The 71,790-nt window shown below is 34.0% G+C and overlaps 6 protein-coding genes across 14 annotated transcripts in view; 5 read left to right on the top strand and 1 right to left on the bottom strand.

The window, feature by feature from the left end:
• The first annotated feature begins 4,809 nt into the window (after positions 1 to 4,809).
• Positions 4,810 to 13,724, top strand: LOC143204529 (sphingomyelin phosphodiesterase). The gene is made up of 9 exons (XM_076417105.1): positions 4,810 to 4,964; positions 6,392 to 6,717; positions 7,937 to 8,305; positions 9,632 to 9,801; positions 9,855 to 10,049; positions 10,105 to 10,275; positions 13,000 to 13,177; positions 13,228 to 13,418; positions 13,480 to 13,724. Exons 1-9 carry the CDS (start codon positions 4,898 to 4,900, stop codon positions 13,625 to 13,627), a joined length of 1,815 nt encoding a protein of 604 aa, XP_076273220.1. The 5' UTR covers positions 4,810 to 4,897; the 3' UTR covers positions 13,628 to 13,724.
• Positions 13,725 to 17,094: 3,370 nt separating this feature from the next.
• LOC143204528 (sphingomyelin phosphodiesterase) lies at positions 17,095 to 24,127 on the top strand. The gene is made up of 9 exons (XM_076417104.1): positions 17,095 to 17,266; positions 18,568 to 18,893; positions 19,811 to 20,179; positions 21,410 to 21,579; positions 21,633 to 21,827; positions 21,880 to 22,050; positions 23,416 to 23,593; positions 23,644 to 23,834; positions 23,894 to 24,127. Exons 1-9 carry the CDS (start codon positions 17,200 to 17,202, stop codon positions 24,039 to 24,041), a joined length of 1,815 nt encoding a protein of 604 aa, XP_076273219.1. The 5' UTR covers positions 17,095 to 17,199; the 3' UTR covers positions 24,042 to 24,127.
• A 2,099-nt stretch (positions 24,128 to 26,226) lies between these two features.
• On the top strand, positions 26,227 to 44,911 carry LOC143204530 (sphingomyelin phosphodiesterase-like). Its single transcript, XM_076417106.1, has 11 exons — positions 26,227 to 26,382; positions 29,273 to 29,392; positions 31,722 to 31,885; positions 31,946 to 32,089; positions 34,298 to 34,531; positions 37,403 to 37,575; positions 37,630 to 37,824; positions 37,875 to 38,045; positions 42,298 to 42,475; positions 42,540 to 42,730; positions 44,655 to 44,911. The coding sequence occupies exons 1-11, from the start codon at positions 26,313 to 26,315 to the stop codon at positions 44,797 to 44,799; spliced, it is 1,785 nt and encodes a 594-aa protein (XP_076273221.1). The 5' UTR covers positions 26,227 to 26,312; the 3' UTR covers positions 44,800 to 44,911.
• A 9,367-nt stretch (positions 44,912 to 54,278) lies between these two features.
• Positions 54,279 to 60,628, top strand: LOC143204523 (uncharacterized). 2 transcript variants are annotated; one of them, XM_076417089.1, is made up of 12 exons: positions 54,279 to 54,582; positions 54,641 to 54,835; positions 54,895 to 55,022; positions 55,081 to 55,354; positions 55,413 to 55,646; positions 55,702 to 56,015; positions 56,070 to 56,291; positions 56,350 to 56,538; positions 58,420 to 58,611; positions 59,614 to 59,797; positions 59,849 to 60,040; positions 60,101 to 60,628. In XM_076417089.1, the coding sequence occupies exons 2-12, from the start codon at positions 54,654 to 54,656 to the stop codon at positions 60,201 to 60,203; spliced, it is 2,214 nt and encodes a 737-aa protein (XP_076273204.1). In that variant the 5' UTR covers positions 54,279 to 54,582; positions 54,641 to 54,653; the 3' UTR covers positions 60,204 to 60,628. The 2 variants fall into 2 exon arrangements, with proteins under 2 accessions (XP_076273204.1, XP_076273203.1); XM_076417088.1 differs by having other exon boundaries at positions 54,290 to 54,582; positions 54,886 to 55,022.
• Tektin-A (Tektin A) lies at positions 60,578 to 64,462 on the bottom strand. Of its 2 annotated transcripts, XM_076417094.1 has the most exons (10): positions 64,315 to 64,462; positions 63,910 to 64,228; positions 63,562 to 63,857; positions 63,324 to 63,511; positions 63,042 to 63,268; positions 62,809 to 62,983; positions 62,631 to 62,750; positions 62,206 to 62,428; positions 62,000 to 62,154; positions 60,578 to 60,868 (listed from the first exon to the last, which is right to left on the bottom strand). In XM_076417094.1, the coding sequence occupies exons 1-10, from the start codon at positions 64,375 to 64,377 to the stop codon at positions 60,655 to 60,657; spliced, it is 1,980 nt and encodes a 659-aa protein (XP_076273209.1). In that variant the 5' UTR covers positions 64,378 to 64,462; the 3' UTR covers positions 60,578 to 60,654. The 2 variants fall into 2 exon arrangements, with proteins under 2 accessions (XP_076273209.1, XP_076273210.1); XM_076417095.1 differs by lacking the exon at positions 63,910 to 64,228 and having other exon boundaries at positions 64,315 to 64,345.
• Positions 64,463 to 64,655: 193 nt separating this feature from the next.
• bbc (choline/ethanolaminephosphotransferase 1 bbc) overlaps positions 64,656 to 71,790 on the top strand; it is a 15,195-nt gene continuing 8,060 nt past the window's right edge. For 3 of the 7 annotated variants that reach the window (XM_076417110.1, XM_076417114.1, XM_076417109.1), the window contains exons 1-5: positions 64,657 to 64,897; positions 64,956 to 65,181; positions 65,241 to 65,481; positions 65,536 to 65,694; positions 66,649 to 66,774. In XM_076417110.1, the coding sequence (XP_076273225.1) occupies positions 64,970 to 65,181; positions 65,241 to 65,481; positions 65,536 to 65,694; positions 66,649 to 66,774 (738 nt within the window). In that variant the 5' untranslated portion in view covers positions 64,657 to 64,897; positions 64,956 to 64,969. Of the gene's footprint in view, positions 64,898 to 64,955; positions 65,182 to 65,240; positions 65,482 to 65,535; positions 65,695 to 65,960; positions 66,093 to 66,648; positions 66,775 to 71,790 lie in introns of all 7 variants that reach the window. The other 4 variants (XM_076417116.1, XM_076417112.1, XM_076417115.1 and 1 more) reach the window with 2 other exon arrangements.

Below are 71,790 nucleotides of genomic sequence, written 5' to 3'. Positions count from 1 at the left end.
TTTTAAATAGATAGAGTGATTCAAGAGGAAGGTTTATATGTATAATACATGCATAATATACTAAGGCAACATTGCTAATTTTAGAGGTTTCTAACGTGATGTCGTAAATTAACCTATTTTTTTAGGCTTATTTAGCAAAAATATATAGGATATAGGGACAGAAAAGGCGACTTTGTTTTATACTATGTAGTGAAGTGCAACAGAACAGAAATAATAAATACATTTGTAAATTAAGATTGTACTAAGGCCAAGATATATCTAGTATAAGATGTAATTAATAACTTTAACTAATTTAATAACGAATCGATTAAATTAAATGATGCTTAATTAAGAATCTGTTAAGAACAGCATAAATTAGGATAAAAATTAATGTTTCTCGTGATATACGGTTCAGCGCTATGTTCAATATAACAAAGAAAAGAATCTCTACTGGCCGGAAACACAAGTAAAACAAATGTTATGAGGCGAATGTTGAACCGATAAAAGTTAGCGCCTGATTTCTATATCAATCCTGAACTTTTGAAGTCGATTACACTACGAAGACACTCGAATGCTTCGCAAAATCAATATCCCTTTCTCTGACAACATATACTATCTTCTTTAAATGTAAATCAAGCATCTGTACGTCTCTCCGACCGGGTTATACGATATAGGTATGGCGCGTTTACTCAATTTAATCCAAAAGGAACTTCTCGACATTCAATTTTGCTGCTTTTTTTTTAAATCGCAAACATCGCGATATATTATTTGTATGTAGAAATCGAATTTGTTGGCATCCATATATTTTATATGAATAATGAATGTTTCAAAGAGTTAAATGAGCAGGTGTTTATTTGTTATTATTGGTTATTATTTAGGTAACTTCCACTAATCGTGAACAATACGAAGAGATGGAGAAAAAAGAAGAAAGTTTGTTGATAAGCTCCATGACTCACCAGACAGCTGGTAATATTTAAATTATGTACATCACATGGTTCCTCTATTCCTAATATCCTGTATTATATAACAGGTCAATTCAAAAGTCCCCGGCCTGACATTTAGATGGCGCTATAAGTAAATATGTTTTTTAGTTAGCCCTAAACCTCAAAAGATGCCTATATAAAGGATCATTAGTTTGTGAATTATAAAGCAACTTTTGATATTGTGAAAAGGAATTTGATAAAATATTGCTTTTTGAAGACAATAAATACAGTTAAAGCAAAAACTTGGCTTGATGCCGAGTTTCCGGACACTTCCCCAAGAAATTCAACCATCAAGAATTGGCATGATAAGTTTAGATGTGGTGAAATGAGCACCGAAGACGGTGAACACACTAGATGCCCAAAAGAAGTTGTTACTGACGAAAACATTTAAAAAATCCACAAAATGATTTTGAATGGCCGTAAATTGAAACCGAATGAAATAGAAGACTCTCTAAAGATATCAACTGAAGGTGTACATCATATCATTCACGAATATTTGGGTAATGAGAAAGCTCTGTGCAAAGTGGGTGCCGCGTTAGCTCACCTTTGACCAAAAACAAAGTCGAGTTGATGATTCGGAGCAGTGTTTGAAGATAATCAAGCGCAATAAACCCGAGTTTTTGCGTCGATATGTGACAATGGATGAAACATGGCTCCATCATTTCACTCCGAAGTTCAATCGACAGTAATCTGAGTGGACTTGACTACGTTGAAAACCATTTAGATGGACCGTTTGAAGAACGAAATCGCCTAAAAACGGCCGTATTTGAAGAAAAAGAAAGTGCTGTTTCACAAGTCAATCAAAACTATGGCAAAAATCTATGAATTGGGCTTCGAATTGCTTCCTTATCCACCATATTCTCCAGATCTGGCTCCCAGTAACTATTTCCTGTTCTCAGATCTCAAAATAATAAGATCTCGCTCGCTGGGAAAAAATTCCGTCGAATGAAGAGGTGATCGCCGAAACTGAGGCCTATTTTGAAGTAAAGGACAAATCGTACTACAAAAATGGTCTCGAAAAGTTGGAGGGTCGTTACAATAGAAGATAATTATGTTGAATAAAATAATAACAATTTTCCGAAAAAAATTCGTTTTACTATAGTAGGCCCAGGACTTTTCAATTGACCTCTTACATTATAGTCAGTCAGATATATACTAAAAAAGTTTAGCACTGAGCAAGATTAGAACTAAATTATATTAGTCTAATCATTCTTGGAAGTGTTTACAGCCTGCTAAACATATTTGAATCTGCTAGTTATGATTCCCAAAATATCTGACACAATCTACTATACAATATGCTTTTTAAGCGAATTTATTCAAACAAATCAATGATTCTTGCTTGAAGATCTATAATTTCGTCACTGTAAGACAAACTGTAAAATGAATAAACCTATTTCGATTGAGGTCAGTTTTAAGTTTAGACAAATTATAATGTTTTTTTTATGTAATGTAGTGATCTGATTTATTAGACCATTTAGCTTTCTTTTGTTATACTTGTGTCATGGGAAAAGAATTATGACTTGATACAATATACAATATCGTATTGTATCAAATGTCTGATGAAGCCAGGCCAAGATAAGTAAGGGTCCAAGCAAACAGAAAACACGTGGCAAAAAAAGGATAACGGGGCTGCATGTATCAGAGAGGGACGAATCATCTAAGAAGTTAGACCTGGTATGAGAAGTTCCTAGCTGGAAGAGTCTTTCCCTCCCCAAAATTCTGAACGAATCGGATGCAGAAAAGAGTTTCTTGAACCAGCTTTCTTAGCCACCACCAAGAACCGAAAGGATAAAGCACGATGCACCAAGAGTGAGAATAAAAATTAACCAGAGAACATTAGAACTAAGAGTAGTGTGAGAAATAGAACAAGAAGTCAAGAATTACAGAAGAGATCCAGGTCGAGAAGTAAGAAGTAAAAGAAACAGAAGTGTGAGAGTCAGAATTAGTCAAAAAACGTGAATTAAGAAACAGCCAAGTGTCGAGACATAAGAACAATCAGAATTAAGAAGACAGAAAAAGTACAAGCTCGCCAAGAAGAACAGTAGAATTCTTACATGTCGTGTGTATAATCATCAGATGGGTTCAATGAATGATGAATTTGCATTAGCCAAACCAGACATACGCTGTAGTAAGTCATTTAATTATTTTCACTATTACATATCGGTTTTATATTATTTCTATTTTGCTTCCAACATTTTGTATATTTCGTATATTATTCATATAAATAACGTCTTGGTAATTTAGGTAAAGAAAAGAGAAAATAAATTGTATTATCATGTAAAAACATTGTTTTACCTCCTTAACAACTAAACAATTGTCATAATGGAAGAAATGTAATTCAACTGTAAGATTGGAATGGCTAACTATAATCCTCACAAAACTAACCAGGTGAACAACCAGTAATTCTATTCGGTGTCGTAGTTACTAATTTACAGCCTAGAAACAGGATTGGAATATGAGGATGCTCTATTTCAACTTTTTCTACCAAAACGCAAAGACCTCTAGCTATATGTATATTCAGGCAGAGAGATTAATTCTTAGTGATTTTCTTGATAGAAAAACAATTTTATTGAATAGTATAAAACTCAAAAAAGTTATTCTACTTTTCCCATTTCCAGATAAGAAACAAATATCGATCAGGAAATATCCTCAGTTTGGATGAGCATTACAATAAATAGTAAAGAATTAACTCGATTTTTACAATCCCCATTATAAGTTCCTACTCTAGTGACTCTAGGCCCCAACTACAGTCTCCTGGAGTTTTAGTACTTATGTAGGAATGTTCGTCGGGTCGGTCGGTCGGTCGGTCGGTCGAAATGTGTGGCTGCCGCTGCGATTATTTGTCAGAACACTCACTACTATTTTTGGAAGGAATTTGCACGGGAACTAAAAACACTGGTTGAATCAAAGTTGTTTATTCTAACTTACGATTGATACATGTGGTCGATGGGAGAATTGACAGGATATTAGGTTAAGGTGAAGGAAGTACGGTAGCGCCGTGGAAGTGGTATTGTTACAGGAGGACGGTGATAAGAAAAGAGAGCGAGACGTCGTCGTGATGGCCTTTTATACTCCAGAACTGCATGGTACCAATCCACCAGCGTTGCCAACCTTTGTAGTTGTTGATGGTGAATTGGTGGTGGCCTAAAGGGTCGTGGCGGTCGCCACACTTATAACAAAAGGGTAAAGTGAAAACTTCTGGGTCCACCACTAAAAGTCTCACAACTTATTCGCTGGATGCGAAGTACTTCCCAGAAACATTGAAAATTTCATCAAGTTCGAGAACATCTATCCAGAAGACAGGGAAAATGACAATACGTTTTGACATGACGTTTTATCTTAGTAAAACATAACTTTTCTCCACTTTTGCCATTCGGCTCGTCAAGAGAGTTGGAGTAATATTTGCCCGTTATTCTATCTTTTTTATAGTAACTAAACACACCATCAATCAAAATCCAAAAACACCCTTCCAGTAGCACATTTCCTTGTCGGATTTTGTACTCTTACATAAGGACAATCATAAATGTTAAACATAAATGTACGCACATTCCCCATCAGGATTCGAACCCACGACTATCGCAACAGTCCTGTGACTTTTACCACTGTGCCAACCAAGCCAGCAATCGACCATATTGATTCAATTATATCAAAAATAAATCAACAACCGATAAGACTGTTCAAAACATGATAGTTTTTGAACAGAGTCGATAAAAAAATCACTGAAAAAATGTCGTACGATTTTGTTTGTACGTCTGAGTGATGTGAAGAAGCTCTCCATAGTTTTGGAGATGCCGATACACTTTCAATAAACATCGTTATCGACGATAAGATCTCTGGTCCTCCTAATCGCAATCAATATTTATTCAAGAACTTCAAATACTGATTTCAGTTTGACAGAGTAGTGATCGAACTTATCGGTCATCTGAAGCGGTAAGATGTACAAAATATTGTTGTTGGTTCTCGGGTTAGTCGTAACAGTGACAAATGGAAAGAACTATACGAGTAAGTTAAATTGAAACACATAAGAATTGTATATTAATTTAAAAGGTGTTATTCAGATACTAAATTACTATGAATTTCGTTATCATTTTAAATTTAGTTAAACCCAATTACACGTTCTAATAAAACCGTACGCGTATTTACGAATAGTGCGATTTGACTAAAACAATCAATGTCTTTTTGTTTTTGCACAAAAAAACTTCAGAAGTAGATTTTAAACTAATCAACAAAAATAAGAAAGTAAAGAAGGATTTCGTTATAATGAAGAACAATGTTTCGCTTTTACTTCGACTTCTGCCAAATTTCTGCAAAGACTTCAGCATAATACGTGTTTACAGTTAATATTGACAGTTTATTGAAAAAATTGTGGTATTTGGGGACAATGCAATGCAATAGACGAGGAACTAATAGTGTGATTGTAAAAATTCAATAATCCTTGGAAAACACCAATAGATTCTGGATGTGTAACCCATATAATACACAACAAATGGAATAGATATCGAATCCGTTATTGTACAGATATTTTGTATATCTACACAGTCCATGTTAAAGCCCTAAAGCAGTTTTATTTTGTTACTAAATTTTACAAACAAACCGTTATTACTTGGAACAAACTAGGTGGACGTATGTTAGTTAGCAAATTTTTTAAAAAAATACTTAGCAATGCGTTCGAAAATTAATATAACATGTAGGGGCAAAAGTCCCGATACCTTTTTAATTGCGCGCCATCTTGGTTATGTGACGTTTAGTTCAATTTCGCTTTAACAATGATATTGTGTAAACGTTTAAATTTTATTATAGATAAATATACGCCACAAGAACGAGCAGATATAGTGACAATATTTATTGAAAATAATCGTTCCATTATTGCCACTCCGCAGAATTCGTCAATAGAGAGAACAATCGATTTTGGGGAATCCAGAATCTTCAATTAATTAACGAAACATCATTGCATCCACTAAAAACAACTGTAACATATGGTAGGGTATTCATTGGTCCCTATTTTCTGAAAGTGACTAAGGTGTTACAGTTACCGTTATTGCTGAATGGTACCAAGACATGATTAAAAATTTTCTTGTGCCTAAAATAGAAGAGCAAGGACTAGAGGACATGCGGTTTCAGCAAGATGGGGCCACAACACACACAGCTCGTTCAACAATTCAAGTATTAAATGACTATACCAGGACGATACCAGGACAACTACTACTTGCTAGGCCTTATCAGGAGGTAGGAACTATCTATGACATAACGGTCACATTATTTAAATGGCATAAATCACGTTCAAATTAAAAGATGTTCCGAAGAAGGTTACGTTCAACAATGTAAAGTTTCTAGGGAAAATGATAAAGCCAGAAATATAAGTAACAAACCTCCTATTCTTATTATAATCAAGCATAATAATTAATATAGTAATCTATGTGTTGTTTCAGAATATCTGCAAGTAGTCGAGAAGGGTTTCCAGGAATACCAGGAGACAGGATCCAGGCCGCATTATCTTAACGATGCCCTTCGACAGTTTCGTCTCACTAATTTATTCAGAGAAAACGCGTATATTGGTGACACCCCCATAATAGAAGTACCACAAGTGCAGGATGATGCTTTGTGTAGCCTATGCAGTTTAGCAGCGGATTTCTTCGCATTCCAAATCAGATCGGGTACCCCGAGGGACCAGCTCAAGAATGAGGTGACAGAGTTATGCGAACTATTCGACATCGAACCGGGCAGGGTCTGCGAAGGAGTCGTGGATTTAAATATAGTAAATACACTCTTTATTAATTGGTTGGACAAGAAATTAATTTCGATTCCAGAGTATGCGGTAGTTCCAGCTGTACATTATTCTCGCTAAATCTCGAAAACGCTTGAACCGATATGACTAATTTTGATTTAAAAATATTTATATAAGACCAGGGAAGGTGTACATGGTTGTCCGATACAAAGTGTCACCCAGCTCACTACAGGCCCATCAGCCTTTTCAGTGCCATTTCGAAGCTTGCCGAGAGGGCAATACTCTACGCTCTCAACTCTTTCACCAAGGAAAACAACATCATTCCTGATATAATTCGGGTTTCGCGCTCACCACTCCTCCGTCCATCAGGTTACCCGTCTTGCCGCGCACATCCATCATGCTCTTGACCAACGTAAAAAACTTGCAGCAGTCCTTCTGGACCTAACCAAAGCCTTTGACAAGGTTTGGCACGACGATTTTATCGCAAAATGCGTGCGGTTAGGTCTCCCAGAAGACCATTTTCCATTAAGAAGCGTTACGCACTGCGCGTCTCGCAACTTAAGATCGACACCGCAATAATTCCGTGGCTGGATAACGTCATGTACCCAGGTCTCCACTTCCACCGACGGTTCGGTTGGCATTCCCAAATCCAGAAAGAAATCCAGGTGAAACGACTTTTTCCAAAATAAGCTCCTCAGGAGAATCTTAAACGCTCCATGGCTTGTCAGAAATAATCTAATTCAAAGGGAACATGACACTCCAGAAATCAAGCACTGCATATTTCAATCATTCCACAAACAACAACTCAGCTCAAGTTCTTCTGAAAACGCGTTTGTTACGACAGTATCCAGTCGTGTGTTAACTCAAGTTCGCGAATCAATAGAATCGCCGGGTCCTGGTGCCCAATAACGGCTGCCCGATCAGCGGGTGTAGTAGCAGTAGTGATCCACAGGGGTCAACTGTGATGCGGTTTCACTTTAGTATATTAGTAAGCCCTTGAATAGCATCCCTGTTTTGGGCCGTTTGGACGGACACAAAGGTAGCGGTGACCCCGCGGATGTTTGAAGGAGCTCACAGAGCACCATAGTGTGGCCCACATAAATAATAACGATAGTGAGAGTCGGTAGGTTTTTCTGTCTATTCACTGGTCTGGAGTCGGTTCTGAAGACCGAAATAAATTTCTTGTCAACCGCGTTCATACTTGTACTTACCCTGTCAGTTTTATGATTAATATCTAAATCTTTCCCAGGATGCTTTCATTTATATGTTCGCCAATGATCCCGATCTAAATCCCGACGTCGCATGTCATTTATTACTCTACAGTCAGTGCCCTTCTGACAGTTTCGAGTGGTCCATCGATGTTCCAGATGGTGAATCGCCCTCAAGACCAAAACCAACCGAAGAATCTCTGGTCAAAGTCCTTCATGTCACCGATATACATCTGGATACGTTGTACAGAGAAGGCAAAGTAGCGACTTGTTCAGAACCTCTTTGTTGTCAAGAGGATCAGGAGGATGGAGATGAAAGTACAGGAAATATATGTGGTTACTGGGCCACGTATGGAAATGATATTTCGGAACATTTGGTGGACGAATTCATCAGATTTGCAAGCACTTTGGTAAATATATTTAAAAAAAATCTATGTTCATTAATATATATAGTATATAATAGCTTTTCCGGACTTATAAAAAACAATTTAAGATTAGTCAAAACTATTTATACCTGAACAGATATTTTACCATTATTTCCTAGAACTTTTGGATATACACAGAATATTATTATATTATATATATATATATATATATATATATATATATATATATATATATATATATATATATATATATTTATATATTTCTAGAACTTTTAGATATACGCAGAATATGGTTACATCTTGTTGACCACTAAATTCTATACGTACATGACAGTATAATTTATTTATATGGCGCTGTTCTAGAGTTTTACCAAAAACAAGCAAGAAGTTTTAGAAGAAGAAAACATTTATTTTAGCTATTAAGTTTTCAGATTTGCATAAAAATGACGACACCATCTCATTTAGCTCTACATTTTACATAAGTAGTGATATTTTTAACCATATGGTCTGAACTGTAAGAAAAAGTTTGAAAATGGGCAAACAATTCAATATTTTTCCTATATTTTGCCTTTCAAATGAGATGAAGATATTTTTCTTATGGATAATATGATGAAAAAAATGAAAATAGTATTATTTTTCGCGTAAGGCGATTAGTTTTTAAATTTTTTTATTAGATAAAAAGATATTTTATACCTAATTCTTCAATAATTAGATATACAGCAAAAATTACCTTAATAACTTATTAAGTATATAACTATTATTAGATATTAATACATTTACTAGTAATCTTAGAGATCTGTCTTGTTTTGATGCATAGTTATATAGAAAATATCAACTATATTTAATCAAAACTAGTTAGGCCTAAACACACGTATTTGTCATTATTATCCAGAATTTTAGGCATACATGAATATAATAAGTCAGTCTTGTCAAGTATTGAATTATATACAAATACTGTTTATATTTAAACACTATTATTATAACTATTTTCCAATTTGTATTTAACAGTTTTTATTTTAAAACACTTTATAAACTCAAATAGTAACATACAAAGTATTGAAAGATTTCAATGGTGTATCTTGATTATTTTTAAAATTATTAGTAGATAATGTTTTGAACAATTCTAGGTAGCATTCTTCTAGAGATATTTTCATCAATTGTTCTTTTCCTTCGATCTCTAATAGGTAATTATTTATCAATCTTCTTGTATTTATCTGTTTGATCTAAATGGGCTTGGAGAACGATATGTACTATTGTAAATGTCTGAAGTTTTAGATTAGTAAAACTATTGTCTATCTATATCTTAAAGTTCTAGCTAATTATTAGCATAAATAAATAATCTCTGAACAGGATTTCGATTATGTCTACTTCACTGGTGACATCATAAGTCATCGAGTCTGGTCAACAACTGAAGAAAACAATGCAAAAGTTATCACCACCCTGATGAATAAATTCAAGAACGGCTTTAAGGTCCCCGTATATTCCATCTTAGGCAATCACGAACCGAGTCCTCTAAATCTGTAGGTTATCGATATAAAACATAAGAACCTCGTTAATCATGATCGTGTTTCAGGTATGTCTTCGACAATACCACCTCAGATAATCTCTCGACGCAATGGCTACTGGATTTGGTCGACAGGGAATGGTCCGCATGGTTGCCAGCGTCAACAAGCGACACAATAGCAAGGGGTGGTTTTTATACGGTGTCTCCCCGAGATGGCTTCAGAATCATCGTCCTCAATGCGAACGTAGCTTATATAGATTGCTGGTATACTTAAAACAATGACCAATAACGTTCGACATGATCATTCATTAATGTTTAGGTGGTTGATAAAATCGAGTAAAGATCCCTATGGACAGCTGGATTGGTTGATCAGTGTTCTGGAGCAGGCTGAGAGATATAACGAGAGTGTTCATATTCTAGCGCATATTCCTAGTGGTTTCAGTAAGACCTTAACTTCATGGGGCAGAGAATACAACAAAATAGTGAATAGGTAATGAATATTGAATATTATGTACGGGGAATGGACAAACTAATCGGAACCCCTGACTTACCATATGACCCTGACCCTAAAAACTACTATTTATTTTTAAAATAGCTGCAATCTTTAAGCAGTAGACTCCATTTTTGCACCAAAAGATCAGCTAAAGCTTCCTGTTTTACGCTTTGAACTTTCTGTTTTTAAAGATTCCAAAACGGTTCAATTATGTTGAAACCGGGCCATTGTACTGGTCAGGGAAGATTTTTGATGATAGCCTCATTTTCTTCAAACCAAGACTAAATATTTTGGTTGTGTGTATTATGCACTATAATTTTGGAATATAGCAATATTTGGCAGCAATATGATAGCCATACTAAGAATTTTATCACTGTGGGTATCGTGATTAAAAACGTTAAAAAATTGAACTGCTTTCACTGATTGTTTATTATAACCGTCGCAGAACAAAGTGTGTTGTCATAACCACAAACTTTTACGCGAACGAAGGTTTACCAATATGCAAGGAGATATAATATATTGCATTATGTTCATATTACTTTGTCTATCCCCTGTATATGGTAGAAAAATTGGTTATGATGAATATGGTTCCGTTTCTGATAAAAAAAATATTGATATCAAAATGTCAGCAAAACATGTAATCAAATCCATAAATTGCTTTTGACTTAAACTGTGACATAAAGGCCTAAGACCTGGGATATTACTACTTAAGTATTCCTAAACATTTCTATCTGCTCTAAAATTTGAATTTTATCCAAAATTGAATATCCAAGTGATTGAAACATGAAATGCTAAAGTCTGAAGGCAAAAAAAACATTCGATCTTCCTAACGTCTGAACACTAAATGACTCAATGGAAAACATTTTAGTTGTAGTTACTTATTGGTGTGTTAAGACAGAGAGAAATTAAATATTTGTTGTATACTAGTTTTATTTAATAATTTTCAAAAATAGAATATATGAATAGCAAATCTCAATCACTATTGTGAGCTCTAGAAGATTTTTACATGAAAAATACATTTTCAATAAGCCTTTTACATGAAGTTTAACAATGAAACACTCCTTTCTATTAAAATTTCGTATTTAGTTTAAAGAAATATATTGAAAAAATCTTCTCAGGCTGTTGGAAACTTATAGTGAACTTACTCAATAGATTAAAGCGTTTTAGTGTTGATTTCGATGATTTAGACCTTATGTTTCAATACAATTAATAAAGAACGCTTAAAATGGAGTATATTCAAACATGAAGAATTAACAACGATATTTCAGTATACTGTAGAAATCTACCTGCTAGAAATAATTAAATGTCCCTTCCCATTCGTATCGATGTTACATGTCTACTTTCATTTCTATAGAGAATTTATGCAGACAGAAAAAGCTGGCAGCTCTTCAACCTCAGAAAAAAATATTCCCTCTTAATAGGATTTATGCAAATTAAGATACAATAACATCGTAAATGAAGAAATGTTGGACCTGTTTTTTCCTCCACATGTCCACATGAGTAAGTAACACACATTTTTTGGCAAAATTAGTTTTTTTTATTCAACATAATTCCCTTCAAGGATGATACGTTGACTATAGCGACCCTCAAACTTTTCGATACCATTTTTGTAGTACGATTTGTCCTTTGCTTCAAAAATAGGCCCCAGTTTCGGCGATCACTTCTTCATTCGACGAAAATTTCTTCCCAGGGAGCATTCTTTTGAGATTTGAGAACAGGAAATAGTCGCTGAAGGGCAGATCTGGAAAATACGGTTGGAATACGGAATTCATGGATTTTTGCCATCGTTTTCACCGACTTGTGACACGGTGCATTGTGTTGGTGAAGCAGCACTTTCTTTTTCTTCAAATAAGGTCGCTTTTCCGCGATTTCGTCCTTCAAAGAGCACAATAACGCTATATAATAGTCGCTGTTGATGATCCTTCCATTTCAAGGTAATTAATGAAAATTATTCCATGCGTATCTCAAAATACAGACGCCATAACATTGCTAGCCGCCTGTTGCGTTTTCCCACGCTCAGATGACTGTCGATTAGACTTCGGAGTAAAATGATGGAACCATATTTCATCCATTATCACATATAGACACAAAAACTCGAGTTAATTACGCTTGATCATCCTCAAACACTGCTCTGAATCATCAACTCTTCGTTGTTTTTCGTCAAAAGTGAGCTCGCGCGGCACCCACTTTGCACAGGGCTTACCTAAATATTCGTGAATGATATGATGTACACGTTCAATTGATATCTTTAAAATGTCTGCTATTTCATTCAATTTCAATTTAGGGCCATTCAAAATCATTTTGTGAATTTTTTTAATGTTTTCGTCGGCAACAACCTCTTTTCAGCGTCCACTGCATTCACCATCTTCGGTGCTCATTTCACCACTTCTAAACTTAGCATAGCAATCCTTGATGGTTGATTTTCCTAGGGCAGTGTCCGTAAATTCGCCATCAAGCCAAGTTTTTGCTTCAATTGAATTTTTTCGCTTCAAAAACAATATTTTATCAACACGCGAAATTCCTTTTTATCCATTTTTTTCACAATAACAAAAGTTGCTTCACTCAAAATGCTATAATTCACAAATTAATAGTCCAATTATATGTCAAATTTATACAGGCATCTTTTGAGGGTTAGGGCTAACTATAAAACATATGGATTGAATTCTAATAGCGCCATCTACGTGCCAGGCCGGGGACTTTTCAATTGACCTGTTATTCCAGGTTTGCCAACACAATTAAAGGACAGTTCAACGGACACATTCACGTAGACCAATTCCAAGTCCATTACAATTCGGACGAGACCAAAGCAACCAACGTTGCTTGGAATGGTGCATCTTTGGTTACCTCGGACTTTGGCAATCCCAGTTTTAAAATCTACAGCGTCGACTCCACGACTTTTGTAAGTTCTCTCCATTTACAATGAGAAATATAAACACTTTCCGTGTGTAGGATGTTGTGGATATTGACCAATGGACTTTTAATCTAACCGAAGCAAACCTGAACAAAGACGAGTCACCGAACTGGTATAAAATATATTCTTTCAAGGAAGCTTACGACGTGCCTTCACTACAGCCGGAGGATATTGGTGACCTATTGGTTAAAATGGCGAAGAATCATACTTATTTAGCTAACTATCATCTGTAGGTTTCTGGAATACTAATTTTGAATAGTATCCGACAATATATATTTTTCTTTTTATAGGCACAGATACAAGAATTCCGATAGTGCTGTAGCAACGGGGTGTGACAATAAATGCCAGAAGAAGTACTTGTGCCGTTTTGCTACCTATATAAATGGAGATACCACAAAATGCAACGAACTGAAAAAACTATATGATAAAAATTCATAATTCTTTCATTTGATCATTTTATTTTATGGCATTTTTGTTCTTTGTAAAAAATATATATGTAGTAAATAAAAATAAATAAAAAAGGCGTGTATCAGCATTTTCATATTTATTAAAAGTGTCTCTTTTCTACAGTATCTGACTCTACCTTCGAGGTTCCTTTAGGTCGTCTTCCGGTCATTCTCTTTTATGTCCTTGCTTCTCAGATTTTCATAATTTTGTCTCCCATTCATTAGAAGTGGTCGAAGTAAGAACTGTTCTTATACCTTTGCCACATATTATGATACTTAATTTTTGCTGTTTACATTTTACTAAATAGTGTATGTTAAAATTGGTCTTATACTGTTTTGCATATATCACTTTACTGTTAATCGATTTACCATTGATGGCCAAGTATACATTCATTGTTTTTCTAACTCTAGCATTAATTAACCTCTTCTAGATTCTATCGCTATATTTAATTTCTATTCCCAGATACTATATTCACTTTTGATATTTGTATATCTACCATTTTACCTCTCCCTTCATCACAACATTGATTTTATTCGTTGTCCTTAACTTGTTAGTATAGCATCACTATATTATCATCAGAGGACCAACCTACTATAACAGTTAAATTTTATGGTTTGGACTAGCGTTAGGAACCATCGAATGAAAGCAGTCGAAACAGTCGATCAAAAAACTAGCGCCTGATAATACTAGTGTTGGGATCAGTCGTTTTTTAAACGTTGTATTTTGTAATTTATGTAAGCATAAATTGGGTACATTTTTGTCAAGGTCGCGACTAAGACGACAGAGCCGGGACGTTAAAAGTCAGTCGAATGAAACTAGTAGAACCAAAAATACTAACTAAAAGTACCCGACTGAAACAGTCGATAGTAAATAGTAACAAAATCAGTCGGACCGAAAATAGCGACTGTAAACAGTCACTGGTAATAAGTAGTAAAATCAGTCGAAGCAAAAATAGATATCCATCCAACAGATTTAGAAACTTAATATGATGCAGCTCGTGCTTAATATCATCATATCAAAATTGTCAAAATTCAACCTCACTACATAGTATAAAACAAAGTCGCCTTTTCTGTCCCTATATCCCTATGTGCGCTTAAATCTTTAAAACTACGCAACGGATTTTGATGCGGTTTTTTTCAATAGATAGAGTGATTCAAGAGGAAAGTTTATATGTATAATACATGCATAATATACTGAGGCAACATTGCTAATTTTAGAGGTTTCTAACGTGATGTCGTAAATTAACCTATTTTTTTAGGCTTATTTAGCAATTAGCAAAAACGCTGCCTAACCCTACGAGTTAGATCAAATTAATGTACTACAGTATTGTACACCATAAAAAGGTCTACAAAAAAGTCCGCGATGGTATATGTTTATCTTTTAGGGATAACCCACATTAACCATTTTTATTGTTTACTTTTTACGTGAGAAAATGGCTTATTTACGAAGCTATTTTAAGCAATACGGCATTAATCCTTATCGAATTAAGTACCTTAAATACAGTGTGCAATTAATATAGATCAATATGGTTCCTTACAGCATGTAAATTAAACAAATATTTTCGGGATATTACAAATTTAAAATTTGCGTTTAAAAATGTGTAATGTAATAAAAATTGTATGAATTTAGATATTCCAAAGATAGCAGGAAATCTTCATAGTAAGTATAGGGGAAGAGGAATTGTTTTACTCCAAATTTAATGCGTGCAGGCCAAGGGCAGTAATGAATGAACCAAAAATACTGGATCGATTTTAATCATGTTTTCATTGAGTGACGTGCAAAGTCGGAGCGGGCCGCTATGTTTTTATATACAACGTTCATATTTTTTCTGTAGTGTATTTAATTTAGTATCAGCATTGCACCCGTGCGAAGCCGGGACGGGTCGCTAGTTATACATAAACGTTTTGATGTCAATAATACTATAGAAAGGCCTAGAGGGACAAAAAGTTCGAAGGCACGGAATTGCAAGATTTATTGAGCGAAAACCCAGTTCAGACTCTCAAGCAACTCTCAGATAGCTTAGCAGTAGGAAAGATAAAAAAGAAGCACAAACGAATAAATACGATACGAATTCAGGAAAATATTGTGTCTAAAATACAAGAATTATCATAGTGCTCCAGTGCTCATAGTGTTCCACATCCAGTTGTCAAGGATGTGACGAGGAGCAACCTGCATCATATATACGGCAAGGTATAGTGTACGAGCTGTTCTTATGAGGTTATTGAATGTAATATGATTCTGAAATTCTAAAGATGTTCAAGATTATTCTTTTAACATGGTGTGGTGATTTAAGACGGAGAACAGTAGACAATTTTTCTCCACAAATGCCTTTTTAATGTAAAAAAAAGATCATAACACCAAGTAATATTAAAAAAGAGGCCTATTTAAGTTTCAAACTAATTTTAAATGTATCGTTTAAGATCAGCTAGCTAAACACACGTATTATCGAAAGCCAACAACAATGTAACTGAGAGAAATACGATGAACGTCTTCAAGCTAATAAATTGAGACAACGAGAACCACGTCAACACTAACGACCGACATATTATATAGAGAACTTCTTGCATCACTTCGACGTATCAAATTACATCATTTTGGGCAACAAAAATCATTAGAATGATGGTAATCATATTTCTGAATCAACACTCAAGACTCAGGGCTCAAGTGTACCAAATTTATTCTTTATTTTCACTACCTAAACCAATGTTTTCCAAATGCTACTCTATGGAAGACGATAACCAACAAATTAACATATTCTACCGATACAATCACATCAAGCAGATAAATAAGAGATAATTTATGGTAACTTTGGGAACGTTTTTGTACAATCATAACCAAATGACCTAGTTGTTCAATAGCGTTTCCAATAGATTGTAAGGCGAAACAGTTCCATAATAAAGAACATATAGGAAGATACAATACTAACTCAATACTTTCAATTGAATTGAATTTAAAGTCAATATTTGGGCAAAACATCTATTCGATCCACTAATATATTATAATAAGTTGAGTGGACCACTTTTTATTTACAGGTGTCATCTATCATATTAATTACTTGCAAAAACAAACAGTTTATTTTTCTTTATAAAAAGTTTGTTGCCATCCGTCAAACACTGTAACTGTAAACAAGTAATCAGCGCAATTATCTATACACTATACATTTATCTATCGAGTGTTAACAAATTTGCGCACATAACACACAATTTTTTAAACATTAAACCAATTACGTCGATTCAAACCTATCAAAAATCAATCAACATCCGATAACGGCGATCAAAAACATGATTGTTTTTTATAGAATCGGCAAAAATCACTGAAAAAAAAACGAATACGATCGAACTTATCGTACGATTTGATGTTTGTGTTTCTAATTCGGTCTGAAGCACCACTCCATAGCTTTCAAGATGCTAATACCGCTGAATGGACGACGCTAGCGACGATAATATCTCTCATCCTTCTAATCAGAAGCAATATTTATTCAAAAGCGTTAAATGTTTACATCAGTTTGACAGGCTAGTGATCTTGTCTGCCCTAAGCTTAAGCTGACCAGCTGGAGCGGTAAAATGTACAAATTATTGTTGTTAGTTGTCAGTGTAATTGTATTAGTGGCGAGTGAAAAAAACTATACGAGTAAGTTAAGAAACATACATTTACTTGAGAACTATGAATTTCAAGACATTTGAAAATATTAATTTTTTATACCTGTAACAACAATTAAAGTTAATTTATTTAGTTTAATAGTTTTAGCTGGAATGTTTTGAACAGAGATCTATTTCCAGACCATATTATGACCATGGTAATGGTCAGGGGTAATGTGGTGATAAAAGGACCTTCATTTTTTTAAATAATCTCCTAGAATATGAACAATCTGCTCGCAGGCAATAAGTATTATTATATGATTTCAGTTATATAATATAACCATCCTGACATGTAGAAGATCACTTCAGTAAGTGATCTGCTATACAACTTATAATCCAAATCTTATTCTAGGTACTGTTCTAACTTATTTTAAAGTTTATCCTAACTTATTATAAAAACTTATTAATAAATCTCACTTTATATTTCTATTAATTAGTTCGTATGGTAGTTTGCGTTTGAGCCTTTGTAATACACTGTCAGTCGCGAACATTTAACTGTTTGGCGAGTGCATTCGGATGCACCAATAGTCTTTCATAGTACTTCGCACTAACACTCCGAATCACACCCGTTATAGGTTCTATAGGGATATCGCGCTGAATCAATTTGTTGCCATTTGTTTTCTAATAATAAGTAATTAACAAGTAGTAACAAATATAAATTAAAAGTTTTTTCTACAAAATGAAATCGGTTTCAGCGCTCTCTGGTTATGAAGACGAAATTTGTAAGGCATTTTGCAGCACTTGTACTTAGACAAATTGGCAATAGATCACTGTCTGTATGTGGAACTGGCTTTGACAATCATGATGTCAGAATATTTGTACTGTGTTATTATTTTGCATTTATACCGACGACATTCATTGAGCAAAAGTAGCAATCATTTATGTAATGTTTCCATAACGTTGGCATAGAAAATGAAATATATACATTTTCTCCAAATGACCACTGATACAGCTTTGTTCAGCACACGTTATAAAACAATTTCGTTACCTTTGATTGGTCAATATTTACTACAGCAAAATCAAGTAGAAGTACTGCAAATATGCATCTTTGAGTCCATTGCCCTGATTTTTCCAGGTTTACCAACCACACTTTGCAATATTGTCTCTGTATTTTCACACATTCCGAAGCTTAACCACAGCACAAAAACCAAATTATGGTTAAAACAACATCGTCAGCAGCAAACATTATGCTGTTAAATAACATTATCATATAATAAGATTCATTCTCCTCTACTGGGGTCCACAAGTTGACCCGAATTTGTAAACTGGTGTAATAAATGTTTATTCTTCCAGGATATCTACAAATAGTGGAGGAGGGCTTCCAGGAATATCAGAAGACAGGATCGAGACCATCTTATCTTAATGAAGCCCTTCGACAGTTTCGTCTGACGCATTTGTTCAGAGAGAACGTGTATATTGGAAACACGGCTAGGATAGAGGTGCCGCTAATACAGGACGACACTTTGTGTAGTTTATGCGGCTTGGCGGCGGATTTTGTGGTGTTCCAAATTAGATTGGGTACCCCGAGGAACCAGCTCAAGAACGAGGTGGCCCAGTTGTGCGAACTGTTCGACATCGAACCGGGCAGGGTCTGCGAAGGAGTCGTCGAACTAAACATAGTAAATAATATCTTAATTATTGGGTGGACAAGAAATTGATCTCGATCTCGGCGCGCACAAGACGTATTTCCCAACAATAGATTATTCTAGTTGTGTCTAGAGGTACGTTTATGTACTCTGTGTAGTTAGAAACAATACAGGGTGCATTGAACACCTAAGACATACAGTGGGAAGCCCAAGTATTAGGGACAATATTGAAACTATTTAATTTTCTAGTTTAATTGGATTTCTGTAACATTTTTTTATTATTTTATAATTACATTGTTACTAGTCGTTTCCGACTAACCTACAATTTGTCTTTATAATAACTTAAATCTAACTAGGTAACTAACTATCTCAGTCTCTGGTGAAATAATGTTTATACGTGTCATTGTTGTATTTTTTTATTATATGCACCTCACTACACAACACTGCACACGATCAGATGGTTTGATTATTTTTAGTCTGTGTCCTGCTCTGGTAGTATCCAAAAGCTGCATTACTTCATATTCTCATGAGAATAGAGTCTTTCCTCATGCCTCATGCTTGCAATTCTCTTGATTTCTTGACTAACGTGGGTATCTGAAGGTCTCGATGTAGGTAGTCAGTCCCATAGTATTTGGGTGCACCCACAATACCTCTCAGGACTTTGTTCTGAACAATTTGTATTTTGTTTATGTTACTCTTTGCAGAATATCCCCATAATTGAACTCCGTATGCCCATATAGGGTTCAGTACGTGCTTATATAATAGCAATTTATTACGTACTGATAATTGTGATTTTCTTCCAATTAGCCAATACATTTTCCACCATGACACTAACTGGGTTCAATATCAGAAATAAAGATAAAAAAATAAGATCGAAATAAATGTCTTGCCAACCTTGTTTATTGGGTATAACGCACTTATTTGACCAATAATATCATTATATTCGCCAGGATGCTTTCATTTATATCTTCACCAATGACCCCGATCTGAATCCCGATGTCGCCTGTCATTTGTTACTCCAGAGTCAATGCCCATCGGACAGTTTTGAATGGACCATTGACGTTCCGGATGGACAATCACCATCGAGACCAAAACCGACTGAAAAATCCCTAATAAAAGTCCTTCACGTCTCTGATATACATCTGGACACTTTGTACAGGGAAGGTAAAGTAGCCACTTGCTCAGAGCCAGTTTGTTGTCAAGAAGATCAAGATGATGGTGACGAAAGTACCGGCAATGTGTGTGGATACTGGTCTTCGTATGGAAATGACGTTACGGAACATTTGGTCGATGAGTTCATCAGATTTGCCAATACCTTAGTAAGTATATTTTAGAAAAATTTACTGGAAAACAATAGGTTTTGTTTTAAATAAGCACAATTGTGATGTTAATTACTGATTATTTCGGCACTGTAATATCATTTGATTGAAACACGATTTTGATAAACATAACATAATTTTACTGTTTGATTGAGCAATAAATTCTACATAAATACTGATATTTTTATTAATATATCTGGAACTTCTCCATAGCTATCAGCAAGAACATAATAAAAATTAGCCAAAACTATTTATATCTGAACATACATTTTTGTAAAAAAATATATATAAATTACAAAGAAACAAAAATGCTGATATTTTCATTATCATATTTACATTAATCACTTTGAATGCTTCCTCTCTCTGTCTCTATCTCGAAAAATAAAAATTACTTTTTCCCAACTTTATCTTAATATCATGAAAAAATATGTACTTATGCACGTATTACATCTTTATTTACTTATTTATTTATTTATTTACGACACTTATATATCCCATATCCCACTTAAATCATTTATCTTAAAATAATCATCGAATAAAGTGTTTTTTATTGTTTAACCCTGGTTTTTCATTTGTTTATGCTAAAGTTTCGAGGAATTATAACAGGCAGGTGTTGAACCAAGTGAATGTTATATCTCAAAAGCACTTTTCTTTCTGATTCACTGGTTTTGTTTTAAAAGTTAAATTTAAAGGTTTGCCCCAGTAATTGTATTAGGTTTTTCTTTACTCCATGTACTTTATCTCCACATTTTAATATTTTGGGACTACTCCCATATCTGCTTTGTCTGCTCTGACATCTCAGTAACAAAAAACACTATTTAAATTATACAAAACTATTTGGAAAATTTTTCGATGACATTGTCAATATACCAAAAGAAATATATGTGCTTAGTGTTCAAATGGCTGTCAAAAATATCCACAAAAGACTAGAGACTAGAAAATGTAGCTTAACAGCTCAAAATCTGACATGTCTGATAATTCTGCATTGCAGCGAAATTACAAAGATAATTATGATTATATTATTTGAGGGATATCCAATTCCTCAAGAAAATACTTCGGCATCCATCTCGATGGTAATTCGAGAAGACAACAACCGAACTAATTAGTGGAAAGATATACCCAACTCGACCTAACATCAAGGAGATTATTCGAATAGCTCCAAACTTATAGAAAATTATATGTTTACGACTTCATACAGAGAAATAAACAAATACATTATTAATTTAACAGGATTTCGATTACGTCTACTTCACCGGTGACATTATAAGCCATCGAGTATGGTCAACATCCGAAGAAAACAACGCCAAAGTAATCACCACACTAATGGATAAATTTAAAAGCGGTTTCAAGGTACCCGTGTACCCCATCTTAGGTAATCACGAACCAAGTCCCTTAAATCTGTAAGTTATCGTTCTGAAATCCGAGAATATCATTAACCTTGATCATTTTTCAGGTATATCTTCGAAAACACCACATCGGCTAATCTCTCGACTCAGTGGCTACTGGATTTAGTCGAAAAGGAATGGTCCGAATGGTTGCCTGACTCTACCAGTGACACAATAGCAAAGGGTGGTTTTTACACGGTATCTCCGCGAGAGGGCTTCAGAATCATTGTTCTCAATTCAAACGTAGCTTATATAGTGTGCTGGTAAAGATAAAATGAACAATATCTTTGGATATAATCATCAGTTAATGTTCAGGTGGTTGTTGAAAACCAATAAAGATCCTTACGGACAACTGGATTGGTTGGTCAGTATTCTGGAGCAGGCCGAGAGATATAACGAGAGCGTTCATATTCTTTCACATATTCCAACCGGTGGCAGCGAGATTATGAATACATGGAGTAGAGAATATAACAAAATAGTGAACAGGTAATTAACACTGAATCTATTTTCATTAGGAAAATATTAACATTTGTTCATTAAAGTAATTAATTATGAATATCCCGGTTACATAATAAATATATCATTTGATTTTGGTTACTATCAAATAGGCTCCCAAGTTTTTTAGAATACAGAAATCATAGATAGAAAAATATAATAAACTCTCAAGGTTTTTAAAATAATCAGTTCATATCGCCATTATATGATAATGATGATCACACAAACATGCTTTCCACCGACTTCAAAAAAGGATGAGGTTCTATGTTTGACTGTATATTTTTCGCTGTTCGCTGATTTATCCAAAGAGTGCACTTCCAAAGTGATCTCATTGGAACCACGGTAGGAACTGTTGGGGAAAAAGCGGGAAAATCGAGGGAAACCCTGAAATATCAAAGGCATGTACAAAGTTTTCACATATTTTTTATCTAATATATCTAAATGATCAGATATTTGGGTATAATATTATTGCTGAAATGTTGTGATGGAAAATCGGAAGTATTTCAGTATAAAAGCCATTCAGTTTGCTTTTTAAGCACCAACCATATCATATGAGAAGTTGTAGAAATATTGCAGGTAACTGTTTCTATGGTGTAATAGAACGTTTAGCTCTTACGCGGAGGTCACAGGCTCGATTCTCGACGGGGGTATCAGCTTTTTGTTGTTCTAGTTTGATTATAACATTTGTCAAAACACCTAGACTAGGTAGAGGACTCCGGGGCCTGAAGCGTTCTCCTTATTTTCAATCATTGTTTCTTTATTCCTATTTTCCGACAGACGGGCTGCACCTTTATTTGGCCCACCCATTGTAATACTTAATAATATAACTGCGAAATGTATTGAGTAAATATGTAACACTAAAAAGAGAAAAATAAAATATTTACATAATAATCGTTGTAATAACTATGATAGGCATTGGTAATCAATCGAAGAACCTTGTTTTGACAGCGTATTTGCACCCCATAGGTTCAAAATGGCTTTATGATAAATCAACCTCTTTGATTTTCGATCAAGTTGAGAGTATCTTTCGATTAACCAGTATAGTTGTCTTATTTTGGTTCTAACGTGTTTTGCTTTTTGTCTAAGCTGATGTTATATATCGTAAATGATTACGTAAAGTAATTATTTTATACTAAAAATACGATTGTATCAATCATTCAACATAGGCTTTCGTTTTAACCTTAAACATCAAAGATTTACCATTTTTTCTTTCGATAATCTATGCACTCACAATATTTTTAATCTTCAAAAATCGTCGACAGTACAAAGTTATTCTTAATATGTTGAACATTTAAATGTGTTCCTTCCTCCATTTCTAATAAACATCGAAACTCAAATATAGAGATATTGTTCCAGATTTGCCAACACAATAACGGGACAATTCAACGGACATATTCATGTAGACCAGTTCCAAGTCCATTACAATTCGGACGAGAGTAAGGCAACCAACGTTGCTTGGAATGGTGCCTCACTGGTTCCATACGACTTCGCCAATCCTAGTTTCAAAATCTACAGCGTCGACTCTACCACCTTCGTAAGTTCTACCCACCCATGATGAAAAATATGAACGTTGATCGTTTCTAGGATGTCGTGGATATCGACCAATGGACTTTTAATTTAACTGAAGCGAACTTGAACAAGAACAAGTCACCGAACTGGTACAAAATATATTCTTTCAAGAAGGACTACGATGTCACGTCACTCCAACCAGAAGATATTGGAGATTTACTGGTTAAGATGGCGAAAGATCACAATTATTTAGCCGATTATCATCTGTAAGTTAAAGGAGTGGGTCTGGCGTAAAATAAAATAGTATATATTTTTCCTCTTGTAGACATAGATACAAGAATTCTGATAGAGCTGCGGCAGCTGGATGTGACAGTAATTGTCAGAAAAATTACCTGTGCAATTTTTCTACCTACCTAAGCGGAGATACTACGAAGTGTAATGAACTTAAAGAGATATATGATAAATATTCATAAAACTTTACAATAAATAGATAATACTTCTGTTGGTTTTTTTTGTAACACGTACTATAAATAAATAAAGACAGTATGAATATTTTAAATCAATTTTATTTATTTATTTATAATATTAATTTTACAGGATCTAAAGAGTAAAATATATTTACAAATAAACAACAATCAAAATAGGTCAGGTTTAAGTTGTCAATAAAAAAAATGAGCCATATATTCTGAAAGAAAATGATGAAATACTAACTTTTCCTCTTGTGAACAGTAGAATCTTCTTTCATTACAAACCAGCATTTTAGCATTCCATCTTCCTTGCACTTGCACGTGCAAGCGTTCATCTTGTTCTTCACTTACCATTCCAAGATTAGGGGGGGGAATCGAAATGGGGATGTAAGAAATATATTTTTAAAGACATAATGGCACCCCATCGTTTTAAACTTTTGTAACAAGTCATTCACTAAAATGTCGGCATTTTTAGCTTTAAGATTGCGTAAAAATCCATTCTTTACAGATAACCAAGCCGCTAAATCATCCGGGTTAAGATTTTCATCGCATTCATTGTTTCTTATAAGTTTTCTTATTTGCGGGGAAACAAAAATGCCTTCTTTTCATTTAGCATCACTTAATTTCTTCAATTAAAATTTTCATTAAACCAAAATTTATATCTAAGGGTGGAAGAATCACATTTTCTTGTGGAATAAGAGGTTCATATTTAACGTTTGATTTACCACAAACAAAGTCAGTTCTTTTTAGCCAATCTTTAGCTTCATAGTGGTTTTTGGTGCTTCTACTATCCGACAAACAAAGAAAACAAAAATATTTCGTGAAAATTCCCAGTAGTCCAAGCAATATAGCAATAAATTTCATCACAAACTTCCAGTTGTAGTCTTTGTATTTGATCAAGATGTGAGAAGTACACCCGCGCCCTCTATAACGGCAGGAGGAAATAATTTTTATGCGTATTTATACTCGTAACTAGGGACTATTTAATCTGTCGCTACTAAAATGGTTTACCACCGTCATTAACATTGCTACCGCTAACCTTAAAAATAATCATTAATGTTGTTTTGTCGTCATTCGACTCAATAATCCAGAAAAAATTAACAATACGCTTATCACCTAATGAATCAACGGACAAGGAAGATGTTATACGAAATGTTGACGCAGAAGCGCGATTGATAATTAATACAGATATGTCGCCAAAGAAGTCCATTGATATCGGGGACAGGCATCAAAAACACTTTCGACCGGCTATGAAAAAAATCGTATACACCACACTGACCAAAAGTTGAAATCTCGGTCCTGCTGGTTCCAAAAATTCAACTCACTATTAAACTACTATTAAACATAAATAGTATTCACACTATTATTAAGGAACGTGACGTATTAGATAACCATATCAATACACAATATTTTAAACGATAGAATAAGGAATTCAAAACACGTAATCTCATTTATGTTAGAAAAATTGTGTCACCCAGTGCAATTGGATCGTGGCCAAACAAAAAAACTGTAGAAAATGATAGAAAACATTTTGTTTATTAATATATCGTACCAATTTTTCCCAATAAATCCACTGTTAACCTGAAAATATATATTCCAACATCTAAAAAATAGGTCTAACGTAAATAACATGACGTCACAATACATGACGTTTACATCTGATTAATTAACATGCCTCGTGCTTGAAGAATTTTACTAACGAACTTAAGTAGACTATTATAGCGATGAGCAACATTGATTAAAAGACACACATCCTTTTCTTGACAAGATTAAGTAGATATTTACCAAGTTATCTTAAACATCATACCGCTTACAAGTAGTTAAATAAAGCGCACGCCAATTTAATAGCCTGCCATAACAACAATATAACCCTTTCAAGAAAGCCTTTGTTAAGAATAAATTAGATATCAGTTTATCAAGAAACCGAAAGGAACAACAAAAAATAAAGTTCATCCCGACTCAGTCACGCGCCTGTCGTTGTTCCAAATCATATTGAAAACCTTTCGTTTAATCTAATAATAAAAAACCACTTAAAACCGAATAAAAAAAACGAAACACGTTTCTCTTTCGTTTGTTTTAAGTGTTAGTCAATCAGCTCGGCCCTTATCAGGAATATTAGGATTGCTTTTGCGAATAATGGAGTGGAAAACCATTTTAGAAATTCCAACGATACTCGACGAAGCAATCTTATCTCTGTTAAAGAAATTTAGAACATTTTTATATATAGTTTCTACTTAGGCAGAGCGATATTCATTTGTTATACGCTCCAGAATAAACATGAAGGAGTTCGGGGTTTTGTCGATTTTACTTTTGGGTATGGCTTGCGTCTCCATTACCGATGGAAAAGGTAAGAAATCGATTTAAATTTCCTTTTTTATAAATCCATGTTTTTTTACCAAAAAATTATGTAACTGTAAATTAATTTGTAATAGTATTGATTTTTGAAAATTTTTCAAATCTTTCTCAACAACTGATTTTCCCCTGGGTTTCATTCTTTTCTTATTATATTTTCGCTCAATATCAGAATCACTGAACTTAGCTCAAAATGTTCTTCGACATATATATAGTTTAATATTATGTTTCTTACTATGGAGAAATCTAACGGGTCTGAGGTTTTCTCTTGATCAGTCGGCCAATAAGTTGGTTTTCCAGTTGACATGTAACTACATCTTAGTTCAGCAGCTGCTCATGCAGTTCGTTTAGTTGTTGTCATTCTGGATTCCCATCTTGTATTTTTTGCAATGAAATCACCTCCAATTATAAATTTTTCCCCAGGTTGCTTAGGATATTCAAGTAATTTTCCTTTTTTTGATTGTATCTTGGAGGACAATAAATTGCGGCTATTGTAACCCTGTATGTGTTTGATTTAACAGTTACTACTGTTACCTGAGAGCTAGAGTAATAATAGCCAACAAAAACAAGTCACTGTCTTTTTGTATTGAGTAAGGTCAGAGAATCAGCTTATTTTCTAAGGCGTTGAAATAGTCCCTATATAGCACTAATTTAGAAACTCGGTATTTAAGCAAATCATCCACATCGTCAACAATATGTTGCTCTATCGAATTCTTCTATTCATAAGATAGCTATCTATGATCTTGATCTACTACAGCGTGACTGTAACTTTGGGGTCTTCTACATATTATGCTGAAGATCTGTCCAAGATCTTATTAAAAATGAAGTCATTTAAGTCAATTAAGATGCGACAATCAGTGCATAGTTTGAGAACAAATCTACTTTGTGGATAGAATAATCTGACGCGTCCAAACGAGACATAGATCAAAAATGGTTGCAGCCCTTTATCAGCAATGGCGAGATTTCGAGAATAATGTTCGATATCCTGCGACACCAACAGCAGTGGTTGGGTAGTAGATACTTTCCTTGAGCGCTGACTATGGATTTATGATTATGATTAACAATATGATGACAAAGAACCCACAAGCCTTGAAATTGAATGGTGCTATAGTACCATGTGTAAATAGTTCTAAATATCTAGGCACGGCAGTAATCAAAAAGTAGTAGCAGTAGTTCTAAATATTAAGTCAAAAAGAAAGTAGCTGAAGTCAAAATAAAATATGAACAGCTATATTGACTCCATGGAAGAAAATCGAAATACCAATTCACAACAAGATACTGATCTACAATAAGGTGTTCAAACCAACAGGGTCGTATAGTATAGGGTGGGGTAGTATGGTGGGGCTATACCCGGGATAAGATTGAAGTATTTCAGAATAAGGTATTGCAAGGGTGTAACCTAGTGGACACACTTTGACCTGTAGGCAATAATGGAAATGGTCCACAGAACAACAGATATTATTCTACGAAAGTAAAAAAGTATGCTCAGCCATATTCTTAGACGTAGCACAAGCCTTCGATAAGGTTTGGCATGAAGGCGTTGTTCATAAACTACAGAGACATACCAAAACTACACACCGAACTACTAAAATCGTACAGCCAAAATGTTTAGAGTTAAACAAAAAGAAGCTTACTCTACAATAAAAGAAGCTAAATCAGGTGTACCACCAGGAACTATACTGAGGTCAATGCTTTATTTACTCTACACTTGTGATATACCACAAACAGAGAATATTTTGATGGCTAGATTTGCTTATAATACTACGATTATAGCTATCGGAGACAATAGTGAGGAAACCACACGGAAACTACAACAGGCAAGTTTCAATATAAATAATTGAACACAAGCTTGGAAAATAAAAATTAACGAAAGTAAATCTGCGCATATGCAGTTCACTTTCAATCAGACCATAGAAGCACCAATAACATTAAATAATATGGGGATGTTCTGCAAAGAGTAACATAAACAAAATACAAATTTTTCAGAACAAAGTCCTGAGCAACATTGTGGGCGCACCCAAATACTACAGGACTGACTACCTACATCGAGACCTTCACATACCCACAGTCAGTCAAGAAATCAAGAGAATTGCAAGGGGGCATGAGGAAAGACTCCATTCTCATGAGAATATTAAAGTATTGCAACTTTTGAATACCACCAGAACAGGACACAGACTCAAAAGAATCAAACAATATGATCTTATGTAGTGTTGTGTAGTGAGATGGATATAATAAAAAATACAGCAGTGACATGTATAAACATTATTTCATCAGAGACTGAGATAGGGCCAATGGGTCCTCCTAGTTATATACCAAGATTTAAGTTATCATAGAGACAAATTGTAAGTTAGTCGGAAGACTTAGTCTGATAAGAAATACTTTACCAATCACTAGACTGGCTAAACTAAGAGGACTAAACTGATCTCTACGTCGTCATTAGTTACCATAGATTGTTAAATAAAGGTAACTGGTGAGAAAACTGACGTGAATAAAATCTATAAATGTACGTACAAACAAAGATGTTGACTACAACTCGATCTAAGCATATTTTTTTATTTTTGTAACAAAATGTTTTTAGTGTTTAGTAAGATTTATTATGACATACAGCGATATATTTATTCTTCTTAAATATTGGGCGCTGCCCTGAAGAAATTAATTGTTATTTCGATTAGTAGTCTATTTTTGACTTATATAAAAACAATGATTTCACAATCTAACTGTTTTAATTTTCCTTTCCTTCCCTTCTCTATCTCTTCTTCTTCTATATATGTTGCTGTTTATATTCAAAATAACGAATATTATTGCATTTACCTAACTCAACGAACAAACTTAATACTACATTCAAAAAAAATTAGTTTTATCCATACTATGATACCGTATTTCAGATGTTTTAAAAACGTACAAAAATAGTCTCCAACAGTTCCACGAAAGCCGTTTAATATCTGAAGAACACCACCAAGTTCTACGAGAAATACAGCATATGCAATATAGTGGAGAATTAAAAGGTTAGTATCTTATTCATACATTCTCCATAAAATTAATAAATCCCGCATTTATTTACAGTTTCTTTTGCGATATTAAGTTTAATTATTTTCTTTTCTTTATATATCTTAACCACTTCTAGAATATAATTCAGGAATAGAAGTTAAGGTTGTGGTAAGAGTATTTTAGGATTTTCCTGCACGGGTCGCAAAAAATTAAAAATGATGATTTCGATGTACAAGACAAAGAACGTTCTGATAGACCGAGAAAGTCTGAAAATGCGAAACTGCAAGAGTTATCGGATGAAGACCTAACCCAAACTCAAAAACAATTGGCACAAACGTTAAATGTGGGCCAATAAATTATTAGCGATCGATTAACGAGCAGGGGGGGAAATCCAAGAGATGGGAAGATGGCTGCCGTATCAATTAAATGAGAGTGACATAGTGATATGCTGCATCAAAGGTATTATAATAAGTAATGTCTGCAGCAAATAGTGACGGGTGATGAAAAGTGGATTTTTTTGAAAAGCGTAAGAGCAAAAAATCCTGATTATCACGTGGCAAAACCGGTCGATGAACTCCAAGACAATGCTCTGTATTTGGTGGAGCTAGAGTGGCGTGGCGTATTATGAACTGCTGAAATATGATGAAGCAGTTAACAGTGATCGCTACGGACAACAAATGATCAATTTGAACCATGAATTGATCGAAAAAGTCCAGAAAAGGCACGAAGACACAGTAAATTAACAGGTCAATTGAAAAGTCACCGGCCTACCATAGTAAAACACATTTTTTTGGCATAATTCAACATAATTCCCTTCAAAGGTGATATACTGATTATTGCGATCCTCCAACTTTTCGATGCCATTCTTGTAGTACGATTTGTCCTTTACTTCAGAGGAGGCCTCAATTTCGTCGATCACCTCTTCATTCGACGAAAATGTCTTCACAGCGAGCATTCTTTTGATATTTGAAAACAGGAAATAGTCACTGGGGGACCAGATCTGGAGAACACGGTGAATGAGGAAGCAATTCGAAGCCCATTTCATGGATTTTTGCCATCGTTTTCAATGGCTTGTGACACTGTGCATTGTCATGGTGAAGCAGCACATTCTTTTTCTTCAAATGCGGCCGTTTTTAGGCGATTTCGTCCTTCAAAATGTCCAATAACGCTTTGTAATAATCGCTGTTGATGATCCTTCATTTTTCAAGGTAGTCAATGAAAATTATTCCATACGCATCCCAAAATACAGACATAATCTTACCAGACGACTGTTGCAGTTATCCACGCTTTGGAGCGGGTTCACCGGGTGCAGTCCACTCGAATGACTATCGATTGAGCTTCGGAGTGAAATTATGGAGCCATGTTTCATCCATTGTCACATATCGACGCAAAATCACCAACTCGTCGTTGTTTTGGGTCAAAAGTGATCTCGCGCGGCACCCACTTTGCACAGAGTTTTCTCAAACCCAAATATTCGTGAAGGATATAATGTACACGTTCAGTTGATATCCTTAGAATATCTGCTATTTCGTTCATTTTCAATTTACGGTCATTCAAAACCATTTTGTGGATTTTTTAAATGTTTTCGTCGGTAACAACCTCTTTTGGGCCGTCCACTGCGTTCACTCATTTCACAACGTCTAAACTTAGCATACCAATCCTTGATGATTGATTTTCTTGGGGCAGTGTCCGGAAACTCCGCATCAAGCAAAGTTTTTTCTTCAACTGTATTTTTTCCCTTCAAAAACAATATTTCAACAACACGCAAAATTCCTTTTTATCAATTTTTTCACAGCAACAAAAGTTGCTTCACTCAAAATGCTATAATTCACAAATTAATGAACCGACGACTGTCAAATTTATACACGAATCTTTTGAGGGTTAGGGCTAACTAAAAAACATATGAATGTAATTCTAGTAGCGCCATCTATGTGTCAGGCCTGGGGCTTTTCAATTGATCTGTTAATTTTAGAGCACGATAATGCGCCGTTTCATAAAGTAAAACCAGTCAAGGAAGTAATGAAACAACTTGGATGGGACATGTCATCACACCTGCCGTACTCTCCAGACCTTGCCCCGTCTTATTATCAAATTTTCGCATCAATGGGACACGCGCTTACAGAGCAGCACTTATTTCGAAGAAATTAAAAAATGTCTCGATGAATGGTTTTGCTCAAACACAAATAGTTTTTTTGGGATGTCATCCATAAACTGATTGAAAGTTGTGCAAGAAGTACAGAATTAAATGGCCAATACTTATTTGTTTAATCTCTTTAGATATAAGGGTATAGGAGTAACGTTCTCATCGTCTCTAACAATTATCAAAGGGAATATCTCAAATTTCAGATGCTCTACTTTGTGACCTGTGCGTCATCGGTGCCGATGCTCTCATCTTAGAATGGAGATTGAACATGTCGCTGGACGCGATAGAGCTGGAGGCTATCGGAGTCTGTACCCTGCTCGGCATCGAAACCGGAGAAGTTTGCCGAGGTGTAATCGAGAGGAACATCGTAAGTTCGAACGCCCGTCAAAGGAAGACCGAAATTGTTTGATTACGCGGCACGTTTCAGGACATTTTCGATTACATCATCCGGGCCAATCCGGACCTGAAAGGCGAGAGGATATGCAGCGTAATACTGCAGAACGATGGTTGCGATAAAACCGTATTCGAATGGACCGTCGACATTCCCGAAGGAGAGACCGTACCCAGAAAAGTAAGTAACATATCTTAGCCGACAGCAGAGAGTTATTAAAAAGTAATTGAAAAAAATCTGTAAGAATTAAGTCATGCCTAATATTGGCGTTTAAACTATTTCGACTCATTCAAATATCATATTAATTATATGCCGAAAAGATAACATTTATTATAAGAACTATAGTTTATTCAAAGTTTTTTTAGTAATGAGTCGTGGATATTTGTGATGTCGAAACATCACAATGTTGCCGCATCAACCCTGAGTTTTAGTTCAGTTTGGCTTTGACATACAACAAAATTTTAATCTAAATAAATTAATTAAACAAAAATATTAGTTTCACCTCCATCTTAGCTTCGCTGTATATTTTATTCTTTTTGCTACTATCTGTGTATACCATTCTTCATAAAATTAAGCACTGGATTCTGTCTAATCCATTTACCACATCTACAAAACAGTTAATATTCATTCTCTCCTTATACGTTCCAACCTAATGCTTTTGTTTAATTTTGAACAATTACTACAATATCATTTTCTATAGTTATATTCAATTAATTATGTACATACGTTTAGTTATTTCCACTTTCATCACTCTGTCTCAGGAATTTCCAGCACTGCACAGCATTATCACATGTCCTGAAAGTTTCCTTCAGTCACTTTAACTTTACGACTCACTGTCCAATTCAATCCCTAAACTGTTAATTTCAGTATAATGAAGATAATTTTTTTTAATTACTCTTCGTGAGTCCACAATCTGCCCTATTGGCAATAAGTATTTCTTATGTCTATATTATATATACATGGCATATAGAAAATCACTTCATTAAGCAATCTTCTGTATAAAATATTATCTTAATTAATTAGTCTTATTCTAAAGCTTATTCTAAAGTCTACATATGTCCGGTAATCAGATCAGGTGGTGTTAAACGTTTTAGTATACGCACTTCACTATCACGTCGCATATTTAGCTGATTAGCGAGTACATTGGGATGCACTGACACTCTTTGGTTCTAGAGGAATATCCAACAATGGCACACCCCATAGTTGGATTCCATATGTTCAAATGGGCTTGAGTATAGACTCATACAGCAATACCTTGTTATCTAATGATAACTTGGATTTGCGCCCGATGAGCCAATACATTTAATATAGTCCCAGTTGTTTCCGTTTAGAGAGTATGTGCGTCTTCCAGGTTAGGCGTCGTTCTAAATGCTACCAAGATATTTAACATGCTCTGCTTGGGGGAGTTGACGATGATTGATATTCACTGGTAGACATGTTCTTCTACGCAGGGTAAACGTTATATGCGTGGATTTTGATTGATTGGCTTTAATGCGCCATGTCTTCAACCATAATTGTATTTGCTCCAAGTGGGTTTGTAGGTTTATTAATGCTGTGACTGGATCATGAAAATAAATAATCAGTTTTTTTATCGTCTGTTAAGTTTCTCAGATGATTTATGGATTTGTTTTTAATTTTCAGTATTACCCTCTTCAGTGTTTGGGTTATATTGTTTAAAATATTTTTATTTTCATGTGTTTTTTTTTCGTGTAGATTTTCAGCTACCATTTGCTTCAGTTCTTTTGGATAATTAATTCCTTTAATTTTACTCTTTATTTCTGGAGTATTATTCCAAGCAGCTTGTTGAATATCTACTACGAATTTTTCTGCTTCAAAATTTAATTGTTCATTTGTCCTGAGGGGTACATTTAGCTGAATTCGTTTGTTCAATTCTTCAGCAAATCCTTCCCAGTCTGTTCTTATTATATTTTCGCTCAATATCAGAATCATTGAACTTAGCTCAAAATTTTCTTCGACATATATATAGTTTGATATTATGTTTCTTACTATGAAGAAATCCAACGGGTCTGTTGATCAGTCGGCCAATAAGTTGGTTTTCCAGTTGACATGTAACTACATCTTAGTTCAGCAGTGAACTAAGGGTTGCTTAGGACATTCAAATAATTTTCCTTTAAAAATAATTATTGAACGATATTATTCTTAGAAAATGCATTGAATAATCTGTACTCTAAAGTTAATAAATATTTTATTTATTTAAATTAGTTATCTACTAAATATACACTTTATGTTTTCAAGCAACTGATATTGTGTCTGTTATATTGAGGGACCGCTGTAATTACAAACACAATGCTACGTTATCATAATATCAAAAATATCGTTAAAAAATCATATTGACGTAATAACAGTAATAAGAGCTTGTATTTTCAGAATTTAAGTAATCCAGAGACGAGCTTTAACATCCTTCACATCTCCGACGTTCATTACAATCCGCTCTATAAAGAAGGAAAACTGAAAGACTGCGATGAACCTTTATGTTGCCAATACGACCAACCAGATGGTGACCCAGATGCAGGAACAGCTTGCGGATACTGGTCCGAATACGAGAAAGCTGACACCTCCGAAGCACTGACTGACGAAACTATCAGAAAAGCAGCAGAATTTGTAAGTATCTCATTGATTAATCAAAGGCAAGTTAAAGTATCAAACGTCATCCCAAAATCTTCATACGTTGAGTAATTTTCTTCGTAACCATTTTTCTTAGATATTATTATAGATCATTAAATAATTAACCTCAGTTATAGATAATAAATATTCATAAGTGCAGAAAAAAGTGCTACAAGTGTCCCCACCAACTGAGTTATCTCTTCCATACTGATTAAATATTGAGGTATTTTCTTATTTCTTTGCTTCTCATCTTGTCCATCTTTGTAACACCTCTGACTCTTAAAAGCGTCTCATAACCGAATGTTAAGGTTGGCCCATAAGTTGCTTTGTTCACTCTAATTTTAGCTTAAGATCTCCATTTTATTAGTAAAAAAAATAAATAAGGAACTTTATAAAAATAAACAAAATCTTACTTAACCTACCTACTACACGTATTTTATATTCTACTATATACACACAATTTAGCTTAATACCTACCTAAACCTATTTATCTATTTACCAATTTTATTTTAATTATTACCAACTGTGTTCGTTTCAAAGTCGGTGATTATTTTTTAATTTTTAGTGAATTCCTTATTTATATTTTGATTTCGGTTCAATTTTTTGCTGTGATGAATTTATTACAATTAAAATTATTTAATTAAAAAAAGGAAACTTATACATATATCATATTTAGCGTTAAAAATGATTCTAAAAGATAGGTCCAAGCCGTCCAGCGATCCAGCGACAACTGTCATTTTGAGCTTTCTATTTCTATATATTCTGTCTGATAATAACGTCGTTCATATGTAGTCGAAGAAATTGCCCCCAGAATAGCCGGGACAAAATTACAAAACCCAGCGTTCGCTTTTCGAAGAATATTACAAAAACCCTCGTTTAAACGAACGTTCGAGACTACCCCCCTGCTTGCTATGATTTCCATCGGTCGAAATAAAGCACTTTATTGTTAAAACGTCACATTACTGGGTTCGTTTTAACATGATAATGTCAGAAAATCGTCTGAGATGTTTTAACACTAAATTTAACTTCTTCTGTTATAATTTCTTTTTTCGTCTATTCCCTCGTCATAAATTTAAAACGTTATTGTGAAAATGCCTGAAAAAAATTAACATAACAATGGGGGGTTCTTTTATCAACTGTTTATTGTCATGTAAAATTACAGTCCGAAAAACTACTTCTTCAATGATGTGAATATTATGCACTCCTAAATTACTACTTTCTTGTATTAAAATCAGAATTTTGAGTATTTATGGCTCAGTGAATGGAGGTGGAGTAAAATAAAACAGTGATGATTATTTGAATGGATATGGACGTTATATAATATAAAGAAAATACAGTAGAAAAAAGAGAGAGCAGCACAGTGATACCTGAAGGACGCTTGGAAAGTTGATGGTGGCAGGTCTGAACTGAACCATGGTTCTGGGACTGAATGATACAAAATACCCTTCAATAATATAAGAGATCAACGTCTGAGGGATGGAAAGTTTTTGTTATCGTTTTCTGGTCATTACTGCTGACACCCCGCACATTTTCAACATCTAGGATTATTTTTCTGGGTATTTTGTAAGGCCGGTATTGCAAGATGTAAAATTCGACATCCCTCAAGGTCGCTACAAAATGTTTCTCCTTTTATAAAATTGACGTGGACAAGTTTAATCTAGTTCAAAGTGTTTCTCCATTACATTTCCTTGATAGTTGCTCCATCATCGTAGTCTTTACCTACAACTATTATAACAGCATCATCAACAAAAGTGACTATTCTACTATGATGCAACTCAGCAACATCCACGAAGTATATCAGGTAAAAGACCAATCTGTCCAGGTAACATTCAGTTGAATTTACGTTGAGGTGAGAAAAAAATTGAAGCAAATTAACAATTCAATTGAAAAGACTCAAAAGATACGTGTATAGATTTGACAACTGTCGGATCATTAGTTTGTGAATTATGAAAATTTTGAAAAGAGATTGTTACCGACGAAAACATTTCAAAAATCCACAAAACGATTTTGAATGACCGTAAATTGAAATTGAATCAAATAGCAGACAATTTAAAAATATCAACTGTACGTGTACATCATCTCATTCACGAATATTTGGATATGAGAAAGCTCTATGCAAAGTAGGTGCCGCGCGAGCTCACTTTTGACCAAAAACAACGACGAATTGATGATTCGGAGCAGTGTTTGAAGATAATCAGGCGTAATAAACCCGAGTTTTTGCGTCGATATGTGATAATGAATGATACATGGCTCCACCATTTCACTCCGAAGTCCAATCGGCAGTCATCCGAGTGGACTGCACACGATGAACCCGCTCCAAAGCGTGGGAAAACGCAACAGTCGGCTGGCAAGGTTATGGCGTCTGTATTTTGGAATGCGCACGGAATAATTTTCATTGACTACCTTGAAATAGGCAGGACCATCAACAGCGACTATTACATAGCGTTATTGGAACATTTGAAGGACGAGATCGCCGAAAAACGGCCGTATTTGAAGAAAAAAAGTGCTACTTCACGAAGACAATGAAGAGGTGAAAGGACAAATCGTACTACAAAAATGGTATCGAAAAGTTGGAGGATCGCTATAATCAGTATATCATCCTTAAAAGGAATAATGTTGAATAAAAAAACTAATTATAGCAAAAAAATGTGTTTTACTATGATAGGCCGGGGACTTTTCAATTGACCTGTTAGTTTTTGAGCCTATATTTTGAATAGTATATACTATTCTGGCCTAGTTCTAAATCCAATCCACACTAATGAAACGATATACAAAATATTTTTAATTATCAGCAGTCGCATTCGAATATGTTTTTGTTCAATTTAGAAACTTCAGTTATATTTTAAAGAAACTATTATAACTTTGCAGGAGTTCGATTACGTGTACTTCACCGGAGATGCGGTAGCCCATCGCGTTTGGGAAACGTCCATCGAGAACAACAGTGAATCCATGAAGTCCTTGTTCCGAAAAATGAAGCGAGCTTTCAAAAACATTCCTATTTACCCAGCTCTGGGTAATCATGAACCGTCACCTTTGAATGAGTGAGTATCACTTCCACGTAAAACGCCCATCTAACCGAAGTACCAACACCGCAGATACTCAATTGGTGAAGACCTCGATCCAAAAATATCCAGCAAATGGTTATACCGCCTCATAACCACCGAGTTCTCACAATGGCTGCCCAAAGAAGCAAAAAGAACGTTGATGCGCGGAGGTTTCTATTCCGTATCACCACGAGAGGGACTAAGAATTGTGGTCGTAAATAGTAACGTCGCTTATATAATGAACTGGTATGTATTCCTCCACTAAATTACTTAAGATAACTGTATTAAGTATGTAGGTGGCTTATTCATGATGACGTGGATCCCTTCGGCCAACTAGCATGGCTGGCACAAACACTGAAAGAAGCTGAAGACGCCAATGAAGTTGTTCACATCCTTTCACATATTCCTAGTGGAAAGGCCGATCTGTTACAAGTATGGAGCAGAGAATATCACAGAATAATAGATAGGTGAATTATGATATAACATTTTTTTTATTATTTAATTATTAGATTGTTACTAATCGTTTCCGACTAATCTACAATCCTAGGAGGACCCATCGGCCCTATGTCAGTCTCTGGTGAAATAACGTTTATACATGTCACTGCTGTATTTTTTAAGCACTTCACTACACAAGATCAAATGGTTTGATTCTTTATAGTCTATGTACTGCTCTGGTGGTATCAAAAAGCTGCAATACTTCAATATTCTCATGAGAATGGAGTCTTCCCTCAGTCTTTGCAGAACATCCCCATAATTGAACTCTGTAGGTCCATATAGTCTCAGTATCACTACATAGTATAAAACAAAGTCGCCTTTTCTGTCCCTATATCCCTATGTGCGCTTAAATCTTTAAAACTACGCAACGGATTTTGATGCGGTTTTTTTCAATAGATAGAGTGATTCAAGAGGAAAGTTTATATGTATAATACATGCATAATATACTAAGGCAACATTGCTAATTTTAGAGGTTTCTAACGTGATGTCGTAAATTAACCTATTTTTTTAGGCTTATTTAGCAATTAGCAAAAACGCTGCCTAACCCTACGAGTTAGATCAAATTAATGTACTACAGTATTGTACACCATAAAAAGGTCTACAAAAAAGTCCGCGATGGTATATGTTTATCTTTTAGGGATAACCCACATTAACCATTTTTATTGTTTACTTTTTACGTGAGAAAATGGCTTATTTACGAAGCTATTTTAAGCAATACGGCATTAATCCTTATCGAATTAAGTACCTTAAATACAGTGTGCAATTAATATAGATCAATATGGTTCCTTACAGCATGTAAATTAAACAAATATTTTCGGAGATATTACAAATTTAAAATTTGCGTTTAAAAATGTGTAATGTAATAAAAATTGTATGAATTTAGATATTCCAAAGATAGCAGGAAATCTTCATAGTAAGTATAGGGGAAGAGGAATTGTTTTACTCCAAATTTAATGCGTGCAGGCCAAGGGCAGTAATGAATGAACCAAAAATACTGGATCGATTCTAATCATGTTTTCATTGAGTGACATAAGCATATATATTTTATGGCCGTGCAAAGTCGGAGCGGGCCGCTATGTTTTTATATACAACGTTCATATTTTTTCTGTAGTGTATTTAATTTAGTATCAGCATTGCACCCGTGCGAAGCCGGGGCGGGTCGCTAATTTGCTTATATAATAGCAATTTATTATCTACTGATAATTGTGATTTTCTTCCAATTAGCCAATACTCAGTAATTCTTTTCTTTTCTTCTTTATATGATCGTTCCAGCGAAGTAAAACTCATCAAGATTCATTCCGAGATATTTAGCGTTGTTACTATATGGAATGATTTGGATGGTACTATTTAATGTTATTGGTTCCGTCCAATTATTTATATTGTCACTTGTCTGTTGTAATTTTCGTGTGGCCTCTTCACTATTGTCTCCGACAACTATAATCGCTTTATCATCAGCAAATGTATATCCCAAATGTAGAGTAGATAAAGCATTGGCCCCAGTACATATCCTTATGCTACACGTGCTTTAGCTTTTTTTATAGTATAATAATAGTTCCTATGTTTTCATAAACTACACGTTCAAAAAATAAGAACCAATAAAAGCTCGCTTAAGGGAAAAGAAGGGATTCCTATTGCTTATTCCACTAATATCCTGCTTATTTGAGTAGTAATTTAGTAATCAGATCTCTGGCTGGCCTTCTTGGGCATTAATTCTGACAACAATTCAACTTTGTTGATGTTCTTGGTCACCTCAGTATTGTGCTACCTCTCAAAGAGCTCGCCAAGAGTTAAGCTGAGATGTACAGATGGGATTTATACCAAGTCGAGATTATGTAGATAAGATTCTAGTACTCTGTCAGTTTATGGAGAGACTTGTTAGATACTTCATGATATAGTTCGCATTTCACATAAATGTTTCGAAAATTAATGTAAAAAAGAAGTGTTAATAACTGACAAGAAGTTGAAGTACTTGGGGTCTGTAAAAAAGGAGAAGAAAGGACATCTACAGCTGAAATAATAAGCCGAATAGATCAAGCTGCAAGAGCTTATGTTTCTCTACGATGGAAAGTGTACAAGAGATGTAGAAATGTTACAATCAAGACTACAATTCATCTGTTTAGTCTGATATTTACAGTCTGATATTTATCTGATAAACTTGGGGTATTTTAAACACGAGGGACATTTTTAGGAATGAAGTTATCCGTTTAAAATATGATGGTCATTGCACAGTTTACAATGACTTGAATATGCCAGCTAAATAAAAAGTAAATGACTTCTGTATACCATTTGTAGAGTGTTCAATATGAAAGAGTTCTATCGAGCACCATATTCTTTTCGAAACTTGTGTGGGCTTTTTATTAAATGTTTCAACTGTTAGCGTTGATTAAAGATACAGATCTCGTATTTCGGTATGAAAATTATGTGTTATGATATCACGGTTCATCCATTGATTACATTATCCTCTCATAAGTCCCGTTCATTTTAATATGTCGTACATATTCGGTTGTAGATTAGATATCGGCAAAGCGAAAAAATCAGTGATAATATTTCAAGTACTAAGAAAACAAGATGAACACAATCGGCCGGAAGAGTGGTGCCGAAAAATCGACTGTGGACGCGATAATAAATCGATTCCTGACATAAACGTTGTGTTTGAGGGTGAACGTTGTGCAAACAGTAGTATTTTACGGGAATATATTGCCTGATTTATCGCTATTTTTTCGATTTAAAATCTATTTCGGCTATGCAGATTAGAATCTGCGTATGGTTATTAAACTGTTAAGACCAAGACGATATAATCATTTCGGTTTTGGTTATTTTTAACCGACTTCGAAAAAGGAGAAGGTTCTATGATCGGCTGTATAACAGGTCAATTCAAAAGTTCCCGGCCTACCATAGTAAAGCACATTTCTTTTTGGCAAAATTTTTTTTTTTAATCAACATAATCCACTTCAAAGGTAATGACTATAGCTGATTATAGCGATCCTCCAACTTTTCGACATCATTTTTGTAGTACGATTTGTCCTTTGCTTTAAAATAGGCCTCAGTTTCGTCGATCACCTCTTCATTCGACGAAAATTTCTTCCCAGCGAGCATTCTTTTGAGATCTGAAAACAGGAAATAGTCGCTGGGGGCCAGATATGGAGAATACGGTGGATGAGTAAGCAATTCGAAGCCCAATTCATGGATTTTTGACACGGTGTATTGTCTTGGTGAGGCAGCAGTTTCTTTTTCTTCAAATGTGGTCGTTTTTCGGCGATTTCATCCTACAAACGGTCCAATAACGCTATATAATAGTCGCTGTTGATGGTCCTTCCTTTTTCAAGGTAGCCAGTGAAAATTATTCCATGCGCATCCCTAAATACAGACGCCATAACCTTGCCAACTGACTGTTGCGTTTTCCCACGCTTTGGAGCGGATTTATCGTGTGCAGTCCACTCGTATAACTCTCGATTGGACTTCGGAGTGAGATGATGGAGCCATGTGTCATCCATTGTCACATATCGACGCAAAAACTCGAGTTCATTACGCTTGGTCATCTTCAAACACTGTTCCGAATCATCAACTCGTCGTTTTTTTTTTTGGTGACACGTCGTTGCTCACACGGTGACAAAACTTACAGTGACCGTGCGAGCTCATTCGATTCAAAGCTACAGAATGGTCGCGAAGGGAAGGAATGCAAAGAGAGGAGAAAAAATCAGCTTTAACTTCAAAGAGCCTGTAGTGGTTAGCCTTCTGGGCCCAACGACGTTATACCTCGTTATTTGTGAAACAAGAAACGAATTCAGATTTTTGTTGAAAGAATTTTATTATAATGTTATTCTAACAAACGAAAAGTGTTTCCGGTAGAAAATACCAAAGTGTCTCATAAGTGGTAAATCACCGTCAACATTCTCCACGTTCCACATTCGTGGAAAATATTCTCCTATATATCTACTGATCACATTACCGCCTTTTCCTAGTTGTTGATTGAAATAAGTCAGTTTTCAATTTAGTATTAAGACCATAGCAGATTATTTCTAATTAAGACAATGCCCCAATTGACGGTTTTGATTTAAATCATTTTAAAGCATATAATATTCTTTTGATTTACGTATGTTATTTTAATAAGCACTCAATGGAGAGAAAGCGATAAGGCGTGGGTAGTTCCGTTATATATTTTACGCATTTTAAATTTGTTTTTTATATTGAATTATAAATATGTTAAAAATCACTGTTTTTTAGATTCTCTGGTACTATTGGTGCTCAATTCAACGGTCATACCCACCATGATCAATTCATGGTCTATTACAGCTCGAAAAACACCTCAGAGGTCACCAGCATAGCTATAAACGGAGCCTCCGTGATGCCAGATCGTTCGAATCCAAGCTTCAAAATACTAAACGTCGATGAAGCCAGTTTTGTAAGCGTTGAAACCGACGTATTTTCGTGATATCATTACATATATTTTACTTGAACCCTTTTAGGATCTTCTGGATACTGACGAATGGACATTTAACTTGACGGAAGCGAATCAAAATGGAAACCAGACGCCAAATTGGTATAAACTGTACAGTTTTAGAGAGGAGTACGGTGTCAGTAGTCTGTCTCCTCCTGTGTTCAGCGAATTTATGCCGAAATTAGCAGCAAACCACAGTTTATTGTACAACTATCACATGTAAGTACCTAAAGTTATTAAAACTTCATGCTAAACTTTGAAAAAAACCGAAAGGAAACAATCACTTAATGTTTTCCTAACTGTATGTTTCCCTTCAAAAAGCCATATTTCATCAACACACGAAATTCATTTTTATCCATGTTGCTTCACTCAAAATGAATGATCCGACAGCTGTCAAATTTATACACGCATCTTTTGAGGGTTAGAGCTAACTAAAAAACATCGGATTTAATTGTAGTAGCACCATCTATGTGTCAGGTCGGGGACATTTTAATTGACCTGTTATTGCATGTAATTCGCTATGTTCATCACTTTGTTTTACTGTAAAATGACGATCTGTGAGATAAGATTTTAGTAGTTCATTATCCGATGAGGGAGAAGTTTCTTTAATTTAACCTGCAATCCTGTGTGCCATACTTTATCAAAAGCCTGAGTCATGTCTAGGAACGTAGCACAACAATATCGTTTGGTACATGTTAATTCTGTTAACAAGTCTATGCAATTGGTGTCAATCAACACAAATTGGTGTTCTGGAATGATTTTTTTTTCTATAATTCTATTGTAGGAATGTTCGTCGGGTCGGTCAGTCGGTCGAAATGTGTGGCTGCCGCGGCGATTATTTGTCAGAACACTCACTACTATTTTTGGAAGGAATTTGCACGGGAACTAAAAACACTGGTTGAATCAAAGTTGTTTATTTTAACTTACGATTGATACATGTGGTCGATGAGAGGATTGACAGGATATTAGGTTAAGATGAAGGAAGTACGGTAGCGCTCTGGAAGTGGTACTGTTACAAGGGGACGGTGAAAAGAAAAGAGAGCGAGACGTCGTCGTGGTGGTCTTTTATACCCTGGAACTTGCATGGTACCAATCCACCGGCGTTGCCAACCTTTGTAGTTGTTGATGGTGAATTGGTGGTGGCCTAAAGGGTCGTGGCGGTCGCCACACTATAATTTAACCTCTTTATGTACAGTTTCTCAAAAACTTTTGAGATTATCGGTAATAAACTTATAGGTCGGTGGGAGATGACATCTTCTGGTGTTTTCCCTGGTTTGAGAATCATTATTATTTGAGCTATATTCCAGATACTAGGAAAATAATTAGTTCGTAATATAGCAGTACATATGAATATTAGCAATTTAACCCCTTTTTCTGGTAGTTCCTGTAATATTTTTTCGGTTATTAGATCATATCCAAGTGCCTTTTTACATTTATTACATTACCGGATTATTATTTGTTGAGCTTATTTGACAATGAATTTTTATATAGTAAATCCATTTGAAAAGGCGAATTTCGGAAGCTAGTAATTTTATTTTCGTCATCTTGAGGTAGCTCAGGCGGGAAAGGTTTAAAGACATCTCTTAAATACTGCCATAAATATGCAATCTTATAATTTGAGATTATGTCGGTATCATATATTATGAAGTACCGAAACCTTCAGAAACACTGATAACTACCGATAACATGTGATGAATTTGAACAGTGTATTGAACAAAAAACGTCAATAGCAACGTTCAAAAGCATGATATACTAATTTTACAGTATGAACGAACTGTCTCATACAGTATAACCACTCAAAGAAGTGTTGAAATCAGTTGAATGGGAAGTTTTATCACACCCGCCGTACTCGCCAGACCGTGCTCCATCTGTCTACCACATTCTCGCATCGATGAGATACGCATTTGAAGAGCAGCTGTTCACCGATTTCAAAGAAGTTAGAAATGATGGCTCAATGAATGGTTTAGTTCAATGGAGAAACCTTTCTTTTGGAATCCAATGCATCCATTCCAATGTTTGCACCTTTTTTAAATTTATCATTTCTATACTGAGATATTCTGGATATCACTTATTACTGAATGGATACTACTACAATTTACACCGTCTACCAACTTACTAACATATATTATTCTATTATTTTCAGATTAAGATACCGCAACTCCGATTTGGCCATAGATGGTGGTTGTGATGACAGTTGCAAGTCAAATTACCTGTGCGAAATAGCAGTCAGTAAAGTAGGTGATACCACCCAGTGCGAGGAGTTGCAGAAAATCTTCGACAGAAGCTAAAAAAATGAAACCTGATACAGAAGAAATTATCAAACAGTTATAAATAAGTTTATTTAAAAGTTTTTAGTTAATTAACACATAAATATCGAAAACATATGTAGAATTGATCCAATTAAATTAAGAAATTAATATGAAAGTCTTTTTAATTATATCGCCCGTGGGCTATAAGTTTTATTATATGATTTCTGTTATATAATATAACTATCCTGACATGTAGACGATCACTTCAGTAAGTGATCTACTGTACGACTTATAATCTAAATCTTATTCTAGATACTATTCTAACTTATTTTAAACTCTATCCTAACTTATTCTAAAACTATTCTAGCTTACTCTGGAGATTATTAAATCTCACTCTATATGTATATTAATCAGTTCGTATGCTAATTTGAGTTTGAGCCTACGGACCTCACTGTCATCGCGCACATTTAACTGTTTGACGAGTGCATTAGGTTAATAGTCTGCTAATATTTTTTCAGAATACTTCACACTAACACTCCGAATCACACTCGTTATGGATTCTATGGGGATATCACGCTGAATCAGTTTATTGGACACGTAATATGGGGCATCGACAATGACTCGCAACACTTTATTCTGGAACCTCTGGAGGATATTTATGTTAGATTTGCTAGTAGTGCCCCACAGTTCAATACCATAGGTCCAAATGGGCCTAAGTATTGACTTATACAGCTAAGCCTTCACCACTCCGTCAGCCACTACATTTGCTTTAGTTTAAGCCCAAGCTGTTTGCGTTTTGTAACTATATCTTTTCCATGTCAAACGTTGATTGAAATGCATTCCCAGATATTTAACGTTGTCTGCTTGCGGGAGTTTATAATTATTTATTTTTACTGAGGGATAAGTTCTTCTACAAAGGGTAAATGTAACATGGGTAGATTTTGTCTCATTTGCTTTGATACGTCACGTTTTCAACCACAATTCGACTTTGTTAAAATGAAGTTGGAGATGTCTTGTGGCTGATATTGGATCCTCATGTGATGATAAAACCGCTGTATCGTCAGCATATGTTGCAACACTAGTATTTCTTGAGGTCGATAGGTCAGCTGTATATAATAGATGTAACAATGAACCAAGAACACTGCCCTGCGGAATACACGAGTATATTCGGTGTAGGTCAGTGTATTCGTCAAACTGTTTGACAATAAAATGTCTGTCGGGGAAGTACGATTTCAGCAGTTGAATGTGCGTATGGGGCAAAAGCTTTTTCAATTTAACATATAGTCCAGTGTATCATACCTTGACGAAGACCTGAGAAATATCGATAAATGCAACGGAGCAATATTTTTTATCATTTAAGTTTTTGTTAATTTGGTTGACTAATCTATGTATTTGTTCTATTGTGTTTATTAAGGAAGCCAAATTGATGGTCTGGAAAAATATTCCTCTCCTCTGCGATTATTTTAAGTCTCTTAATGTATAGTTTTTTGAATAGTTTAGAGATCACAGGTAACAGGCTTATTGGACGATAAGAGGAGATATCGTCTGATTTTTTCGAAGGTTTAAGAATTATAATGATTTGAGCCACTTTCCAAGTGCTAGGAAAGTAATTAAGCCTTACCATGGCATTAAATATGAATGTCATTAATGATGCACTTTCCTGAGAGCTCCCAAAATCAGGACTTTTTTAGAATTGATTTATTTATGTATTGTTTGTTTTACTTCCTTAACAGTGTTGTTATATGTTAAAACGAAAATATTCCATAAGTCAAAGTTGATGCGGCAACATTGCGACGTTGTAACAAAATAATTATATTATTATATATAATTAATTAGATCTTCAAACAAAAAAATATCAGCCTGCTTTCATCAATACTGTTTTTTATATTGATATTTACATATTAACTTAGGAATTACAATAGATGGAACTTTATAATTAACTTGAATATTGATGTTATGCCGTTGACCTAATATTGTCAATATATTCATAAAATATCTCTATATATGCGTACTGTTTAAACAACCTAATTAATCATCCGTTGATCGAACCCCCGTCATCTAGATTGTGTTTATTGATGAGGGACAACCTTCTTATATTTCATACCGTATCGATGTAATAATAATGTGCAAAATAATTAATCTAAACCTGTTGGTTTTTGACTCTAATATAATTTATGAGAGGGTGTTCTGATCTAGTGACCTGAAAAAATTCATTTTTTTAACTGTCTAAGTTTTAACGAATATACTCTTAAGAGCATTTCTCAAAATTTTAATTATCTTCGGAGATATAGCTGTTTTAGTAAAGCGGCATCGAAAAACGGAACTTTAAACGCCTTTCTCCCGAAACTACTTTTTCTAGACTGTTGACATGGTATCTCAAGTTCTACTGAACAGCCGATATTAATAGGTTAATTGAAAAGTACCCAGCCTGACACATAGATGACGCTAGAATTAAATCCATATGTTTTAGTTAGCCCTAACCCTCAAAAGATTCGTGTATACATTTTAGAGCTGTCGGATCATTAGCTTGTGAATGATAGCATTTTGAGTGAGGCAACTTTTGTTGCTGTGCCTTTTTGAAGGGAAAAATATATTTGAAGCAAAAACTTGATTTGATGCCGAGTTTCTGCATACTGCCTAGGAAAGTCAACCATCAAGGATTGGTATGCTTTAGACGTGGTGAAATGAGCACCGAAGACGGTGAACGCAGTGGACGCCCAAAAGAGGTTGCTACCGACGAAAACATTTAAAAAATCAACAAAATGATTTTGAATGGCCGTAAATTGAAATTGAATGAAGTAGCAGACATTCTAAAGATATCAACTGAATGTGTACATCATATCATTCACGAATATTTGGGTATGAGGAAGCTCTGTGCAAAGTGGGTGCCGCGCGAGCTCACTCTTGACCAAAAACAACGACGAGTTGATGATTCGGAGCAGTGTTTGAAGATGATCAAGCGTAATAAACTCGAGTTTTTGCGTCGATATGTGACAATGGATGAAACATTGACTAACCACCAACAGCGACATTACATAGCATTATTCGACCATTTGAAGGACGAGATCGCCGAAAAACGGTTGCATTTGAAGAAAAACAAAGTGCTGCTTCACCAAGACAACGCACCGTGTCACAGGTCAGTGAAAACGATGGCAAAAATCCATGAATTGGGCTTTGAATTGCTTCCTCATCCACCGTATTCTCCAGATCTGGCCCCCCAGTGACTATTTCCTCTTCTCAGATCTCAAAAGAATGCTCGCTAGGAAGAAAAATGTCTTGGAATGAAGGCCTATTTTGAAACAAAGGGCAAATCGTACTACAAAAATGGTATCGAAAAGTTGGAGGGTCGCTATAATCAGTGTAACATCCTTGAAGGGAATTATTTTGAATAAAAAAATAATAATTTTGCCAAAAAAAAATGTGGTTTACTATGGTAGGCTGGGGACTTTTCAATTGACCTGTTATATTATTATATTATAATAAAGATGTTCCTAGGCATTTCCAAAGACTTTATCTGTAGTAGTCTGTTAGTTTATGCACCTGATCAATTGTTGAATGATTGTTAGTAAGCACAAACTGGTGTATTGGTATCCGTTTTTTTCTCTCCATAATTTGTTTTTATAAAGAATCATATTAAAGACATATTCTTAAAGGGTCAAGTCTTGAAAACATGAAAAAAAATCGATTTTTTCAATTTTCCAGACTTTATAATTAAAATATCACAAATATGTTCACCACGCGGTTTCAGTTTTCATTTAGAAATGACATTCAACTGTCCATATTGCAAAGAACTAACTTACCTTGACTTTTTTGCCGCGTTTTGCGGCGATGGCACGTGATTTTCTCCGTATTCTATCCAGATGTAACAGTTACGAAACAACCGGCACCTAGAACACTTACCACAACAAGTTTATGAGTTTTTTAGTTCAATTAGAAACTCGACGTGCGCGGTTCTACCGGGCGGGTTACTTTAGATTGAATATTATTAACACCAAAAGCTCGGATCGATCGACCGGTAAATCGAAATTAAACTAAACTTGTTTAAGCTCTAATGCACATATATGAAATAATATCGGATATGCAAATCCAAAGGTATTAAAGGTTTTTACTGGGCGTTATCATAAGCTACTTTTAATTAAAGAATAACTTTGTTAAATGCAAATTTCGTTAATCTCTTTAATGCCGACGCATAAGAACTAAGTTGCAACCTTTTCACGTGTTCTTGCATCCAACTGGTAAGTTAATTCCTAGGATTACGATGCAAGTACTATTATCAGTTCACACACGCGCAATTATTAGATATTTGCATGTATTTCAATCTAGATATATCTATTGGTTAAAATTGCGAACCCTCAGTATTAACTAGTGTTGGGAACTATCGACTGTTTAGAAATTAACTACTTTTTACTATCGACTGTTTCAGTCTTGTGCCTTTAGTTACTATTTTTGGTTCTACTAGTTTCATTCGACTGATTTTTAACGTTCTAGCTCTGTGTGCATAGCCGCGACCTTGACAAAAATATATCCAATTTATGCTTACATAGATTTATATGTAATATATATATAGTTTTATGATTTTTTTTTGGTAGTTTGCTTGTGAATAACAATATATTGTATATTAATATAATAGCATTTTGGAACGATATTTTTCAAGATTGTTAATGTAATAGGGTAAAAAGATTAAAACTGTGAATGATAAATATTAAAATACTTTTAACTGTTTTTATGCTAATAATAGGTAATATTTCTATCACTCTCTCGATTTTCGTTAAAAGATATATCCGTTCAATAATAAATAAAGCATTTACTTTATTTAAAAAAGCTCTAGTAGTTATTGTGCGATCATTTTTAATTATGTCATGGATTAGTTTTTTTTTCTATGATTCGGTATATGTTTAATTTTTATTTAGTATTTATGCTTATTGTACATCTTTAGATATTAGGTTTTGTTTAAGATCTATTGTATTGTCTATATTTATTATAGTATATTATTTGAAAATAGCAATTGACATATTAAAATACGATAAAGCATTTGTGACGACTATTCCATTCCATAGAAAAAGTCCATTCCTATTTACAGATCCATAGAACATTCAAATATAGAAGTAATTCAACTTCGTTCAAAATGAAGTAATTAATTGCACGTTAATAATATTCAGCAATTATTTTTCCTAATTTTTTATAAAGTTAGTACGTGAAGGAATATGTACATCTCTGTTTCGCTTATACTATCGTTGGAAAATATAAGCACATATAAAATTAACTGCTCCAACCAATTATCTCTGTCCTTCCCTCTCTCACAATTTCAACAAGAAAGGGTTCGCACATCTTGTCTGACCTCACGAATTTAATAAAACAGTCGAACCGTGCATTTGACTGATAATAGTAATTACCATATTATTATAATCATATTTCTTTCAGCTTAAATATACCACCATCCATTCGATTTACGCGTAAATGTAAAATACGTTAACCGAAAGCTAGAGGTAGTCAATTCATTAATGGGGTTTGTGGATCAAGAATAGTAACAAAAATTGCAGTAGCAATCATAGTTAACCATATTTAGAGAATTTTAGGAAAATTTCACTGCTTTCATATGTTTTTGGTGGCTTTTTTGTTTCGTTTCAACTATATTATCTGTATTTGAATTAAACGATTTTGATCTTTTTTATGGTAATGTTTATTTATACGGTTCTTGGAGTTTTTGTTAATTGTTCAAATATGTAAATTAATTTAAATATGATGTTTTCATAAAAATAGAAAGGCATATAGATATTATTTTTATTATTTTATTTTATTCAATAATTTTGTAAATAAAATTTGTTATTTCAAAAAAATTTTAAGGTTTATTTCCCTCCTTATATATAATTTCAACATTATATGAATTATTTATCAAATATGTGTATATTTATTTATAAGAAATAATTTATATCTAAAAAAGAAGTAAATGAAGATGTATATACGCACGCACCAAACTTTAATTATTCTGTGTTTCGATATGTATTGAGTAATTTATCCTAATATGGCGACGTTTTGGCGTCATTGAGATGACAAGACTTCACTGCTACTTTGGATATACTATGCTAAAGTTACCGAAGTCTTACCACTTTACCTGTCACGTCTCCGACGGAGACGGCTACGATTGGACCGGGTCCGACACGCGCCACTTCCATCCTCGGTCGGAGAGTCGTAAATCTGTCAAAAAATCCAGGCCGTCATCTCCCGCCTGGGGATCAATTCGTTTAATATTATCCGAGACCGAAAGGGTCAACTGAAGGCTTCGGACCGTCGGAGAAGACGAGAAAGGAGAAATTCGTAAATTTATTATGTTATTCTGCGGCTTCTTACCCTATTTACAGAGAGGTCTCTCCACGTTTTATTAATTGCGGTCGCAGCTGGTGGAGCGCGACTATAAGTTGTCGCAGTCTCTTTTAAAATAGTTGCTGTTTTGATATTAGGTACTTCGGATCTTTATTAATACTTTTGTTGTTCGAGATTTGATTATCTGGATCAAACACTCAGTATTTACTGAAAAATATCGAAGGATCAGATCCGTAGTAGTCGTTTTGTCACTGAAACTCGTGAAAATTGTCACCAGCACCGTCAATCTATAGTTGTTGACACTTCAACCGATACACTGCTGTTGTTGTTGCTCATTGTTGAATTATTTATTTTCCAACACGATCTGTAATTATGGAGAATCATAACCATATTCGGTACTAACTTCGGTAGTTTTCGCCTGATTATGCGATGTTGCCATTTACAAGCAATCGTTCAGGTTGAATCATAGAGAAATGGAAATTTAACTTTATAGAAAATTTTGAAGAAATTTACTTTTTAGAGCCAGTACTGGCATTTCATTGATTCCTTTGATTTGTATGATGTTTATTTATATGCGGAGCCCAAAGAAGGTTACATTTAGATTTTTTATATTTTCGCGACTATATTATGATCAAAGTTAGTTCGTTATAAAATATTTTCGGTCTAAGAAGGTTGTTGTTTAAAAAAATAAGATCCTTTTTCTTCCAAGTATTTTCAGGTTTTTTTTGTGAAAAGTAACATATTTTCACCTAGTTACCAACAACCATTACCCATTATTACCATTATTTTGTTTATTACCATTATTTTGTGGCGTAAGACTACTTAACCAAGATAGTTTTTTAGATTTTTTAAATATACTATTCGAATAAACATAAACTCAAAAATATACATCCTTTCATCATAATTAGACCGCCAATATGATAGTCAAGATTGTTTTATTATGCTGCTTATAGGGCTAACGTAACAATATATCTTCTTAAACATGTAAATTTTAATACTTTTCTTTGTGTAACACATAGCGGTTTTCACGGTAAAATTTTACAGATATTATGTTAATGATGAATAAGATGTATGATATATTTTTGGAATAAAGAAGTGAAGAGAGTTATAACAGAAATAGACGAGGACATTGTTTTCAATATAACAAAATAAAAATATGAACCATTTATTAATTAATGCATTCTATTGAATTGAATACACTAGAGAATGTGAAATGCTGTAAATTTGTAGCAATAAAACATGCTTTCTCGTAAACTTGCATACCGTAGGGTTTGATTAAAATTTGGGTATAATAAATCATAACTTATATGTTAAATTGTCTTTTTAATTATCTTATTATTTCAAAGTTTTCTCAAAATATATTTTTTTCTATAAAACCTTCATCTTCAAATGTGAACCTTTAGTTAATTAATAACAAAAAAGTGTATGTTTTGTTTCATGTTTTATTATTAATATGAATTCAGACATTAAATTGTCATTTTATGTCTATATTCCTTGAACTTATAGGCTTTTTAAAAGTATGTATAATCATCTAGTTGCCAATTTAACACCTCAATCATCTTTAATATTAAATTTAATTTACCTGATCATCAGACTAATTGAAATGTTCTGTTGAAATCTGTTTAAAAGGAATTATATTTAATTCAAAAATAATTTATGTTAATACAAATAAGTAAAATAACTTTATACATTATTTTATTTCCGCGATTGATGTATTATTTTACGACAATAATTATTAAAAGTTACAAACAAATATTATAAGACAAGTATTCGAGAGATTATATATATATAAATTGTTTTAACTTTCCTATGTGATATCACTTAATACTTAATTATTTAGAGATTATTCTACATTCATTATTTTCTATTTTCTACAAGATCCATGATGAACAGAATTAGTTATAACTTTAAAGTCAATAGTTTTTACATAAAAAGTTGCTTATAAAAACACCCATAAAAATCAAAAAGAAATAAACTCATTTTATTCTTAACAATAACATTTACCTGATATATGATTTAAATAAATATATTGTTATGAATATTGTTTTAATTAATGTACTTTTTGTTAAAATGTTTTAAATTATTATTTATATGTATGTATCAGTCCATTTATCCGAACACTTTTAAAATACACTAACAAATTTATTTTAAATAGATTCGTGGGTCTTACATTAGAAAAAGTCCACTCTCTTTATAAAAGATGCAAAATTTCGTTAGATTTCGACGTTCTTTCAGAGCAGAGGCACGTCAGTTTGAATGGCGAGAGGCACGTGTGAACGTCACGAACAGACGACGGATACTGATGCCGACGCGGCCCTTGCAGACGCTCGGGACGCTGATTTTGGGCGCCGCTAACCAACCGACTGATAAAGGAAAAAATCAGGAATATCGACGCTGACCCAAGACGGTACGGTTCTCTTTCTACTCACCCCTTTCTTTCTTCGCGACTCCCCAACACATCTGTTATATTAAAAAAACAAATTCATAATCACAATAAATCACAATAAATATAATCAACTGACACAACAATAAACAACACCAATACCATGTTTATAACTTAAGACTTCATAATAAAATTTTGTAAAAAAAACTACCTTTGCACTGTTAAAAATGTGTTAAGATTACTATGATATTTATATCCTTGAAGTATTTTTTTATTTAATATATCCAAATTCCCATAACAAATTATCTGTAATTCTATTTTCCAACAATATTTCAAACAATCACATAATTAGTTTATTTAAAATTGACTTTTTAAATAAAACTACTAAAACACATTAGCGCACCATCTAACGAGAATTACTGATATCTATAGAATTACAGTTTTAAAAGAATTATATCTGAAAAATTAGAGCATACAAAAAGTCTATATCACAACATGCATATTAAAGGTCTTAAGAAAGTTAACAGGCTGTTTTCCAATAAACAAATTAGATAATATATATTAAAATAGAAATCCTAATAATTTTCCATCGCCCCATCTAGTGGCAGAAATGTGAAACACCTACCAATTAAACAACCACAGTGCTGCCACATTTAATTACTTTTTTATTAAATACGATGATTTTGAGCCAATTTTCCTATTGATAGGAAAAACTTCTGAACTTTTATCATTACTTTATTGCAAATAAACGATATTTGCTTCAAGAATAAACGAAATATATAAAAATAAAATTAGTCATTTCCACCAAGTTTTAGTTGGCAACGTTGGGAGTCTCCGCGTTGTTGATGGCGTTCTTGTGGTACACTGTTGTCACTTTTTGTTATGTTATCATAGATTAATGAGAAATTTTTGAAAATTTTCGGTGAAATTTGCAATCTATAGACTGTTTTTGATATTCCTACATACTGGTGTAAGTGCGACGACCCTTCTATACGGGATTATCGGCATAGTTTTCTATGTACTCTAAGCTAAAGTAATGTAAAAGATTATTCCTGAGACGTCGTGTCAACGCCACACATTGCGATTGACGGCGGCAAATTTAAAACATTGGATATCAGGTAATTTTAAAATGCATTTAATAAAAAGAAATTTTGACCAATAAATATGTTTTTTAAGGTTAGGCAACATTATGGAAAGTGCAGAGTCACGAGAACTATTAGAAAATGTAGTTATAACTGAAGAAGGACCTGATGGACCCCAATATATTAGACTTCCTGAAAACTCCCAAATAATTAGTTCAGAATTATTACAAAATCCTAATGGACTTGTTGTAGATTTAGGTACAAATGACTTTATTCCGGTTACTTACAGGTGAGCTGACATATTACAATACATTCCTTTCTTCAGAAAGAATTAATAAGATTTTCTAGCTCTGACATTCTACCTCAAGAACTTACTGAAGAAGATAGAAATTTAGCTGCTGCTTTAGTTGCTGTGCAGCTAAATCAACAACAGAAACAGCAACAACTACAAGATGCTGCATTACCACCTTTACTAAGTAATTTTGAAAAATAATATAGATATAGCAATTTTTTATATATATTTTATATATGCAGCAAATAACAGAATACTAGAAGAGCACCAACAATTAATTCTCACACAGGATAAAACTGGAAATGGGCAGTACCTCAAAATTGTCAATACAGATAACATATACATCGATCAGCAGGGAGTTCACAAAATCGTAGAAAATGTAAGAATCATAGATGAATCTGATCATATACAACATGTATCTACTATTGAAGCCCCTGTTCATCCAGAAAGTAAAATTGAAATAATAGAGAAAGTACCGGAAGAAGAGAAGGGAGACTCTGATCATGAGTCATTAAGGTAATAATTACAACTTCCATTAAAAATAGTTCTCTTTCATCATTTTAATGTATTATAGGAATGATAATCGTTCATCAAAAAAATCTCTACCTCATAAAAAACGTATAAGTAGGAAACTAAGGAAAAATAGTGCTGTAAATACAAAGAAGTATGTCTGCAGTTTCTGCAATGAAAATTTTTTGCATGTTGATGAGTTTCAAGAACACGAAGGTAGTTGCCAAGAAGCCAAGATACCAGTGCCATTACCTTTTTCATGTCAATTGTGCAATACTCCATTTGCGGATCAGTTAAAGTAAGAGCCCATTATATACATTTAAAATCAAGTTACCAGTGATATTTTTGTATAGGTTCTTTGAACATTTAAAGAAGCATTATGAGCCAGGAGGCCTTGGAGGAATGGCCCAAGTTGCTGTTCCTCCACAAATTATCACAGAAGATAAGAAAAAGAAAATCTCCCCACCACCAAAACCAGAAAAAAAGGCACCTGCAGAAGACAAAGAGCCTCAAGAGACTCTATTATCCAGTTTGCTTAGTTTGCAATGTATGGAGTGTAACAAGACTTTCAGGAGACAGAAAACCTTTGAAGCTCACATGAGGGATGTGCACTGTAACAAGCCTGAACCAGAAGATGAGTTCTCTGAGCCCGAAGACATGATGGCAGGTTTGTGTTTGTGCATTTAATCATCAATCAGAATTTTATCATAATGCATTTAAGGAATTAACGTGATGGTAGACAATGAAAGCACCATGGGCGACAATGGAGAAGATGACAGTAAAGCCTGGTACCAGGAGGAGGAACTGCACCAAACTGAAAAGGACCTGGAGGAATTGGAGAACAAAGACGACCATGTATGCCACCTGTGCAAACAACCGTTTGCCCTGAGAGCCATTCTTTTGCAGCATCTGGTTACCTGTAGGGTGGCATCTGGAAATCCAGGTATTTAACATTAACCCAACTCCTGGTATGGTTACTAATATTTTTCGTCACAATACAGAACCAACTCCGGCGATGATTGTCAGGAGAAAAAACAAGAAAATCAAAGAAAAACTGAACTGTGAGCTATGTGATAGGGTCTTCAAACATCGAAATTCTTTAGTCTACCATATGAGAAGTCATAGTGGTATAAGGCCGCATCAATGCGAATTATGTGGTAAAAGCTTCTTTGCATCCAGCGCTCTAAAAGGTATGTACCAATTTAATTTATTAAGTGATTATTAGTTTCTCTTTTATGTTGATAATGAATTTGTCTCGTTATCTCATATCTCAAAGGTTCGATTTCCAATACACTACCTTCCAAAGACATTTGAGTTTCCCCATGATAAACCTTAATAGGACAATATTTAAAATGTGGTGTAAAATCCGAAACAAAAAAAAGATGAAAATAAATTATATAACAGCCACTTAAAAACAATAACTTAACAAAACTATTTTTAATTAAGCCTGAGAGATCTTGATTTTGAGATTTGTGAAGTGAGCACTGAAAACAAAATGAAAAGTTACCTGTGCAACCAATTTTCATTGACAGTGGTGAAATTAAGAACACAAGAAATTAAAGTAAGAAAACTGGAACAGTCTGTAAACAAACTTACTGTTCCTCGAAACTCGTCACGTTGGCGGACGTTGCCACTTCAGAACTGAACCTTTAGAGAGCTCTAACATTCCAAGAAAGATGTCACATCTGGCAGTAACGGTCCGCGAAAAAGTATCAACAACGTTGCCATTCCGCCTTGTTCTTTTCTCAATAAGCATAAATAACCCAAAATAGGAGAAAAAAATAACAAAAATATCAAATTATCGAATGATGTTTTGGTTTGTGCTTTTGAAAAATCTACCGGAAGGATTTTTTAAATTTTTAAGTTAATTTTTTAAACTAAAAACTCGCTTCTTAATACGGTCGCAAAATGTAGGCAAGATTTACATCACTACATAGTATAAAGTCGCCTTTTCTGTCCCTATATCCCTATGTGCGCTTAAATCTTTAAAACTACGCAACGGATTTTGATGCGGTTTTTTTCAATAGATAGAGTGATTCAAGAGGAAGGTTTATATGTATAATACATGCATAATATACTAAGGCAACATTGCTAATTTTAGATGTTTCTAACGTGATGTCGTAAATTAACCTATTTTTTTAGACTTATTTAGCAATTAGCAAAAACGCTGCCTAACCTTACGAGTTAGCTCAAATTAATGTACTACAGTATTGTACACCATAAAAAGGTCTACAAAAAAGTCCGCGATGGTATATGTTTATCTTTTAGGGATAACCCACATTAACCAATTTTATTGTTTACTTTTTACGTGAGAAAATGGCTTATCTACGAAGCTATTTTAAGCAATACGGCATTAATCCTTATCGAATTAAGTATCTTAAATACAGTGTGCAATTAATATAGATCAATATGGTTCCTTACAGCATGTAAATTAAACAAATATTTTCGGAGATATTACAAATTTAAAATTTGCGTTTAAAAATGTGTAATGTAATAAAAATTGTATGAATTTAGATATTCCAAAGATAGCAGGAAATCTTCATAGTAAGTATAGGGGAAGAGGAATTGTTTTACTCCAAATTTAATGCGTGCAGGCCAAGGGCAGTAATGAATGAACCAAAAATACTGGATCGATTTTAATCATGTTTTCATTGAGTGACATAGGCATATATATTTTATGCCCGTGCAAAGTCGGAGCGGGCCGCTATGTTTTTATATACAACGTTCATATTTTTTCTGTAGTGTATTTAATTTAGTATCAGCATTGCACCCGTGCGAAGCCGGGGCGGGTCGCTAGTTACTTATAAAAAATAGTTGTTTTTTAGATTGTCATTTTTTATTCAATTTAAAGTACATAAGATGGTTATATTCGGTTTATATTTATTTTATTTTACTCACACATCGGTTTTTTTATTATGTGTTTGTTAGCCTTATTTGTGGAACCAGAAATCTGAAGATTTTTGAAAATTTGTAGTGAATAATCGAAAGTCATGTTATCCACACCAACGTATATATTCGACTTAGAAATTTAATTATTGTATTATTTGGATATATTGTGTTTTTGTTTTTAGTTCATCTACGACTCCATTCTGGCGACAAACCATACGATTGCGAGCACTGCGGGAGAAAATTCAGACAGTGGGGTGACCTGAAGTATCACATAACATCGATTCATTCGACCGAGAAGAATTATCAGTGCGAATACTGCGGCAAGAAGTTTGCCAGAAAATACTCATTAGTCGTTCATAGAAGGATACATACAGGTCTGACATTTACTTAGTTACATAATCACAGATCAAACGGATATCCGGCGAATATTCCTCATATTAATCTAGTAACCTGTGGAAAATTCATAAAATCACTGACAAGATCGATAATGAATGAACCGAAATAAAGTTTTGTCTATGTTCTTATACAAAATAAAATATTTCCATTAATAGATATATTAATAGATACTGTTCCTGATACTTTTAAACTATATAGTCTACCGTCTATAGTTCAGACTGTTGCTTTCAGTCGTCATTTTATTGGAATAACACTAAATTGACATTGAAGATGATGCTTCGTCTTAAGAGATTCATCAACAAGTACATTTTTGCAAATTCCAATTGGGTTTCTTTCAGATTTTAGCATGTTGCAGTTGTTTTTGTAAACAAAAGGACCGCTACAAGGAATGGAAATATTCTAGAACGAGCTAACAAGATTTTGTTTAGTACTAGTAAACCACAAAATTAGTGTCGCGATTACGAACAGTTCAAGTTGACTTCGCAGTAGTCTTTATTTTTTGAACCCAAAAGAATAAATTAATAGTAAACTGAAATAAAGTTTTGATCATGATCTGTGCAAATTGCAGATGGTGATTATCTTCTTATGGTGAGTACAGATCTGAATATTTAGTTTGAGCGGATTTGGCGCATTGCTCAAGCCTGTACTCACCATTAGAGGATTCTTATGGTGCTAAAACAACTTTCTGAGTTTTCCGATATCACCCTTAGAATAAGACAGAAAATTATTAAATTAAACGGATAATTTCAATTGCACTTTTTTCAATCATCTTAGAATAATTAATTTAGTATTTAATTTAAAAGACTCCAATAAAACCCTATTCAACCATCAATGAGAATGAATTAAACACGGTAAGTTGCTAATGATGAACTCGTTTAAACATCGCGGCATAAATCCGGATATTCTGTATCTGATGAATCCAATATCATTATATATAGTTTTTTGTACAGTTTTTAGTATATAAACTGTTTATACCATAGGCGAGCGAAATTACAAATGCGAATATTGTGGAAAGACGTTCAGAGCATCGTCGTACCTCCAGAATCATCGAAAGATCCATACCGGAGAGAAGCCGCACAATTGTCCCATTTGCTCGAAATCTTTCAGGGTACGTTCCGATATGAGGAGACACGAGAAGAACCACGGTAAAATGCCCATACCACGGTAAGTACGCAACATTGCAACGCAGAGCGGCTTTTAAAACTTGTTTTGCAGCGGAGGGGCCACTAAAGTACCTACCCAGACGCAAACGTTCAAAGTCCACAAAGACGAGGTCGAGGAGAACGACGAATCCAACGAGTTGCACATCGGCGAAGAGGAAGAGGCCGCCGAACACATTTTGGGCGGTTACGAACATCAGGAGATCGAGATGATGAGCGCCAGTGGTTCGATCACCAAGAGAAACATGTACGTAGATCGCTCGTCGAATGTCCGAAACGAAGCTCTGTATTTATATGTTTGTTTCAGTTATACGAATGGGCACGAACTCTTTTTGGTGACGTACCCGAACGAGATGGTACCGCGAGGCTCCGGAAACACCGAAACCTGGATCCATACAACCAACGCTTAACGCGTAGACTTCCTCTCAAATAGCCTTGTTTAAGCTGTACATATTAACTCGAGAACATGACAGGAATAGTCTTTATGGTTTCCAGTTAGATGTTGAATATATTTTTTTAAATTACCATATTACTAAAACAGCATCCTGAAGATAGGGCCTGTCGGAGAAAAAAACCCCCGCCTTCGTCACTCCCCTTCGTGGAAAGAGTTTAGGTGACTAGATTAATTTTACCAAGTAAAATTGAAATATTGCAATCTTAGTATTAGTTTCAATCGCTCTTTTTACATTGATTATTTTTTTGATTCGTCAATTGTTAAGAACAAACAAGAGAAATCGAGAAATGTAAATACCTTAAATGTGTTCTAAAATTATGTATTGAACGATTTAATTAGAGAGTATGTATTGAATAAAGCTCTGTACAGTTTTAAGACAAATTTTATTTTATTGTTCCTGACCGTTCCTAGTAACCGGACAATGCCGTCGATGATGGGTAGTGAGATCGGACCTTACGGATTCTGTCTCGATCTATTTCTAGGGTCTTCCTCTTCAGCATGATCTCCCTCTCCAGGGCGTTCCTGACCTGCGTCATGCTCTCTTGGGACTTCTGGGCTTGTCCCAGTTGGCCTTGAAGGGCGGCGACATTCTCTCCTATCGACTTAACCTCACCTACCAAACTAAACATATTGATTTAGAAGTTTATTTCTTGTCTCCCAATTATTTTGTATAAACAATATGTTTTATTGAAAATCGTCTACGCAATTATATTTATTTCGTTGATATTACGCTTCTAAAAATTTGTAAAAAGCAACAGAGATTACAGGAATAATTGGAAATGCATCTAGCAAGCTTTGACTAAATTTTAGTTCAATGGATTTAAAAGTGACAACAAAATCTTGAATGGTCTGTAGTTGTTTCTAACCAACGAATAAAACATTTTCAGAAGTTAGTCTAAAAACGTCTTGTTGATAATGTTTAACACGAACATCAATTAAATGAAGAAAATAATATGATGCTTCTTATAACTGTGAGTAATAATAGACTTTGTTAGTTTACTGTAATAAGTCTCACTAGTGAATAGGATTTGGCAAACAAAGGCTATTCATATCACTATTACTAAAAAGATTCCTTTTAGATCCTTTAGAATAGGTTAATCTTCACATGACTTTTATTTTACTTGTTGATACACTCTGTTTTCTATGACGTTATCGGACTTATTTCCATTCCTATCCCTATTTCTTTTTTCCTGTTTATTATAATTGCAATTTCTCTCTGGACATTTTTCATGACTCTCTTTTGATATTTTTCGTATTATTTCTATATTTTCTTTTCTTTCTATTTCTTAATTAACTTATACTTTATAAGATATGTTTACTATATGTTACTAGATACTGATATTTGTCTAACTCTTCTAATACTTAGGTTCCAATCTTGTATTCTTGCAGTGTATATTATTCTTGTTCTCTTTTTGTTTATTTTTGGTTCTGATTTTTATCCTTTTGTTATTCATTTTTCTAGTATGCCTTCTTTGACCAATATTTATAATATTTCTATTTCTTTTCCGTGTTATACAGAGTGTCCATAATTCATTCTGTCCATTATTTTTATACACTCTGACATAATTGAATGGAATATCATTTCCACTTTTATTATATGCCCCAGTGTCTTTCTATTATTTGTTTTAAGGTATATATTGCATCATTTGCCAATGAATTTGGAGATCACTATATATACTACGTAGAAATCTTAATAGAAGAGAATAAATCTTAGTAGAAATTTTTAATTAAAAAAGAAATGAAAAATCTTACCCAAAATGAGGAGGATCTCGACAATTCTCCACCCTGGGCCTCAAGAGTCGGTTATCCAATCTGGTCTGGGCCTTCTTCATCGGTATATCCATTCTCCTTACAGCCTCCTTCAAACCTTTGATCAAATCTTCGACGTCAGCCAATTGTCTAAGAATCTAACATGAAACCGTTACATAATGGTAATCAAAGATGTTCGTCATTGTAACCTGTTTCAGTTCGGTTTCCAGTTTCTTGGTAACTTCCTCGGTACAAGCTATTCTTTTGTTCAACGCGAGTTCGACTCGATCGGCTTGCGATCGTAAATCTCTAGCGGCGTTATTCAATATGGCGTCTAGAGTACCGCGCAGAGTTGCAGATCGTTGTCTGGTGGCCTCTCCTTCCAGTAAGGTCTCTTTAGTAAAATGCTCCCAATATTCTGGAGTCGACTGGCTGTAATTAAATTAGTTATAGTACCAAAACCGTAAATCTATCATTGATTAGTATTGGAAACATGGGGAATCGAACCCCAACCCATGATATCAATCCACAGAAGTATTTATTTACTCATCATGACACCTCTTCAGTTCATTTCATTATCAGCTCATTACTGGATGATGTGATAGTCTCCAGTACTAACATTTTACGTACTTACTTTTCGGGAAAAATGACCGCACCAGGTTTGAACATAAGAATAGTCGATCGAGTGTTTAGAGAAGAGTTTAAGGCATCTATTTCGTGGGATATTTGCTTATCACTCCAATCGTATTCTAATCTAAAATTTACGTTTGTTTAAAACTCCTAAAAAGGCGGGAAAACTCCGATATCTGCACCTTTGTTTTGCCACTCTGTCTTCCATCAGTTGTTTCTCCACGTCTTTCAGCGTGCGTGAGAAGATATCTCGGATCTCCGAACACAGCGCCACTTCCTTGATGAGTTCCTCCTCGACCTCATCTCGAACCAGTTCGCTGTCCATTCGACCAGTGCGTCTCTCCAAACATTCTCCAGCTAAAAGATAACAGTACAATAGGTCAGAACTATCGGGGAATAAACCTCGATAACTTACCGATAGATTCAGGCATCTGCAGAACAGAAGCGGCTTGCTTCAACCTTCGACGCTGCTCTTCCATGAAGGCGATTTCTTCGGCAGCCGCAGCTATCGCCCTCTCCAGTTCGCATTTCCAACGCATTATCTCCATCTCCCGTTGCTTCAGTCTCCTGGTATTATCTTCTTGGTTTTTATCGACGTCAGACTGAGTTTGTTCCAAGCATTGCCGGCCATTCCAGTCAATCCTGAAATCATGTAATAACAACAAAATTTGTCAGAATGTAAACGAAGGCGATATACAGATTTGCTCTGTGTTGTTCCGTAGTGGCATCGTCCAACACGTCTTTGTTATGGCTTCGCCATTCGCCTTCACTATATCGTGTAATGGAATATTTATCGACCACCGGTCTTGTGCCTGTTAAACCTGCTAAAGGACCCCAATCGGCCTTTCCCGTAGCCCAGGGTCCAACGGGACCCATTTCATTTTTCTAAAAGTCATCCTTTATCCTTAATAACTTAGAACAATTAATTTTTATACCTGCTGCACTAATATCGAATCTTCCGCTTGTGGTAAATAGCAAGCCGGCTTTTCTGCACTCACTGGCCTAAGACTGTTGAGTACCGAGGGTTGCTGTCCATTTTCTATATGTAGGCCTTGAGCAGGATCTATTCTAGCAGCTGCTGCGTGCATGTTTTCCACCAACACTGTCTCCCCAGGCCCCTGATTTTCCGAAGGACGAAGATTAGCCCTACCTGTAGTTTCCTGCACGATATTCCGACAGCACTCTGCTACAGCAGGTTTCTTGAGGATACCTTTGGGCTCACTAGAAATCCCTGAAAAAAAGATACGCTATTTCTCACACGAAAATCAAATATTCTCGTGTACCATCTTTATTAAAAAGTTCACAATTAATTTTAATCGATTCTTTGGCGTTCTGATTTACTTTAGAATCACAGCAATTATTTCTAGTTTCAACACAAGGTGGCATACCACCCATTTGGTGTTTTAAAAGAGCGTCTTTATTTACTACGTTATTTTGCTGTTTTAAATCGTAATTTATTTCATGGCTTTTGAACGGGGTATTTGATAGATTCGGACTCTCCTTGGCGTTTGTAACACCTAGATTATAATCCTGACGTACGTTCGTTTGAAATTCAATATCGGGTTTGGGAACTGTATTTTGTGAAAGGTAAGTGGGATTATTCTATAAAAATTAAATATTAGTTTAAACAAATTTGAAATAATCATGTTTAATATAATAATCGAGATACAAATATTTCGTTTACTTACATTTGCTGCAAACTGGGCAGTATATGGACAAGCACCGCAAGATCTATTGGGATACTCAGCCATCTATATCATGAATATTTTATTTAGTTAGCAGGTTTATTTGATCAATACAAAAATAACGCATTCCATTGACACAATTCTATTTTAAAATACCCGCTTATTGTTATTATGCCGATAACACAGTATTCTGTACTTTCGCTCGTTTCCACAGAGAAAGATTTATAACGGGAGCATCGGCTTTTTATTAGAAACATATTGTTTAATAAAATATACCAATCAGTTATGTACAATAAGATTTTTGATATTTAATTTTTAATTAAATTTAAATTGAGTATTAATTTTAATCTGTCAAAGTAGTCAACACATGTATCTCAATGAGTTGGAAATATACAGAAAGTAGATGACCGGAGTTCAATAGTTGTCAAACATCGTACGATATAATGAGTCATCAGTGTTTCTTATAACTCACCTGAAAGTTCATTTCCGATTAAAATTTATTTATATTTAGATAGTTTTTTGAATCATTACAGTCATTCATTGCATAGCAGCATAGGGTTTTACAGATGTGTGGTTAGGGTTGACGGTAAATTTCCAAACACTTTCTATTTGATTCGTTCAACACGATTTAATTACGATTTTAGCATGAATTAAAAACATGAAGTTTTTTAAGAGTCGAATATTATCGGAATCTCAATTAAGAAAATTAGGTGAACATCAATACTCCTGCCAAAGTGTTAGTATATGTGATAAATTTTTACAACCTTATTGGAATTGGCTTGTGCTCAGAGTCCCAATATGGTTGGCTCCCAATTTACTTACTATAATGGGCTTAATTGTTAACATTTTAACTGCGTTATTGTTAGTTGCGTAAGTATAAAGTTGGTTTCTGTTATAATTTTATATTAGTTAAATTGAATTTATTGTAGTTATTCGCCAGATGCTAAACAAGAAGCCCCTTGGTGGACTTGTGCTCTGTGCGCTCTTGGATTATTTATTTATCAAAGTCTTGATGCTATTGATGGGAAACAAGCTAGAAGAACTGGCAGTGCTAACCCTTTAGGAGAATTATTTGATCATGGATGTGACTCTTTATCTACAGTATTTGTAGCTGTCTCAGCATGTACAGCAGTACAGTTAGGAAATTATCCGGCATGGATGTTTTTCCAAGTATGATCGTGGCTGTATAATATATGACATAATAGTGAGAGTTTTGTTTTGTAGTGTTTTTGTGCTATGACCTTATTTTATTGTGCACATTGGCAAACTTATGTGTCTGGTACATTAAAGTTTGGAAAAATCGATGTTACTGAAGCACAAATTACAATTATGGGTATTTTAATAGTTTCAGCTTTATTTGGCACCCAAGTCTGGTCAGTTAAGGTAGGTGATTTTATATTATAAGGTTTTGTTATACAATATATTTTTAATGAAGTATATTAATTAATGCCATTCAAAATCCAAAGTAGGTTAAATATTTACTTTATTTAACATTCCTTTAATAAAATAGAAGGTCTGATTATTCCATTTCAATTTGTTAATCATTTGATTTTTTATTTATGAAAATATCTCACTCACTCACATTTTCATTATTCTTATGAATAACATCGAAGTAAACCCACACTTGAAATATCTTAATGTTTTGTTAGTTTTTTAGTGGAACATTTTTTCTTTGGTACTTAATACCCCTTAGTACCTTTATTTGCGGCATCTGGGCTCTGTACCGGAGTCTAGTTGTTGTGTTTACAGGAGGTGTGGGCAAGAACGGATCCACCGTGGCAGTAAGTTAACAGACAGATCTGACCATCAGATGGTGAAGCATGATTCAGAGGGGGGAATTGTTGCCTTTCGTGTTAACGTGTTTTTGTTCTGTTACTTAAAGTGGTTGCTGGTTGGCTTCGGAAAATACATTCCGTACAAGGTTACATGACTTAATTCGACCGATTTCGCGTGATTTTAACCGATTAAACTTTCACTATTGTCAAAATAACTGAGGAATGAGAATTTTTTTTTATTTTTGGAAAATTATGGTAGTGTTTCAGTTATTTTCTCAATGATAACCAAAGAGAGTTTCAACAATTTTCTCGTCAATAACTAATTTACTTGCATGAACATTGTTTACGACAGATAACAGTGTTAGTGGTGAAACGCTAAACCCAGTTGACATGCTGTATTTATTTTAGCCGCAGAAATTGGTTGATTGGAGCCGAGAATCGTTAAACAGCCGCGAGTCGTTCTCCCGATGTTATTTGAAATTGCTGCTTGGATCTATTTTTGATAATTTGTGTTAACATATTTTGAACAATAGTCTAACGTTACCCCGAACTGTCTTTATAGGTATTCGAGTTTACTTTAGGACAAATCCTGTGTACGGTCTTCCATTTGGGCTATTTCGCTGTTCTAAACGATTTCAAAGAAAATCTGAAACGAGGAGGAAAGGGCAAAAACGGTTCGACCGTGGCAGTAAGATTTTCTTTTATTTTATTGACGCTGACGAATGTATAATAGATCTGTCTCTCTTTCCCTTTAACCGCAACAAGTAATACGGAGTAGAAAATAACTTTAATCGAAAGAAAAATGATATTAGTCAGTATTTTAGATGTCTTAATGGTAGAAAGTGAATTTTTGGTTTGTGTGAGGTTATTTTCTTAGTAGGCCTTGTAAATTATTCCGGTGCTATTTTTCTTATTAACCATATTGACATGAATATGTCAACAAGCAATGTTGAATATACCGGTTTTTTTTTGGTGAACCGAATGTGAACTTATTGTTTTGTTGATCTTTTCGACGATATGTCATTTAATATTTCATCATCGCTTATCCAATTAATCGCTTTAGCCAACTTGATGATTAATGTATTTAATTTGACAACAAACTGCACAGTTTACTTAAAATATTTAAAATGAAGTATGACAATACTATTTGTCTCTGATAGTGATTAATTTTAACAAACTTAAAATATTATTAAAATACCATTAAAATCATCAATACACCTCAATAATAATTAACAATAAAAAATAAGAGCAATGGAGATTAAAATTTATAGAATTGTTTTTTTACAGTACACTTTAGAAAGGTGTTTCAGAAACCCAGTCTTATATAGAGATTAAATTTTTTAGATCTGACTAAAATAATTAAAATTATGTAAGTTTATCTTTGCAGTAGAAATTATTTTTATGTAGGCTTTTGTGGTAGTTAATAATTACGTAGTTAATTTTCTTTTTACATTATGCGTAGTGAATGTGTTTGAGAAATTTAAATACCAATGAAATAAATTATTATAATAACTGTATACAGTACAATTTACTTACAATGCTTAAAAGGAATTTGGGCTATTTTCGCTTTAGGCCTGGAAATTTACCTGATTTTCTTATAATGACAAAATTTGAATAAACTCGATTATTAGGATATTTAAAAGTAAAATTGCAACAAGAATACGCCTTATAATAATTAACGTGGCCTGTTATAATAGACTATAATAAAACAAAAAAGGCATCGTACATTTTTATCTAATAATTGAAATTCTGTAAGTTTATCTTTGCATTAAATATTATTTTAATATAGACGTAGTTCATGTTAAGATAGCAATTGAAATATTTCTCATATTTTTACGTAAAAGAGTCTAAAATTGATAATGGTTAATGTTCTTTTTTACAGTAGGCCTTGCAAATCTATTTGACAAATCTAAATAACAAGGCAATAAAATATTATAGTAACGGAACAAAGTACGATTTATTTACAGTTAAAATCAAGTTGTTGGACTGTTTTAGCAGTTGGCCTTGAGAATATATTAATTTTTTTATTATTGATTATTAGACTTTTAGAAGATAATTAAGATAAATAATTAAGTTATATAAGTTTTTTCACAATAGGAATGATTTCGATATAACCCGTACCTGATGTTGATTTTAACCGAATTGATAATTAAAATATTTCAGATATTTTATCCCAAGCAATATTGCAGTTTACAGTACTTAAGTTTTCATTTACGGAAGATCTTACACCGTATAAAGATTAATTTTACAATAATTGAGTATTAAATGTTTTAAAATACATTTGGCAAGTATTAAAACTGTGTAAACGTATTTATTGGCAGTAGACATGTATATAGCCTGCGATAATAGATAATTTTAATTCAAAATTAACAATTAAAATATTTCAAGGATAGAGATTGGGAATACAATTAATTCCGTCACATCGATTTTTATTTTTAACCAACTTGATAATGGAACTTTTAAGGGTTCTTGATTAGGAGTATATTTTGCTGTGTTATATCATCAAAAAAGTACAGAATAATATTGTAATTGTGTTTATCTTGCTTGGGCATCCTTTAAGAAATATTACGCTGTTATGCTTATTTTTTTATTTCTCTATAATTAATTTCTATATAAAATTAAACTTCTATAACTATTCTATTCTTAAACTTCTATATAAAATAGCCTATACATGTACATAAATAGATCCCCCCTTTTTTTTAAAGAGGTTTTCCCCTTTTAATAAAGGCTACATGCTTTCAGAACTTTTCAGGTGTAGACTACAGCGTTTCTCTATGTTTTCATATAATTTGGTCATAGTGGCCTTTTTTATTTGCATGTTCTTTTGTCGCCGTCATGTGAATATTTATCAGAATACAATGATGCATCACTAGAAATAGTAAATAAGCACCCGATATATAAATATTGGTATTACCGTATTAGAAACCCACGAAAAACAAAACTATCTTTCGCTGGCAACAATAGAATATGTTGATATCTTGAAAAAAGTATATTTATGAATTAAGTTGGTAAACTACGCGAGAAATAAGCAGGTCTGTCAAAAATTTGGTAGATTTCCACGGTTCATAATATCAGTGACATACAAATGACCCACAGCTAAAAGAACAAGATGTGGTATATGATTGGGTTCTTGAGCAGACGCGCGTTTAATTAAAAGGAATAACATTTCATTTTAGTTAAATTTAAAAAATATATTTTTGTTGGAGATGTGTTTTGAAAATTCCTTTCAAGTTTATAGTTTTCAACGGATATTTAAATAACAGTTTCTGATTTAGTTTCGAAACATTGATATAAAAAATTAAATAAAGTATATTTCAACTTATGGAAACAACATCGAAAATAATATGTATCTATTGTTTTTGAGGCAACTTCATGCATTTATTCTTTTATAACTTTATATTTTTGATCTGGTAGTCATGAAAATTACTCTGTTCTGGTGATTTTCTTGATATTCGGTCATTCGACATATAGAGTACTCCATATTTTATGCGCGTCATCAAAACGTATGACGTCAGCACGTCGCAATGTTGCCACATCAATTTAGAATTTTGGTTTACAACGTTGCCCGATTTACAACCTCTAATTGTTACCACTAATCAGACATTTGGCAACATGGACTATTGTGTTGTTGGCCCGGGTATAATTTGAACGAAATATGGTTTCAAATATGTTGTTTTTTATGTATTTTGTTGGTTTTATGATTTTTATTGTCGCGTGTAGGAACATAAAGATAAAGAACAGCGTCCGGATGTTTCTCGATAAAGTTCTTTATGATGTACATTGTGTTTACTGCTTGCCTCAATCTGCCATCATCAGTAGCACAAAACGTAGTTATTATCTAGTAACAGTCGGATGTCTATATATAAATCGACACGACGACTTTGAACATACACCCTGAGAGCAATTAGATTTTAATTGACCCTGTTTAGATAAAAACCGGCTATTCTTAACGTTTCGTTTACTTTACGAATGTCATGGCTTTTGTATAGTGGTTTATTGCAAATTTCCTAGGACACGGAGAGTTTTTGCATGATAGGGGAAATCTGAAAAGAATGTGGTTTGTTAAATTGTGTCTAAAACACGGAAGATAACGGTTGCATGTACAATAGGTTGAGGAAAAAGTAATTTCGATTTAAGCGCATTTATTTATATAAATTTAAAACACTAATCAGTATATGTCGTTTTGGTCGATGACTTTTCTCCACTTCTTTTCATTTCATTACTTAAAGGAATTTTGCAAAGGGACGGTATGTATAGTCTTTTCGATAAAACAGCCAATGCATGTCATCAAAATTTATAATGTAACGTTGCCGCACCAAATTTAAGTTTTCGTTTATTTTTACTCTGACAACAAGATACTTTATATATAATAAAAAAATTGCGTTTTAAAATATAATTTATTTTTAAATTATAATAAATATTAGCGTTGGGATCTATCGACTGAAAACAGTCGAAACAGTCGATAGTCAAAAAACTAGCGATTGAAAATAGGAATTACTATTTTCAGTCAAATGCACGGTTCGACTGTTTATTTCAATTCGTGATGTCAGACGAAGATGTACGAACCCTTTCCTGTATAAATTGTGAGAGACGAAAGGACGGACATGACTGCTTAGAGCAGTTAATTTTATATTTGATATTTATACATATTTCTTCACGTATTGACTTTAAAAAAGAGAAGGAAAAAATAATTACTGAATACTATTAGCATGCAATTAATAATTTCATTTCAAACGAAGTAGAATTACTTTTATATTTGAATGTTTTGTGGGTCTGTAAAAAGAAATGGACTTTTTCTATGGAATGGAATAAGACCCCACGAATGTTTATTGTATTTTAATACTTTAATTGCTATTTTCAAATAATATACTATAATAAATATAGACAATACAATGGATCTTAAATAAAACCTAAAAACTGAAGATGATATGATCGTAGATGTGCAATAACCTTAAACACTAAATAAAAATTAAACATATACGTAATCATAAAAAAACTAATTAATGACATAATTAAAAATGATCGCACAATAACTACTACAGCTTTTTTAAATAAAATCGAGAGAGTAATCGAAATATTACCTACTAGCGACCCGCCCCGGCTTCGCACGGGTGCAATACTGATACTAAATTAAATACACTACAGAAAAAATATTAACGTTGTATATAAAAACATAGCGGCCCGCTCCGACTTTGCACGGGCATAAAATATATATGCCTATGTCACTCAATGAAAACATGATTAAAATCGATCCAGTATTTTTGGTTCATTCATTACTGCCCTTGGCCTGCGCGCATTAAATTTGGAGTAAAACAATTCCTCTTCCCCTATACTTACTATGAAGATTTCCTGCTATTTTTGGAATATCTAAATTCATACAATTTTTATTACATTACACATTTTTAAACGCAAATTTTAAATTTGTAATATCTCCGAAAATATTTGTTTAATTTACATGCTGTAAGGAACCATATTGATCTATATTAATTGCACACTGTATTTAAGGTACTTAATTCGATAAGGATTAATGCCGTATTGCTTAAAATAGCTTCGTAAATAAGCCATTTTCTCACGTAAAAAGTAAACAATAAAAATGGTTAATGTAACCCACATCCCTAAAAGATAAACATATACCATCGCGGACTTTTTTGTAGACCTTTTTATGGTGTACAATACTGTAGTACATTAATTTGATCTAACTCGT

This window comes from Rhynchophorus ferrugineus, unplaced genomic scaffold (assembly GCF_030347505.1).
Source record: "Rhynchophorus ferrugineus isolate W39M unplaced genomic scaffold, kcgeb_rfMv2 rfM11, whole genome shotgun sequence".
Lineage (NCBI taxonomy): Eukaryota > Metazoa > Arthropoda > Insecta > Coleoptera > Curculionidae > Rhynchophorus > Rhynchophorus ferrugineus.
The sequence above is the reverse complement of the archived record's forward strand: the minus strand, read 5'-3'. Positions and strand labels throughout refer to the sequence as shown.

Excerpts from the sequence above, each read along its gene's own strand:
- LOC143204528 (XM_076417104.1), top strand. The coding sequence starts at position 17,200 with ATGTACAAATTATTGTTGTTAGTTGTCAGTGTAATTGTATTAGTGGCG. Across the intron at positions 20,180-21,409 it reads TCAGATTTGCCAATACCTTA|GATTTCGATTACGTCTACTT; the intron begins GTAAGTATATTT and ends TTAATTTAACAG. Across the intron at positions 23,835-23,893 it reads TATTTAGCCGATTATCATCT|ACATAGATACAAGAATTCTG; the intron begins GTAAGTTAAAGG and ends TTCCTCTTGTAG.
- LOC143204530 (XM_076417106.1), top strand. The coding sequence starts at position 26,313 with ATGAAGGAGTTCGGGGTTTTGTCGATTTTACTTTTGGGTATGGCTTGC. Across the intron at positions 29,393-31,721 it reads ATATAGTGGAGAATTAAAAG|ATGCTCTACTTTGTGACCTG; the intron begins GTTAGTATCTTA and ends CTCAAATTTCAG. Across the intron at positions 31,886-31,945 it reads GTGTAATCGAGAGGAACATC|GACATTTTCGATTACATCAT; the intron begins GTAAGTTCGAAC and ends GGCACGTTTCAG.
- LOC143204523 (XM_076417088.1), top strand. The coding sequence starts at position 54,654 with ATGGAAAGTGCAGAGTCACGAGAACTATTAGAAAATGTAGTTATAACT. Across the intron at positions 55,023-55,080 it reads TGCATTACCACCTTTACTAA|CAAATAACAGAATACTAGAA; the intron begins GTAATTTTGAAA and ends TTATATATGCAG. Across the intron at positions 55,647-55,701 it reads CCATTTGCGGATCAGTTAAA|GTTCTTTGAACATTTAAAGA; the intron begins GTAAGAGCCCAT and ends ATTTTTGTATAG.
- LOC143204529 (XM_076417105.1), top strand. The coding sequence starts at position 4,898 with ATGTACAAAATATTGTTGTTGGTTCTCGGGTTAGTCGTAACAGTGACA. Across the intron at positions 4,965-6,391 it reads AAATGGAAAGAACTATACGA|AATATCTGCAAGTAGTCGAG; the intron begins GTAAGTTAAATT and ends GTGTTGTTTCAG. Across the intron at positions 6,718-7,936 it reads GAGTCGTGGATTTAAATATA|GATGCTTTCATTTATATGTT; the intron begins GTAAATACACTC and ends AATCTTTCCCAG.
- Tektin-A (XM_076417094.1), bottom strand. The coding sequence starts at position 64,377 with ATGGCTGAGTATCCCAATAGATCTTGCGGTGCTTGTCCATATACTGCC. Across the intron at positions 64,229-64,314 it reads CTGCCCAGTTTGCAGCAAAT|AATAATCCCACTTACCTTTC; the intron begins GTAAGTAAACGA and ends TAATTTTTATAG. Across the intron at positions 63,269-63,323 it reads GAACAACACAGAGCAAATCT|GATTGACTGGAATGGCCGGC; the intron begins GTATATCGCCTT and ends ACATGATTTCAG.